Below are 72,089 nucleotides of genomic sequence, written 5' to 3'. Positions count from 1 at the left end.
CTATTCTATACAACTTTTGTTGATGCGTCTTATCAGTGAATTTGTCTAACCTGTCCCGTGTATCTAGCAATGCATTTCTTAGATGTCCATAAAGGCCCCTTCTGAGGAGTAGTGGTCAGTGAATTCCCTAGATCTTTGAATTGTGTTTCCTGCACACTCGCCTCAACTCTTTTTCCAATTAATTTTTCAATCCATATATTTGTGGCATGCATTTATTCCTTACCACCACCTTCATCGCTTCCAACTCTGTTGCTCTGCTTTGTGTTTGAGTTATTCTCAAAGTAAGTCAAAAGCATGTCAGCCAACCATTGTGAGACACTTTCTTCTGCTAATGCTTCTGCACATTAGTGCCCGAGGAAGATCTGGGCAAACCCCAGTCTATATAATACAGGAGACCATGTGGGGAGAGTGATCTGACAGGTGTTGTGCCAAGTAAGTTGCTCCTATGATTTGGTGACCATGACTGGCTCCTATCAGGAAGTAATCTAATCTACTGTATGTGTTTGTATCTGGAGTATGACAGGAGTACTACATCAGCATACTTGTTGCCCCAGGTTACCATGTCACCACCAGTCTTATGGGCAGCACATTTCACAACTGAAGTTTCTTTAGGTTGATGTAAAGTCTCCCAGATCAAAATGTGGGTCTATTTCTAATCAGAGTAGCAGAGGATGTCAGGAAACCCATTTGTGATCAGAGTTGCCACTATCGTGTCCACAACAAAACAATATTGGGTGTGTGTAGATTGCCATAGTCACAGTCACACTCAGTTCATTTGGTAGACAGTATGCTCTTGTCAGGGCAACCAGTTCTGCTATTGCCGATGTTACATTACACAAGCATGATGCTTCACAATTTCCGAAACAGAACAGCCTGCATAAGTTGCTTTCAGTATTCTTTGATGGTCTCTCAGATAAGAACCATCCACAAGCAGAGTTAGATCAGAAATCTCAAGTTGAGTAGCTTTTACGTCTGGTCTTTGTTTAGTACACAATTCTGTTATAGCAATGCAGTCATGGTCATATTCATTATCATCTCCACCATCGTTTGGGATCAACAGCAGTGTTGCAGGATTCAAAGTATAGCACCTTCTGATGGAAATGTTATCAGATGCCAATATTGTTTGTTCATACTTTGTCAGGCGGCTGTTTGTCATGTGCTGAGTTTACATATGAGTTTTCACAATCTCAACTGAAAGTCAGACAAACACAATAAATTTGAAACCTATCACAACACCTTCACTCTGTTCAATTGCAAGGCAAAGAGCTGCTACAGATTTCAGAATAGCCAGGAAAAGCAACTGTTAATGGGTCAAATTTAGCAGGGAAGTGAGTAATAACCATGCTCCTGAACTAGAACTGAAATGGCACACCTTTCTCTTTTGTGGCACTTCAGGGAAAAGCTTTATCGTAATTTGCTTTACCTAGAGCTGGAACGAAGCAGAATTTGCCTCTGCTCTCGAGAAAGGAAGTCATGTATATGTCATTGATTGGTACTGGATCGACGATGTTGCTGAAGGTAAGCCTTATTAATGGCTTTGCAAGCAAGAAAAAGTTTGAAATCCACTGACAACAGTAGACAATCATTTGCAGAAAAAATCCTCATCTCCCAATGAGTAGTCAGAGGATTAATTCTCAGCTTTGCAGAGATGAGTTCTTTTGACATTTGTTTGTCACTTTTTCAATGTGCTGACCCAAGCAGATCAATTCATTAATACAGTACAGAATTTTTGTAGGGGAAAACTTTATGACCATTGTCAACAAGATAGTTTAAGAGCACAATTGTATCCAACTTGCAACTTTCTTGTGCACTCTGAATGCAAAACGATAATGGCTATCCTCATGCAGAGGAACACGGGAGAACGCTTGGCACAAGTCAATGACTCTGTACAATTATGCATCGAATATATGATGTTACAATGCAAACAATTACAACACATGCTTTTACAACGCGGTTTTTACATCGCAACTACCCTTACATTGCATGATTTTACAATGCATGCCATTACAACGCAATTTTTTAAACTACCATTACAATGCATTCCATTAGAACGCATACCATAACAACGCATAATACTTTTGCGGCAACAGTAGGGTAAGTATTGGATAGGGTAGGGATAAAAAATACTATTGCCACTCCAGTGAGTGCAAAAGTAGGGAAAGTGTTGGATAGTGTAGGGGTAACAATTACTATTTCCCACTCCAGTGAGTGCAACAGTAGGGAAAGTTTTGGATAGTGTAGGGGTAAAAATTACTATTCCCATCTACCCCAAAAACCCATACCCACCCTAAAACTAAAAAATCTCTATTACTTGCCTTATAATGCATTGCAATGGTATGCTTTGTAATGGCATGGGTTGTAGTGACATGAGTTGTAATGGCATGAGTTGTAATGGCATGCGATATAAAGGCAATTGCGTTGTAACAGCTGCATTGTAAAAGCAGTGCAATGTAATTACTGCATTGTAATGAATGTTTCCCTTGTGCATCCTCGGGAATCTGAAATAATATCAAAGCAGGATTTGGAACCACTGGAGAAGATACAACTACAATTGTATTCATCTTTCTAAGATCTTGAACCACCCTCCACTTGGTAATACGTTTTTTAATGCCAATCCCAGGAGAGTTGTACCCCTAGGCACCTCTAAGCAACTCTCTCAATCAATTAATTAATCAATAAATCAATCATTTGTAAAGCACACTACATACCCACAAGGGTCTCAAGGCACTAGGGGGGGTGCTACTGATCGACAGCCAGGTCTTAAGTATCCTCCTGAAGGTCAGCAGGTCTTGGGTCTGTCATAGGCTCAGTGGGAGGGTGTTCCATGTCTTGGCAGCGAGGTGGGAGAAGGATCTCCCACCGGTGGTTGTTTTTCAGAAGCGTGGTACGGTGGCGAGTGAGAGGTCAGCAGGGCGTAGCTGGCAGCGGGGGTGTAAAAGGAGAGCCGTCTGTTGAGGTAGGCTGGGCCAGTCTTGTGGAGTGCCTTGTGTGCGTGGGTGAGGCGCTTGAAGGATATCCTCTTGTTGACGGGGAGCCAGTGCAGGTTTCTCAGGTTGGGGGTGATGTGGCCTTGGATTAGTATGTCGAGGATCAGTCGTGCTGAGGCGTTTTGGATGCGTTGTAGTCGTTTGATGAGATTGTTCGGGGCTCCCGCGTAGAGGGCATTTTTGTAGTCGAGGGTGACTGTCTTTCTTGTATCTGTCGGGATCCATCTGTAGATCTTGCGGAGCATGCGGAGGGTGTTGAAGCAGGAGGAGAAGACGGCGTTGACTTGCTTGGTCATTGAGAGCGTTGAGTTGAGGATGATTCCCAGGGTGCGTACGTGGTCGGTTGGTGTCGGGGCTGCCCCCAGTGCCGTCGGCCACCAGGAGTCATCCCAGGCTGAAGGGTTGGAGCCGAGGACGAGGACCTCCGTCTTGTCCGAGTTCAGCTTCAGACGGCTGCTCTTCATCTAGTCGGCGACAGCCTTCATTCCTTCATGGAGGTTGACTTTGGCTGTGATGTGGTCCTTGGTGAGGGAGAGGATCAGCTGAGTGCCGTGCAGTCGGGCTACGTGTGCGAGCAGGGCCATGTAAATGTTGAACAGCATCGGGCTGAGGGAGGTCCCCTGGGGTACACCGTAGATGATCGCAGAGGCTTTGGAATGGAATGGGGGAGGCGAACACTCTGGGTTGTGCTGGAGAGGAAGGAGGTGATCCAATCCAGAGCCTTGTCTCAGATTCCCTGCGGTGTGGAGGCGTGCGCGTACTGTGCGGTGGCAGACGGTGTCGAAGGCGGCAGAGAGATCTAGAAGGATGAGTGCTGCGGTTTCGCCGTTGTCCAGCAGGGTCCTGATGTCGTCGTGGCGGCGATGAGGGCAGTCTCGGTGCTGTGGTTGCTGCGGAACCCTGACTGGGAAGGGTCCAGGATTCTGTTTTCTTCGAGGTATCGGGTTAGTTGTCTGTTGACAGTTTTCTCAATGACCTTGGCCGGGAAGGGGAGCAGAGAGATGGGCCGGAAGTTCTCGAGGTCTCTTGGGTCTGCCTTAGGTTTTTTGAGTAGGGCGTTGATCTCGGCATGTTTCCAGATCTCTGGGAAGGTCGCGATCTCGAGGGAGAGATTGATGACGTTGCGCAGGTGGGGTACAATGGTGCTGCTTGCTCTGTTGAAGACGTGGTGCAGGAATGGGTCCAACGAAGAGCCGGAGTGGATTGAGCACATGATCTTGATGGTGTCATCGATGCTCACTCTGACCCAGGCTAGCAGGGGGTTGTGGTCTTTTGTGTTGCTGTCTGTTGGGGCTGTCTGGGTGTTGAAGCTGTCGTGGATGTCTGCTATCTTGCGGTGGAAGAAGGTGGCGAGGGAGTCACACAGGGCTTGTGACGGCGGGATGTCGTTGGTGTTGGAGCTGCGGTTGGAGAGTTCCTTCACGATGCTGAAGAGCTCCTTGCTATTGTGTGCATTTTTACCTGTTTTCCACTTTTAAATGATCAATTTCCTTACCAGTAAAGGCACATACTTCTCCTTTCACTGCATTTCTTTAATCAGGAGGCAGGCCATTTTTTGCAAGATCTGGGAATGACTGAACGTTTGACTTTTGCAATTGTATATTACATTCTAAATCCTCATTTTGAATTTGCATTACGACACAATCTGGTGTAAAGCAGATTACACAATTTATCTTGCAAAGTAAACACTACCTAACGAATTAACATGACTCTAATCACACAATATGAATTGTTAGTCATTTTCTATAGAACCCATCTTTACAGGGGTATTTCCTGAAACCTGGTTTGTAATCTGTTTGCTAGAGAATCATATACCCTGGGCTCTTTTCTCAAAGAGGAGTAGGTTTGAGATCTCCATGGAACAAACCTTGCAGGCGGAAGCATGAGTATCAATCAGGAAAGATATGGGATGGCCATTCACCTCACCATATACATATGATCCACTTTGTTTTACCCCTGGGATTGCACCAAGGATACAATTCTCCTCTCCACCCTGGCACCGCCATTTTGAATTGGTTACATTTGGTGTAAATTGTGGAAAGTCACTATTTTTGATCAAAGGTTTTTGCTGAGAACCTGAACTCTGAAAATGAGGCATTTTATTCTTCATGTTTTACTGCACCACTGTAGGTACAGGCCTTTTTATGTGGAACTTCGCTTGATTTTGCACATTCTTCCAAGAAGTCTGTTGATCCAGAGAAATCTGATTTTGCTGCATCTGAGAAATAAAATCATTTTGAATTGGAACATGATTTTGTCTGCACTCACACTTCCTGTGCCCAGCATTCCCACAGAGATTACTAGCAGTGCTGTTCTTAAATATGTTGATGTTTGCCTACATTCCAGAAATATCCGAAACCCTCTACCTATGCCCTGCAGAACTACATTACCAACATGTGCCGACAACATGTTATTTCCATGTACACAACGTTCTTGCATTCCTTTCTTATCAAAGTTGTACCAGAATTTGCAACATCAACAAAACCCAAATTGTGATCCTGGTTTGCCATCTGATTTTTACCACCTTTCAGGTGGTGCTACATTTGCATGACCATCAACTTTTCCTTAATATTTGTCGGCTTAACATTGAAGCAATCACTGCAATGCTTTGCATAATTGAGTATGTCATCAATAGTCTTGATCTGCCAAAATATCACATTCTTCTGAATATGAGAACTAAGCTCAGTACGCAAACCAACAATAAGTCAATACTAATCCACTAATATCTTCTTTCGCAGAAAATTCAACTACCTTTTCTATAGATTTGCATAAGCCTCACATACTATACATGCGTTAAAACACTTTTGGTTCCTGTGTAGCTGTCATGTTTATGTTTTTTGCCTGATTCACTTCTTTCTCTGACACTTTCTTCTACAAATGCTATATAACTTCCTTGTATTTCTCCATCACAAGAACAGCTGGGCTATTATTAGGATGCACTCTTGGTCCTCTGCTGGTCAAGTAACAACTGCTTTGCATTCAGACCACAAATCTCTGGGAACAATAATCTCAAACTATGTGTTCAAACTCCCCCAAAGCACCTTCAAAATAGTCACCAGTCTCTCAACTTCTGTGTATCACTTATCTGTTTCTTCTCTGAGTTTCAGAAACATTGTCATAAATGTATAGAGTCAAAAAATAAATTCCCCCTTGGGCAATATTCAATCTAGGCAGTCATTCAGCTCACCAGACATCAATATCAACATATAGGATCACATGAGGAAATGCAGAAAGAATAATTGTATGCAAAAGATACACAGTTTATTAAAACAAGTTAAAATCAACTGAGATGGTACTCAGTAACCCTAACAAATCCATCTATACATATACATAAATAAAAAATAATAATAATCAGACACAGGTACAAAAACAAATTTAAAAACAATTTGAGGGACAGAAGAATAAGGAAAAATTCGGTTCCTATTAGTAAAAGGTAGAAGATACAGAGGTAGATCAGAGATCAGGAAACTAATCATTAATCATTATTCTTATTATTTCATCAGTTTTTTTCGTCTCCCAAAACTCAAAGTAGTTCTCCCTTTTCTTGTGCATCGACGCGTTTCGTTGGGCAATCAATATACAGCCATCACCTTCTTCAGGATAAAAATGTACCATCCCTTTAAAAAGACAAGCCTGCAATTTAAAAAGATTCTTTTATGAATATACGAATAACTAAATCATACAACAAATACTAAGCATTTACATACTAAAGTTAGAATTTCTGCATAACCCTTACAGTGGAACACTACAAACATTATACAACAGCAAACACATGGACAAAATTAAGGCATAAAAATAGAAGCCATGACCATAAAATGAGGATACATAGAGTCCACATTTAACACATATAGCTGGAACTCATTGTTTTTATATACACATTCATTAGACAATATATATATCTATTTCATATCTCCAATTAATCCAGCATACACATGGGCATATATCATTCAATACCTCAACTTTAAATACATGTAAATCCGGAAACCTTATAGTGCATTCAATAATACTTTGGGCAATAAGGTTGTTACATCAACCAAGGTCAGAGCCAGGAAAGAGACACATACCTTTAAGCTTTCTTTCTTTTTTCAATAATACAGCTAAATGCGCGACCTTTATCTGTAAAGCGCCCTACTTTTCTTAAGGTGTATATAGCTTATTCAAGAAAATATCGTCTATGTAGTGGTACCAGCCCGCTACATTTTCGAAGAAGGGAGCCATTTCATTCTCAATATGTTTGGCCTCAAATTGACCAACATGGAGGCAGGCCAGACTAGGCGCACAAGTAGCCCCTATGCTGGTCCCCTTTAGCTGCTTGAAATACTCATTTTTGAACAGAAAAATAATGTTGGTGAGGATGAGTCTAACAATTCTCACAATAAATTCTCTACTCGCTCCACCTAAGTCACGACTTGAGAGGATATTGTCAATTACTTGTACCGTGTCCCCTTGAGGAATATTCGTATACAGAGACTCAATGTCTAGAGTAACCAGACACTGAGTCTCTGCACAAAATGGTCTACCCTCAATAAGAGAGATTATATGGGCCGAATCCCTCACATAAGATTTCAGGTCACATACAATGGGTCTTAAGAAGTGGAGATATGAAATAGATATATATATATATATTGTCTAATGAATGTGTATATAAAAACAATTAATTCCAGCTATATGTGTTAAATGTGGACTATAAGTAGCCTCATTTTATGGTCATGGCTTCTATTTTTATGCCTTCATTTTGTCCATGTGTTTGCTGTTGTATAATGTTTGTAGTATTCCACTGTAGGGGTTATGCAGAAATTCTAACTTTAGTATGTAAATGCTTAGTATTTGTTGTATGATTTAGTTATTCTTATATTCATAAAATAATCTTTTTAAATTGCAGGCTTGTCTTTTTAAAGGGATGGTAAATTTTATCCTGAAGAAGGTGATGGCTGTATATTGATTGCCCACCGAAACAAGTTGATGCACAAGTAAAGGGAGAACTACTTTGAGTTTTGGGAGACGAAAAAACTGATGAAATAAAAAGAATAATGAGCAATGATTAGTTTCCTGATCTCTGATCTATCTCTGTATCTTCTCCCTTTTACTAATAGGAACCAAATTTTTCCTTATTTTTCTGTCCCTCAAATTGTTTTTAAATGTGTTTTTGTACCTGTGTCTGATTATTGTAATTTTTTATTTATGTATATGTGTAGATGGATTTGTTAGGGTTACTGAGTACCATCTCAGTTGATTTTAAATTTGTTTTAATAAACTGTGTATCTTTTGCATACAATTATTCTTTCTGCATTTCCTCAGGGGATCTTATACGTTGATGTTGATGTCTGGTGAGCTGAATGACTGCCTAGGTTGAATATTGCCCAAGGGGGAATTTATTTTTTGACTTTTTGTCTTATGGTACCCTACTCCCTTGCCATTGGGTCCCTCTCTTTTATTAGAGATAAATGTATAGAGAACAGACATGTTCCAAGGCACATGCACATACGCTCCACAAAGTATGTCTCGCAAAGGAAATTCTGTCACAACCATTTCCATTTCAGGCTCACCTATGACCATTCTTACTTCTGTTTCAGTAGCAATCTTTTTCTTTCCATAGCCACCCTTTTCTTCCACTTGTTTCTGTATTTGCCTCTATACTTTCTCAAATCCCTCCATTCCTTTATGCTCTCAATTAATTCTTTGATATGTGGTCGAAGAGACAGTAGACCCATTTCCTTGACTTTTGAGACAAATCCATTCTAAAGTTTTACATAAAGTTCTCTTTTTGTATATATTAATCTCATCTATTTCAATTCATCTGCATTGTAGACAGACAGCCTCTCTTCATCAATCATATCCTGTAAAGTGTCTTCACATTGAACTTTCAGATTCCCAATAATAATTTCTATTCCTTCTTATTCAGATTCAATAGGATATCCTATAGAAACAGTATCTTCAACAACTGGGCAACTATATCAGCAGTAGGTGAAACAATAATCCCACTAGGACCAGGTAAAACTAGTTTTGGCGCACTGTCAGGCGGTGCACTGAGTACTGCTATTACTGCTATTACTTGCATTGGCAAGCTTGTTTCTCCTGCATCCAATTCATGTGCTGCTGTCTCGTGCCTGTGTTTGATCTGTCGAAGGAGGAGATTTTGAATCTAATCAGTCTTATAGAAAATGATTATGCTAATCAGAATCATTTTTCTGTCTCGCTTTCTTTTGTCATTTCTAGATTCATCACATTTATTCTCAATTTTCTTCTCATCAGTCTCACTAATTATTGAAGGAAATACACCCACACCCATTGTGTGATGTCTCTATCAGATTTTCTCCATGCCCTTTTTAGCTTTAAACCATTGGATCACTGTATTCCTAAACTGTGTCTTCATTATTTTTCTTTCATTCCAAATCGCCACTCGATCCCTCTTATTCAATTCTGCAAACTGTGCAGGTCTAGGTTGCATATTTCTTTCACACATTGCATCTCACAGGTAATTAAGCTTGCTGACATTAAATCTACCCTCTAAAGGAAATTGCATGTCGTTAGATGTGATCTCCTGCAAATCTTCAAGACAAATTCTCATATGGAAACTAACGCATGTTGTAATCTGAAATGCAGGGGACATGTCAGAAGGAATAATTTCACCTTCCATAATTGGAACCTAAGGAACTTTCGGCTTTTTCAATACAGCTCCTTTTTATCCCAGTCAAACCAACCACAGACCTTGCAAAACAGTTCACAATTATTACATTAGGCAATGGCAAAGGTCAACCTATCACAGCACCACCCACAATGGCACTGACCAATCACAGCGTAACTTGTGGTGACAGTTTACCAATCCATGCACTATTCTCCAGTAACAATTAACCAATTGCAGAATGCCTCCTTTGTGAATAAAATTAACAGAATGCTTTTCAACCGCAGCAAATCACAGGAAGGAAATTAAAGACTGTTTCAAGAAATACAAGAGACAAGTACCAATCTGGCACTGTCCATCACATATATTTAGATTCACAACCAGCAGTTACCCACCCACAAGTAGCACATATACTCTTGTGCCCAGCAGGATAAACAAACACCAATATAATAACAATTAGAATTCATTCAACTAAAGATTTAAAATATCCCTATCACAGTGTGCATTAGGTGCCTCTTAAAACATACCACTACTTTGCAAATGAGTTAATATATCTCAAGAGCTTGGATTTCAACAAATCCAATTACCTGAACCAACACAACAGACACAAAATCAGCCCCTTCATGTAACCCTCCTAATAAACAAAGTAACAGCATTAATTACCTAAATCACAACTATGACAACATCATCAAAATCACATAACCAAATTACCTAATGACACTCAAATCAAAAGAACATAAACACCACCCTCACAGACATTGTAATTCATGTCTCCTCACAAATCCACACTCAAAAAAACAAATACCACAATGCACTATAAAAGTGCGACACATACTCACAATGCATTCCTCCCTGCTCATACTCACACTCATTTGCTTGGGAGCAACTCAGAAACACAGAACACCTCAAATATTCCAATTTATCCAGACTTTGGAAATCAGAAAATGCAAACATATTATTGCAGAAGGACATTTTCATGGGGTAGATCTATTATCTTATCTTCAATTGTTCACCATACAGGCTACCAAAAACTGTGGGCTTATCTGCATGATTAAGAGTGAGTGCTCATTACGGGTCGGGGACAGTTTGTCCCCAAAAATAAAAGAGGTGATAAGTTCCCAAATATAAGATTCAAAACAGCATTTCAATATGCAATCAATATTAAGAATGACTTAAAAAAGCAGTTCAAGATCAGTAAATTAGAGAACCTGGATGGTCTAATAAAATATCAAGGTGCAATACAGAAGGCAAGAATATAGTGGTCTAAATAAATCAATCAAAGTCCATATATATCAGTTGCCATGAATGCTCTTAGCATTTAAAATAGATTTGGCCATCAGCAAATTCTGACAAATAGACTAGGTGGAAAATGTTAAGAAAATCGATACAAATTGGGCAGCATACCCAGTGGCTCAGAAAAGAGTCTGAATCATGCCCATTTGGAGAAAGTTTTATAACACATTTTAAAATAGAAAGCAACTCAATGGAACTTGCACAGTCAGCATTGGGTAAGCAAATGTAACAATACAAGAAATACAGCATTATAAAATGTGATATAATACCATTGTCCTAGCAATAGCCCCTAACTAAATTATACTTTTCCCCCACTGACCTTATGTCATTGTAGGTATCAGAACAACTCTGGTTACATACACAAAAGCTCATAATTAATGCCTACAATGAGTGAGCAGGAATGGCTTTACAAAGTATCTAAAAGCTTCCTCTGGAGTTTTTCAAGAACAGTATGTTATTGCTAAATAAACAGTTGGCTGGACAGGACTATTAACACAAAAATTATTAATTTGCAGGCACGTAATCAATTTGTACCACGTGGCCACTGGATTTATATTCCAAACACATTTATTTATCTTTTTAAACTAGAATTCCCAAAAGTTTCAAAAACAAGGGCACAAACAAGAAATCGTCAGAACAGTTGGTTCATGTACACAGTATCTACAAATATACAAATATACAACAGTGCAGCATATCCAGCGACGAATCAAACAAAGCTAATCATGACACACCAAAGAAATAATGAACAATATACAGTGAAACAATTCAATTGCAATTATGTACAGTGCATAATTAGTGCATAAGCAAAAAAAGAGACAAAAAAAGACAACCAGTCCTTAGAACTCAAAAACCAGGGGACAGGCGGTATACAGGTGGAAAGTGGTGCCTGCCTGTCTCCCCAAGCCTGTGGCCGAATGAGTCTGTGGGGTTGCACTGCTAGGGTCCAAAGTCAGGAAATAATTTATATCCTAGCGGCACCCTTTAAGAATTGCCACAGGGTGGAAGTGTTGACGCGTTTCGAACCTAGATGTTGTAGGTTCTCTTCAGGACAGGGACTGGGGACGGTGATTCTGCGAAAGAATATGGAATTGGTGTCAAGTTCTAAATCATAATACTGTGAGAGTCTCATCTGGCTCCAAAGAACACGAAAAGTATGTATATTACCTGCACAGGGGCACAAAGACTGCCGTAGTGTTGGTAACTCTCAACGCACAATTAATTCTGAAAAAGCATACAAAAGAGTGCTCAGCATGGTTGCAAGGTATGGTACCTCCAAGCATGAGTCAAGAATAGGGTGGCATGGAGCTGCGTGTATATAAATCGTACCTGTGGAGGGCATGTTCTCAAACTGAAACCTCAGTGCCAGCCGCGCGGTGCACACTCGTAATGATGGGCGACTCACATAATTTTAGCGCAGATTTCGTAAACTGCATGTGTGACGACAAAAGCAGAATTCCCAATATCAGCATGGGTGCTGGATGTTGCAACCCAGATTGCACGCCCCAAAGCACAAGAGAGGAATTGCCCCAAAGCACAAGAGAGGAATTTCCTACCTGAGTGGGAGGTTAAATCACGTGAGCGCCCGGTAGCTGAATCGAATTCAAGTCAGACCGGCGGTATCGTTTACACCGCGGCCGGCTGAAAAACAGATGGAAACGATTGAATTATTAGTCTGTCTCACAGGGCCTGGGTTCGCTTAAGCACAGCGCCGCAAGTGAAAGCCAAACTACACGAAGCGCTTACTCGTGTAAAGGGAATCAATCACCTCCGAAAAGGGACTCACAAAGTACGATTTTTGGTGCCAATCCAGTCCAGGGGCATCGCAAATGTGGGACATGTTCCGTTTGCGACCTCACAATTGAAGGCTCCTTGTTTACGGATGGGAACAAGTTCTGGCGTCACAGTGAACACACGAATTGTAAGACCAAGTACACTGTCTACGCAATACAATGTCCGTGCAAGAAGCTGTACATTGGTAAAACCACACAGGAGGTTCGCCAAAGAATTATTCAAATTTGGGGCGTGCAATCTGGGTTGCAACATCCAGCACCCATGCTGATATTGGGAATTCTGCTTTTGTCGTCACACATGCAGTTTACGAAATCTGCGCTAAAATTATGTGAGTCGCCCATCATTACGAGTGTGCACCGCGCGGCTGGCACTGAGGTTTCAGCTTGAGAACATGCCCTCCACAGGTACGATTTATATACACGCAGCTCCATGCCACCCTATTCTTGACTCATGCTTGGAGGTACCATACCTTGCAACCATGCTGAGCACTCTTTTGTATGCTTTTTCAGAATTAATTGTGCGTTGAGAGTTACCAACACTACGGCAGTCTTTGTGCCCCTGTGCAGGTAATATACATACTTTTCGTGTTCTTTGGAGCCTGATGAGACTCTCACAGTATTATGATTTAGAACTTGACACCAATTCCATATTCTTTCGCAGAATCACCGTCCCCAGTCCCTGTCCTGAAGAGAACCTACAACATCTAGGTTCGAAACGCGTCGACACTTCCACCCTGTGGCAATTCTTAAAGGGTGCCGCTAGGATATAAATTATTTCCTGACTTTGGACCCTAGCAGTGCAACCCCACAGACTCATTCGGCCACAGGCTTGGGGAGACAGGCAGGCACCACTTTCCACCTGTATACCGCCTGTCCCCTGGTTTTTGAGTTCTAAGGACTGGTTGTCTTTTTTTGTCTCTTTTTTTGCTTATGCACTAATTATGCACTGTACATAATTGCAATTGAATTGTTTCACTGTATATTGTTCATTATTTCTTTGGTGTGTCATGATTAGCTTTGTTTGATTCGTCGCTGGATATGCTGCACTGTTGTATATTTGTATATTTGTAGATACTGTGTACATGAACCAACTGTTCTGACGATTTCTTGTTTGTGCCCTTGTTTTTGAAACTTTTGGGAATTCTAGTTTAAAAAGATAAATAAATGTGTTTGGAATATAAATCCAGTGGCCACGTGGTACAAATTGATTACGTGCCTGCAAATTAATAATTTTTGTGTTAATAGTCCTGTCCAGCCAACTGTTTCTGTTTTTCATGTTGCCAAGATCCGGGCTGGGCAGATGTAGGATCTAAAACCTTCTCTGTTTCTCAGATTGCTAAATAAACGGCGCACATTGCGCTGCATGTGGTGTTAATGAAAAAACACACAATGAATATAATGAATGATGCATAAAAGATGGGTTTGAGGCCTACTATGGCCTATGACAGCAAAACATACTTACGCACATCTAACTATTCTTATTTCAATTGCAAATGGCTCATGTTAATAGCCAAATATATTTCTAATCATAGAATAGCTTTGACATATGCATAAACTTCCCTGCACTCCTACACAGAATCCTCTCCCCCCATAATTAGGAGCAATATCCTCTCTATGATAGTTCTAAAAAACTCAAATACCACCGACCCATTCAATGATCCCAAATCCAATAACCTGGTGATCCACCTCTTAGCTCATTTACTCATTGCAGCAATTGACTAAGCCATCCAACTGCACCAACAATAATAAAAAAAAATGTTTGTTTAAAATGTATTCTCTATGCACCCAAGAGCAGTTGTGCATTGTCTTTGTATAGCAGTGTGATGTTAATCAATTAGGTATGAATAGTGAAATCTGTGAAAACTAGGATTAAACTGTTATGAATCCTCTGACCTATTGTACATTACATGAGGTAACTGATTAACAAATATGATGCAATGTGTGTGGTTAAGTACATGGAGTCTGATTCCCCACCTGCACTTTGCAATAGGATTTTTAGTACTACAGAAGTCATGCAAAACGTATTACAAATTGCTATTCAATAACTATACTTTTGTAGTAGCTTTTCCGTTTGTAGTAACTCCCTACCTCCATTATTTTCTATGTGAGGGTGTTGCAGTGACACTTTTTGACCATGTGTAGTGCTAGACTTACTGTAAAAGTGTAAGTTACAACAAATTTGTAAATATTTGGGGGCATATTAGCAAGGACATACGGTATTTAGCGCAAAATGCGCTTAGCGCGTTCTTTTTTATCGCCGCCTATCGCCGGATATTATCGCTGAGATAACATGCTATTAGCAACGTTTATCTCTAATGTGATAATATATCCGGCGATAGCGGCTTAATGCATGAATATCGCTGGAAATCTAGCGATATTCAGGCATTAAAGCTAATGGGGGCTTAACCTGAATATCCACCTCCCATTGGATAAACAGGTTAAGTAATGGTCTGAGCAGGCGTTAGAATCTGGCGATAATCGCGCTTAGCGTGACTTTTTTAACCACACAGCCTGCCTTGCTAATAGGCGATAGCTGTGTTAGCGACTACTTTCAGTCGCTAACAGTTTAGGTACGCCCACTTTGCATGTCATTAGCGATAAAAATCGCTGACATGCAAAGTGGGCCCCAAACTGGTCGCTATCACCTAAAAGCTGTCGCTAACTGCTGTTAGCGACAGCTTACTAATAGGGCGATAAAAGTGCCGCTAAAGCGGCGATATGGCCCTTGCTAATATGCCCCAAGGTTTGTAAGTACCGAAATATAGTAAACTTACTGAAAATTGTAAACGTACTCAAAAGCGTAAGTTACCATTGTGAATAAAGTCCATAGTATTCAACCATTTTGACGACTTGTGCACAGAGGATATGATGGTGTGCATTCATACACTTTTTGCATCACTTACTTCTTAACTATCCAGAAGTGAGTTAGATGTGTGGATTAGCATAAAAATGCACAGATTTACAAGTTAGATGGTATACATTTTCCGAGCCAACACTCTCTTGGTCGGCTTGGTATAGTTGCTATGCTAATGTAAATATAAGACCACTTCTTTGTATTATACAAATTATGATTACCGTACACTACTCATGCGAATTACATACACTTTACAAACATAATTTCTTACTTTTGGAGACCTAGGTCACACTCGCACCCGAAAAAGTTTTTTTAGAATCTGCAACATAGCTTTCAGAATCTGTGCCCACTTGCTGCAGCTGCAATAGTAATGCACATTGCGGCTCTCTATATAACTTAATAAACCAAAGATGTTCTGTAACCAGCAATGCAAGAAATGGGACACTCATATATAATATATGTTCCCTTTCACGTGTACCAGTGAAGTCAAATATGAATTTCAAAATGTGCAATTTGGATGATTGGGGATTTTGCTTGCTTGACTCTAAATCCCTCAATTTACCTTCTGACATATCTTGCATATTACTTCAAACGTATGTTTCCACTTAATTTTAATGTCATAAGCTCAGTTTCTTAGAAAGCTGACTGGTTCCAGAATAAAATATTCTAAAATGCCGTCTTGCCGCACTGTGTCAGAAAATTTAGAGGAAGGGGGACTGTAAGCAGTCCCAGGTAAATCAGCCAAGAAGATGTGGATGAGCTCTTATCTGTTAAATATCTGAATTATGGCAACACTGTGAATGCTTTTCCTAATGAGAATATAATGCCAATGTCACCCTGTGTAATATGGATAACTGAGTTTCATGTGACCCAGTTCTGAAGAGGAACAATAGCAAGGAGAAGGAATGCGATTGGAGCAGAAAAGGTCTACAGTCGACTTGTGTTTTTTATCTCCAAGAACTATTTAGACCAGGCTTACCTGATTAAGCCCATTCTAGTACTGTCATATTGAATCTGATGCAAATAACAAGGTAATTATATGACACTAAGTTGTCCGTTTACTGTACATCATTCTAAAAAGGAACATATATGTGATTCAATTAATAGTGAAGCACCAGAAAAAGAAATGCTAGTAGTACATAAAAAAATGCAATGCTTTATATATATATAAACTGCTTATTGGGGTGCATGGTACAAGATATTCATTCATCCTCATAGCTTGGACCAAGGGCAAATTATTTCTCATATCAGAATACACCCACAGCAAGAGAAAACAATGTTTTCCCTTTGTGAGAAGAAGCACGTTTGAGGTTTGAGTCTGCTGCAAATGAGTGGTGGAAATTAAAATGATGTCTAATGTAATTAGGTCAGATACGTCATTAAAACAGACTCAGGTTGCCACAGGTCAAATGGCGCTGACACAAAGAAAGTAAGCAAGTGCAGAGTGATGACACAAATTATTAGTGTAATCTTGGCACGATGGCAGGCTCCGTTGCTGCAGTCAGACTGCTGGCAAGAACTCCATGGGCAGTCCATTACAAAAGGCAGAGGTGGCAGGCAAAAACCAGAAGGGCTGGCACGAGCTACTTACTATCACAAGGGTTAACTGCTCGCAGAAGTGGTTGAAGCAGGTGTTCTCTTGGCAGTAGCATCTAGCATACACTTTGAGTAGTACCTTGAGTTTTGTCATAGAAGGAGTATACAATAGAATCCACACTTTTCTAAGTCGTTCCCAATTAAACAAGAAGCTGCTTAAAATGTCAGCCAGGCCTACCAGGTTACATCACCAAGATATAGTAATCACAGGGAGGTTTTGGATGAAAGGGCAAAAACTAAGAGGTGATTTAAAGATCAGTGGGATGGAAGTTCTACTATAAATTGGCAGGGCTCCTGCCCCTCTGAACACGTAGGGGACTATTTCTGAAAACGACATGAAGTGCAGCGCAGCAGGTCACCTAGCTGCACTACTTTACGAGGAAAGTGCAGGAATGTGCCATATTTAAGGCAATACAGTGCATTCCTATCTGTTCCTCTGTGGTGGTGACCTTTTGACAGCCTAGCCCCAGGACAGGCTCTCTTGCAACATGGTGCAGAATGCAGCACACAGAGAAAGAGGAAATAACAAAGAGAAATAAAGATATTTCTCCTAGTTACACCTCTCGTAGGAAGGTGTATCTTTTTGGCACATTTCCAGGTTTACCAGTTCTGGTAAATCTGGGTATGCATTACAAATCATGGGAGTAGCGTGGGAACACCCACGCAATGCTCATGGAATGCCTTCCCAGGGCAGAGTAAGGCAATGCAGCGATTTGCGCTGTGTTGCCTTACTCCAGATTTATGGAGCCACTCATCTCTATGCAAAGTGGCCTTGTGTGGCTTCATAAATCTGACTTAAGGTTTGTGTCACTAAAACAGCTCGTAAATAGGCCCCACAGTTTCCTGCTACATTTGAAGATTGGGGAAGTGCTTTCTTTTTAAGGTGGAGCATAGGCTGGATGCGATGTTGTAAACCTTTAACCCAGTGCCCCTTCAACCAAATGGCCAGTGGGTCACAATGGGAGTAACCCCACCTATTTATGACTCTGCCAAAGTCTGCCATGCAAATCTTGGCAGACCCAGGTAGACAAAACAAACAATGGCTACATCATGAGGGAAGGAACATTCCTGCACATCAGGGCCAATGATTTCTAGTTTTTTTCAAATAAAAGTTCTTTCCTTGAAAATTGGGATTGGTGATAGAAATTGTTTAAATCAGATTTATCTTAGTATTATGAAACTGTTACATGGAATTTTAAACTTTTTTAAATCAATTTTTATTATATACATTCAAATGTGTCCCTGACATCCAGCTTCCAACATTTAGAACCACCTTATTAATGACAAGATTGATGACAATGTAGTCAAACACGTGCCAGACTAGGATTTTCATTGTAACTGCACAATTGTAGATAATGAGTGGTAGATTCATAATTTTCAATGACAGAATCTAAGGCAAAGTTTCTAAGCTGTTCTAATGCAAAACACACTCCTTGCCCTCTTTTTAAAATATAGGAGGTACGTTTTCCACCAGAACAAACCTGGTCCACGTATCTGACCTACCCTCCATCACGGTCAGCCTGAAAACCTACGCTACCCAAGCGCGACCAGCTGCCTTTAGTTGGCACTTTGCTCATTTTGGTGACTTTTTTATTTACATTTTTAAAAATTGATTTTTCCAGTTCCCCTTAGTGGATTTTTCGTTTTATTGGTGTCATGTTGTTCATTAGAAAATTCTCTATTTTTATAAATTAGAGTGGCATTTTTATTATGTTGTGCTGTCAACTTTTTAACTGGTTTGATACTTCTAAATGATTTACACATTTTCTTATGTTAAGCTTGTATGCTCTATGGCATATCTACCAGAGAATGAGCTCAGGTTTAACTAACCAAAACCCTGCCTGAACCTAGCACGAATAATGTCATTATTACTTGTGATGGCCTGTTATCCACTTTCTCACATCCACCTTCATGCAGGCCTCGATGCAATGAACACATTCTGGGTCCTTCTAAGTGTTTCAACTAGTAAGAAAGCAATATGTGTTCTATGTGATAAATATTCACCATAAACAGAAAGATTGGCATCAAATGCAAAATTATGCGTGATGACATATGACAAGTAAAGAAATTACGCAGGTGACGGCTTTGGACTTGCATATACATCTATGTCCAAGATTAGGGCCACTGGAATTTTGTGACTGTGCGGCAGCAGTGATTTTCTCATAATTATAGATTTGGCGGTTGTGCTACAAAATTCATCATCTGCCACATATTCTGCAGATTTAGGGGCCGATTATGATGGCGGACGGACCTGAGTCCGTCCGCCACCATAGAGTAGGAGGGAACCTCCGCATTGCCTGCGGAGTTCCCTCCTGTGCAATTAGGATGTGACCGCCACCCTGGCAGTCACATCCTCTATTTTTACCATTGCGGTGGGTGCGGCTTCAAGCTGCATTCGCCGCAATTGTAAAAATGCATACATTGCATTTGTATGCAGAAAGCGGCAGGCACCGTGCGGTGCCTGCCGATTTCTGCATAGGTACACCCCATGTGCACCCCCCAGCCCCCCTTTACCAGGGGGCCCGCAACGGGCCCCCGAAGTGAAGTTACACATGCTTTTCCACGGCGGAAAACCGGCCGCGGAAAAGCATTTTTTACAGCCCATCCTAATATGGCGGACGGTGTCTGAGAGACACTGCCACCATATTAGAGCTTTTCCGCCGTGGTTGTAAGCCAACCGCGGCGGAAAAGCTGCGGACGGAAACCAGGACCCACCAGCCATCCGAATGTGGCGGTGGGTCTTTGGTGGGTCCGCTGCGGTTTTTCCGCATCCTCCGGGCCGGCGGTGGCTTCTGCCAGCCCGGAGGATGCGGAAAAACCACAATCGTAATAGGCCCCTTAATTTGTTTCCAACTCAAACAGTTCAAAAGTTACTATAAAAATGTGACGACAAAATGTTGCTGCACAGTGAAAGGACCTTTGCAAATCTGAACTGGTCACCTTTCTGCTGCCTATTGATATATTTAAGAAGTAAATTGGTACCAATGTAATGCAACCAAGGTCCGGAAATTGTTACCATGTTTAAAAATGACAACAAAAATTAAGTAATAATATTACAAAATGTGCTGCATTGTGCTGCATAATTTGCTCAACCCTGATGCTTAATTTTATCCTCTCCTACTGCATAATTCCAGTGGCCCTGCCTACGATGAGGATAGTGATGTGTGTGGCAATGGCACATTTGTAAGCCTTCTGAATGGATGACAGAATGGGAAGGGAATGGAATGTGATCTGGGAGATGATGTAATTTGGTACTCACATTGGCTTATCTTGTCTTCCTGCACCTTCTTCATAGTCGACGGTAGAGGTACCCGTTTTTTCCTTCAAGTTATCAGATGATGTTTATGCAATAATTTATTGACAGTTTGTCAGTATGAACAACAAAGGCCACCGGCTACACGCCCATGTCATCAAATTAAAACAATATATGTAGATAGGTGAGTATTCCAATGTAAACAGTACAGAGTTGCTTCAGAATGTAGTCCCATATGTCCAAATCCCCAGACAGAATGTGTGGCCATTGTTCCCTATTATCCTCAAACCCTGGAAACTCAAGTTTCTATGGCTGCATTGTAACCTAAACTATTCAACCTCTACCCGGCTGATATGCTACGTATTTTTGTAAGGTAACGCTCCTAGGTAGGAATTTAACTGCTCTCTTCTTCAGTGAACCTTTTTTGTCTATGCATTTTAATCTCCTGTGTATCTTCTGTGGCTAATTTGAAGGGCACTTTGGCTGTGTCTCTGACACTCTCTGTTCACAAGCAGTGGTGGTCCTCTTCCCTTGGATAAGATATATACATATTTTACCACTATTGCTTTCTATGACACCGCCACATTTCTTCCATGTGAGTTAAGATACTACCACTTCCTCCTATTATGTCATGTTGAAGATATAGTTCCAGTGGCTGACAGGTGGGTGTGTCTCTGAAGTAGGTACAATGATTGTTTGCAGGAATTTCGAGGCTCAGATGCTATCATATATAATGATGGTGGCCAGTGTCTCTCAAATATTGTTCCCTTTTTCGTGCTATTGTTTAATTATATGGTGTGTGCAGGCAATCTGTGAACTTACCGAACATGAACATCTTGTAGCTGGTAATGTCATCTTTCTATGGTTTAGATGATAAATGTAGTTGTTTTACCATCTTTACTCGTCGCCAATGTTGTGCCCCTAGGGGTTCTGTGTTCTTGTCAGAGAATAATTGATTGCTGCACTCAGATACTGGGACTCTGTGCAAGTCTATGAATTCTTGGGATGATTGGATACTGAAGACTCTGTTTAGTGTGTAATTATCAGGTGCTTCTTTGGGTGTTTCTTATAGGAAGTTCCTTTCACATGATTCACACAGCCATGAATAATCTCAGGGGCTTTTTAAATACTTGTGTATGGGATTTTGGGTGAAGAGCGATTGTTAGTATTTGTCAGCTTTCATTGTCCTTTACTGGGCCTTCCCATTTGTAAATATTTGTTTGGCTATGCTCTCTAAAGTTGAAACTTCCATTCGAATTGCCACAGCATTTTCTGATGAATGCTACAGTAGAACATGCTGGAGAAATGTACCCCACCAGTGGCATACTTATAATGCTTGAACTAAGGAACCACAATTTTCTTGAATAGGTGTAAATCCATTTAGCATTTATTGAGAAAAGTTATATTCAATATTTAGTGATATTTGGTTAAACTTTAACATTTCAAACCTATCAGCTGTTTTGTTATTCATTAATCACCTGCAAGAGTTCTTCGGACAGTGATACTGTTTACTAAATAAAATTGCCTAATACCTGTGATATATTTTGCCTCTTTATCTTTATGGTTATATATAACAACTAAATACTGAGAGTAACCCTCCAATAGCTCCCGTAGCATGAAAGAAAAGAAAAGTTATATGAGAACTCCAAATTATTTTAAAGTCACTCTACTGACTTTAAAAGCAAACCATGTACTTCCTCCTTATATTGTGCACTCAAGAACAACATAAAGCTAACTTTTGACAACAAATACTTTAGTAATCGGGAAATGGTCATTTTCTGATTTTTGATGATAACTTATGCAAATTGAGAGCACTAGCAAGGCTGCATATTGTTGCACAGTGGTCCACTAATGAACATGCAGGAGAATGCACATACATAGAATGCTGCAGATCAATTGGATCAAGGAATGAAATCTGCAGACAAATGCAGGCCTCTGTTCTTCGTAGCACATATTCAGAATCACGAGACCTGAAATTAAAGATCTATCCTTTGGCTTGGGCTGCATACAAACATAGTTCATAAATCTTTAATTCAGCATTATCTCCATAAAAACACCTAAAATAAATATAAAAATATATGATATTATAAGAACATAAAAAGTAAAAAAACAGAAACATACATAAGATTCCTAAAAGTGCGGTGTCTTCGACCGAGTATCTGCCCCGAACGAAATCGGACCACAACCCGGTTTTACTGGGACTCACATGGGCGCAGAGTCAGACCCGACCTGTGATCCCAACATGGAGGTTCCGTCCAGAAATGCTAGACGACCAGGTTTTCAGGGAAGAGATCCGCGCGAAAATCACACAATATTGCGAGGACAGTGCAGGGACGGCTTCCTCCACAATGACGGAGTTGGACGCCTTTAAGGCAGTTCTGCGTGGTCACTGCATAGGGGAATGAAAGGGTATTAGACAAACACTCCTCTTGGAGATTGAAAGGGCAGAGCAGACCCTCAGAGATATAGAGAAGGAACGCCCAGCAAAACCAGAGGTACAAGCAGAGGTGCATGACGCTAGAGAGTAAGTAGCAAGGCAAACAGAGTGCCTGAGGAGTTTCTACTATAAACAATACCTGAGCAAAGTGCACACGGAGAGAGACAAGTCAGGATCTCTGCTAGCATGTCTGGCTAACCCTAATAATAGAAACTCCCCGATAGTGGAATTAGAGGACCAAGCAGGCGCTTGATGCTTTACCCATAAGGCAATCAACACCATCTTTGCGCAACACTATGCAGGACTATACCGCAGCCCTGCAGGGAGAGCCGGATCCGGGGTGAGGGAATATCTACAGGGGGTGCAATTGCCTCGACTAGAACCAGAAGAGACTAATGAAATAGGGAAGAACATAGCAGAGCAGGAGGTACGTGGGGCCATAAGGAACATGGCACGTAACAAAACCCCCAGCACTATTGGGTTGCCGGAGCAATTTTACAGGTCATATACCGAAAAACTGACTCCTAGAACTAACTGCTCTGTACAATGCATCCCACAAGGCCAGAGTTCTGCCAGAGAGCTCCAGAGAATCACTCATTGTACCGATATTAAAGCCAGGGAAGCCAGCACACGACGGCCCAGCATATCGGCCCCTGTCCATTTTAAACATGGACTATAAAATACTAAGTAAAATCCTAGCAACCTGACTATTGCCCCATGTGACTTAGTTAGTTCACCCAGGTCAGGCCAGGTTTATCCCGGGGCAAAACACAGCTGGAGGATAAAGGCATGGGGGTGCCATTCATTAAAGTATTTAAGAACAATGCAAAATAGTGGAACCAGAGATCCTTTCTGTCTTAAAGAGGTCATGGAGATCTTATCTAGCCCAGGTACTTTGTGGGGGATGAGCCAATCACTTGCCTTGATACAATTGCCAGTGCCAATGGGCCAAGCTTCTTGGGCATCCCTCCCAAGAGTTTTGAATCCTGTGTAGGTACTAGCTGCAATACTATCCCCTTTGGCGATAGATGACAACTGTCTTACACTAAAGGGGATCCGCACCTATATCACACGAATACACTTAGAGAAGTAGTCCACCCAGGCAGCTGTAGAAATGTTGGAATCTATTGATGAATTGAAATCAGGGTGACCTTGAGCAAGGATACGCCAAAAGGAGCGATGATCTTTACCTTTAGCAACTGTTAACATAGCGTCCCATTTTACATATTCCTAATCCTATTTAGCACTTAGTATAGCAGCTTTATCGGAGGGCCTAACCTTTCAGATCTGGATCCAATTACCAGCCCTGATGGCACTGGACAGGCCTTTCCTCACGATTGTGTATGATTTGGAGTACCAGGAAACCTCTTTTCATCGCTTATGAAGGGACCCAGACTCTACTAAGAACAAGTTCCTAGGGGTGGCAAACATAGAATTACGATTAACACTAATTCTCATCAGGGAGTCAGATTGCAGCTGATTTGCCCCCTCAGCTTGAGCTGCTTTCAGGCCATTGGCAACCACCTCATAGATCTGTATCAAAACAACCAGAGAGTCTATGACAGAGATTCCATTTAGGCTACAGTGGTTGTTAGTACGGGTGAGCCTTCTGTCAAAAGGTTCTGTATGGACACTGGAAATAATAGAGCCCAGTGATCCCAATGTGAGAACCAAAGCGTGTTGATCACTGTCATCTCGGGAAATCACATGCATATCGATCAATATGGGCCATATTCTAATGTCCAACAAAACATAATCTATGAGGCTAATCCAGTGCAAACCTTTAAAAGTAACAGCTCCCCTTTCCATCAGACTGCGATCTCCTGTTACAGGCTTGAAGGCAATTGTTCAACACAGAATCATTTAACTGTAAAGCAGCAGCTGTACACTTCTTGACAGGTGGAAGCGAAAGCACTGTAAGTGACCAAGTTTGATACTCCTCACCAACCAGGATTTCAGGATTAGTACTGAGTGGCTCAAAGTTGCAATTAAAATTACCTGCCACCATTTTGAAGAAGCCAAACGGTAGATTTCCTAAATGAGCATTAATCAAATCAATGATTGGCTTTTTAACCCTGTTACCCCTTTGCCAGCAGTAAGCATTGTATGTAAATTAAAAACACCAGAGGAGAACTGCAGAATGACAAATGTGTTGGACCGTTAAGAGGGTAAGGTGTCCTTAAACCATTTGAGGACGAAAAGAAGAAGGTGGATGAATGTTTTAGAATGAATACAAACTTTGTCAAATAAGAAGCACGAATTCTTGTTTCCTTTATCATACAACATATGAATTATCGTCAAATACCTGAACAATGAGTGAGCTACAATGCAACTAATGTAGAAATGGACATAGTATAGAGACTGGAAAAGAATATAACAGAAGAAAGAATGTCTATGTTGTTCCTTTTTTCCATTATGTAAAGATTTTATGTGCCACTTGTCTGGTTTTCGTTATACGTTTCTGTATGTATACCAGCATTATTTGTCTTGAGCTTAGCTGTTTTTAATGATTTTAAAATAATAAATATTTTTTGTGATACTGATTACGTTGTTCCATAGGCTTTTCCATTCACTTTTTACCTTATCTCTTACTTTTCACTTTTTTCTGAGTTAGACTACGTACAGTTTTAGAGGTTTTTCTGTTTTCCCCGAACCTACTGTTTGATGCTTTAATTACATATGTAACATGTCATTATAGATTTAAACACAATTGCATCTTCTAATGGATTACATTCCATAACCCAAAACATGCAGACAACACAGATTCTGTACAGGTATTTAAAATAAAGACCATGTTTAAGAAATTGAAAATACTAAATATTTATGAGTGTATAAGTCACAACATCGATTTGAACTCTCTACTGAGTGATGTTCTTTCTGTATTGGGTTCAGAGACAATATACAATGCTTATTGTTATCACATTCAATATAATAAACACAGGAGATTACTCAGCAGGGAACATATGACACTCAACCTTTGCTGAGAAATGGGCCTGCACATATTACACTATTCAAGATTGTTTTACTATTTCTCTTGGTTAGTCAGAGTATAAGCTGAATATGTGACGAGGAATACTACAGCATTTGTTCATGAATCAGAGGTCTGCAGTCATTGGGGCAATTTCTGGAGTACATTTTTCTTCTAAATAATGTTGGATTTGTGTATTTATATAACTGCTGTGTGATCCTGCCCTTCCTTGAGTATTTGCTCAATTCCTCACAGCTTAATACTTATTTGATCAACATTTCAGGCATGATTCACAAAGGTAAACATACATATTTGTGTAAGTTTACTAATTTTCAGAATAAGAAAACTGCAATTTACTAGTATGTTAATGTCTAAGGGACTCCACAGTTGGGGCAGAGAATTCTGCACATAAAAAGACCAGCCTATCATTGATAAGGTCAATTTCTTTACAAATTGTGGGAGCAGCTATGATAATCAACCTAAATATATATGTGATAGTGAGGTGAGATGCAAAAGGTTTTCCAAGGTTAACAATTTGGACTTTAGTGGATGAAGTGTGGCATGTGGAGATTCTAGGGCATTCATCTTTCATAGTCATGCTCTCCTGACCTCATGCATTACTGACACTGTGAAACAAAAAAGGAGAAGGACTTTCCCTTTGTGTTTATTGCTAATCCCTTACCTCTCATAAAATGCATGGATGGTGGTGTACAGAATTATATTGCAACCCCAGCAGAAGCGCAGAAATGTAACTTTAAGATTTTCTATTATTATCCACCCACTGGTTAAATGGTTACAGAAGTGGCCACCCAACGCTAGGGCATAACAGAAACAGCCAATGCAGGCCTATTTCTTAGTTCTGCATGGAGGGCTGTAAAAAACTGTTAACACAGTATCTCAACTCCCTGCCCAGGCCCTCAAAATTTACAGGTCCAAATGTGATTTGGGACAAGTGGACTCAGAAAATGCACTTATAAATTTACAGGGTGCAATTAGCATCTCATAAACGTGGATAATCTGCTCCTAGAACTGGGCTCAAACTATTTTGGAGACAGTGACATCCGTAATAGTTAATTGTAGACATTCTTAACTACTCTCAGTACCAGGACCAAAGGTTTGCAATTTGCAGCTTTGTTGTAGACCAACAATGGATGTAAAGTAGTTGATTGGTGGTTATCATTGATGTCTAAATAGAGAATAGCTGTATAGCTCCCAGACGTCTTTAGTGAATTCCCATTCATGTCAATATGGAGGCATTTTTACTTGTATAAATGGATATAGTGTTTATTTACATACAGGCAAATAAATGTTTTTGTACTATTGAACTTTGAAACGTAATATTCTCCCGAAGCGAAAATATTATTCAGTGCAGAGAAAAACATTCCCACAGACCCCAAGAAAATCCCAGTCTGTTAATGGGAGGAGAAATTTACATAATCTTAACAAGGGTAGGTCTGATCCAATAGGGGGAACCGGAGTTATGAATTTTTTTTAATTGATGTGGAAAAAGTGCCAAGAAGTACAAATCACCAATGTAGTCAATGATCACAGTGTACCAGGACCCAGACGTGATTTGAGGCTGACTGTGATACTGTGATGGAGCCTGGATGGATGCATCGATTGGTCCCTCAATGACCTGGAGGTAGGGAAGATGGAAAGAAAATCAAAGTCCTTTCCTGAAAAGTGATTTTGTCTTTCTAAGGAAAAAGTCTTCTCCACGTGAAGCAAACCTCAAACTCAATTCAGCACTGTAGAAATGCTGGTCGAATACTTTTTGCGGTCGGTCCCCTTGAAGCTCTGGAGCAAATGTTTTTTTTTAAAAAACATTTTGCTTCCCAATCATCCACAGAAGTACACTCCCAAGTCACCCAGGACTTCATGGGGAGCACTTAGACCCCAGTGGTTTTCTGATGAAGGTGCCCTGGGTGGCACATTTATTCTTGGCTCCAGCTAGTGGGTGAGGGAGACTCTTGGGCACTCCCTGACCAATGAGGTAAAAGTTACCAGGGAAACATACCTACATTTTCAGTACTTTCTGTTTTTCTTCTGGCAAACAGGCCAAAATGCAATGTGCCAATTTCAAGATGTCGAAAATCTTTGACCACACTAAACCTGGGCTCTGAGGGCTGGGAGTGTGTTTATGAGAGTTATAGGGAAACATTTCACATCCAATACTAGAATCCAGTTTGTAGCAAGCACATTACCAAAAACAAACACAGAGACAGGTGCCAGGTAGGACACATATAGGGTCCCTTACTAAGCAGACGGGGATACACAAGAATTGTCTTGACATCCTGTTCTCTCCCTTTTAAGTACACCTCAAGTGTTACATGTGGCTCATAAGACCTTCAAGCAGCTTTGGCACTGTGCTATCACAGGATGCCCACAGGCCCCATCCTGCACATTCTGTGGAGTTCAGAGGAATCTGTAGTAATGAGGACATGCTGGTATGATGTAATCCAAGTAGGTTTATTCAGGTAAGTAAACCGGTAGTATATATCCTCAGTAGGTCTTCATCAACAGCCCCATATTGCTTACAGAACACAGACACACGGGCTGAACAGCAAGGACATGGTAACATAGAGAAAGAATCATAGCGTAGGAATACTACATATATCTTCCCTAATTAATGGAAGAATAATAAAAACAAAACAATACGACATGAGAATGAAAAGAAAACTATAAAAAAGAAACAAGAAAGTACAGAAAACGTTAACAGTCCACAATCCAAAGATGAAGGAAACACCGCCCGCATCATGAAGAGGAAATTAACTATTAAAATAAGAGTCACAAGCCCAGACCCAGGGATGACAGGAACACCGCAACACGAGAGGGTAAGGAACTAAAGGCAAGAAGGAAAGATGGATACAGAATATATCCATTCCCCTTCTCTAATAAGAACAAATAAATGTCAAGATGTAAAATATCCATGTAAGGAGACTACTCATGTGGACAAAAGGAACTAAAACCCAATATCCTGCCCCCAGCTTAAACAAGGTACAACAATTTTTCCGAATGTAGGGAGATAAGTCATGTAGACTTAAGGGACTGAAACCCAATGTCCTTCCCCCACCATTGACAAGGCACAACCCGTGAAAAACAAATATGCTCTCCGTGTGAAGAGGCACAACAAGGACAAAACCCTGCAACAAAAAAAAAGTGCAGCACAAGGTGTATTACGCACACAGGGGACACACCCCTGCAACAAACAAATAACGTGTGGCACAAGGTGTTTTATGCATGCAGGGAACCCAACCCTGCATCAAAATTGATCGTGCTGCACAAGGTGTCATAGGCACATAAGGAAAGTGTCTCCTTGCAACAACAAAACCCTGTAAGATAACCCTCATGTAAGGGTACAGTAGCTCATCCATACACCCACCCCCATGTAGGGGTCACAGACTGTGAAAAACTATATGGGACTGTTACCCAAAGTCATCCCTCATGTAAGGGATAAAAATGTAATGGGGCTAAAACCCAAACCACACCCCAGATAAAACTGTGACTGCCACCCACAAAACACATGGGTGACCTATATGTAGGCAAACGTAAACTGTGGCATACTACACACGAAAACTTCATTCGTAAGTATGTAATAAAAATTACAATTGTGGTGCATCAATAAAATGTGACCCACACCAGTGAGCGAGCTCTCATCCGAGCACTACCTTCTCATTAAGAAATATCTTTGAAGTCCACTTGTACCAACTGAAGAGTGTGGGGACGTCTTCAACTCATCGCCAAAATGTACGTAGTAATGAGGACACGCTGGTATGATGTAATCCAAGTACGTTTATTCAGGTAAGTAAATAGGTAGAATAATTCCTCAGTAAGTCTTCATCAACAGCCCTACCAGAAGCAGCCTGCTAGCTGCTCAGCCCCATCCACCAACTGTTATCACTCATCCAGTCACACAGGCATTCCACCCATGGCCCTTTCACCAACATTCCATACAGTACACAGACACACAGGCTGACCAGCTAGGACATGGTAACATAATAATTATAATTATAATAATAACAACATTAATAAGAGCGCAAACAGTTACCTCAAGCAGAGGTTTCATGGCGCTAAGAAAGCAACATGGGTGCAACCGCGAAACCGGCAGGTGTGTTCTCGTCGCTAATGATCTCAGCTAAAAAGCCACATTTTCAAGGCTTTCCTAAAAATGGGCCCAGATTTAATCTGCCTCAGAAAGTTGGGCAGCTCAGTCCAGAGCTTAGAGGCCACGGTCCGAAAGGATCTACCTCAAATGCGCACCTTCTTGATCCTAGGGACGCTCAGAAGGTTTAAGGTGTTAGATCTAAGGGGCCTATTTTGTTTGTAGCTGCACAAACGTAGTTTCAAATAATTTGGCCAGTTTCTGTGGAGAGAACGGAAAGCAAGAGTGAGGGCCTTGAATTCTATTCTCCTAGCCACGGGCAGCCAGTGGAGTTTTGATGTGTGACGAAATGTGGTGCTGGAAGGGTACTCTCCTTATCATTCTTGCTGCAGCATTTTGGACTATTTGCAACCTTTTAATCTGGTAGGCCGGCAGTCCTACATATAGGCGGTTGGCATAATCAACCCTTGCCATCACCGTGGCATGAATAACCACCCGACGGCATTCCTCAGGCAATAGTTGGATAACTTTGCAAAGGCTATTCAATTTCCCAAAACAGGCCGCTGACACCTGCATGATCTGGGCTGAAAGGGAGAGATCCATCTCCCATTTAACCCCTAGATTTTTTGCCGATGCTGCTGGGGTGGGTGGAAGGCCCATTTCCTGCGGCCACCAGAGCTCCGCAGGAGGAGGGCAGATATTCCCAAAGAATAGTACTTCTGTTTTATTGGCATTGAACTTCAGCTTGTTGTTGTTCATCCAACGGGAAATGTCTGTCATGCAGCCCTTAAAGTTTACTAGGGCTATGTCCTTTTGTTCTTTAAAGGAAAACACCAACTGGGTGTCGTTGGCGTAGGATATTGCCTTCGCGCCCCTGTTGGCGATAAGAGTGAACAAAGGATACAAGTACATATTAAAGAGGAGTGGGCTGAGTGCTGAGCCCTGGGGGATGCCGCACTAGATCTTTTTACGTTTGGATTTAAGAGTTTGAAGGGCGATTTGCTGTGACCGGTTAGACAAAAATGAGCTTAGCCAGCTTAGTGCCGTGCCCCCTACGCCGCTCTCTTTGAGTCTAGACAGTAGTATTCCATGGTTCACCGTATCAAACATGGAGGACAAATCTAGTAGCACCAGCATCGCAGAAGTCTCGGCGTCCACTGTGGATTTGAGGGATTCTGAAACTTCCAGAAGGGCAGTTTCGGTGCTGAAACCTGTTCTGAAACCAGATTGGGTATCATGCAGGGTACCGGAGCTCTCCACGAACAAAGACAGCTGTCTTTGCATCCACTTCACCAGCATTTTAGCAGGGGATAGTAAAAGTGAGATGGGGCGGTAGTTACTCAGATCTTCTGGCGCTACATTGTGTTTTTTCTTAAAGGATAGCACCGTAGCGTGTTTCCACAACTCTGGGAAGATGCCCGTCACTAGGGAGGAGTTCCAGAGGTGAACCACATTTTTGGCTATTGAGTGGGCCACTATACTACACAGTTTAAGAAGGCAGGGATCTTCAGGGGAGCCTGATTTGCAGCCCAGAATCAAGGACATCTCATCTTGCAGAGTGAAGGGGCTAAAATCACAGAGTTCTGCATGGAGGCCGTTGCCGCCAGACCTATCAGATTTGATAGTAGCAACGTTATCCACAAAGGAATTGTAGATCGTGTGGATTTTATTATCAAAGAAGTCGGTGATGTTCTCACTAAGTGAGGGGGAGGCAGGACCTTCCATTTGTGCGGCTTGGGGTTGGAGAAACGCGTCCACTATCTAAATAACTCCTTACTTGAGTTCTCTGCTGACTTAATACAATTTGTTATGTGCTCTCTTCTGGCACAATTTATCATTTTTCAAAGCTCTTTAAGGGCTGTCTTGTAGGTAAATTTAGCGCTCTCATCATAGTTAATCCTCCACTGGCGTTCAAGATGTTTACATCTGCTCTTAACCACTATAAGGGCATCAGAGAACCAGGGAGCTGATGGCGTGTCCTCCGTGCTTTAATAAGTCGGGGGGGGCGCCAGCAGGTCTATGGCCGTAGAGATCCACGATTGAAAGGCCAAGGCATCTGTATTAGGGTCAGAGGTGCAGGGCGGAGTGTTCCTCTTCCGAACTGGGCCTAAACTTTCAGCGGTGAGTTTTTTCCAATTCCTTTTCCGCACCCAGCGATGACCAAGCTGCTGTTTTTCTTTCTGTAGGTTGACCAAAAACCGGATCATATAATGATCCGACCAAGTCAGCTGGCTCGGTGCCTCCATAACCATAGAGGAAAGGTTGGTGGACGCAAGGTCCAGGGTGTGACCTGCTTTGTGAGTCGGTAGTTTTACTAGCTGTACCAAATTAATAGCAGCGAGGGAGGCCTCTAGCTGAAGAGCCTGTGTGCAGTTGGGGTTATCCCTGTGAAGATTAAAATCTCCCAGTACCATGTAGTTAGCATAGGACGAGCATTTCTGTGCTATGTAGTCACATAAGTCTAATATAGCAATGGCTGAACAGTAGAGAAAGAATCATAGCGCACGAATACTACAGAGTCATCTCTGCCATTCAGCTCAGTCTATTGCTTGCTCCTGGGAGGCATTTCACACCTTATTCACACCTCTTCCCAGGCAGAGCAAAGGCTGGGAGATTCGAGAGACTTAATGCAAATTAGTCCCCAGAAGATCAGGCAGAGAAAGGGTTACTTTTCCATAATATTTTTATAAATCCAACTTCATCATTGAATTCGAGTTTTAATAATTATAAAAAAATTGTGGTTTACTCATTTATTTCTTGCTGGTCCCATTCCCAAGCTACAATATTAGTATTATAATCTGTACTCTGAATTTCTATATGGGACAGTTATGCCTGGCACATTGAAAGCAGCTTTTAGTGCCTTGACACTGTAGAAAATGGTACCAATAAATTTCTACAAGTCACACATTAAAATAACATGCACCCGACCGTGTGGACTACAAGGCCTGCACAAGGGTGACTTACTAATATTTAAAAGGGTACTTTTCCCTGTCAAACATGGTTATTTTAACAGGTCACATGGCAGGTTGTACACTGCAGCAGTCAGGCTACAATGGTAGTCCTGAAGCCATGTTTCCCTTGTCACACTAGTGGATGGCACAATAGAGAGTGCCCCAGTAAGCAGAGTCTAAAAAAAACACAATAAAAGTTTGCAAAAAATGGAAATGACCACTCAAAACTGGGGCATTTTCTAACACTTCCCTTTATAGATTCCTTAGTTGCATGGTCGAGTTTAGACCAATAGTATATCAAGAAAACAGTTCTGTCATTAACTTAAATTGCATTGATGACATCACGTAGTGCATGTTATTTTAAAAATTCAAAAAACTATTTTGAAAATTGTTAGCTTCAGAGAACAGAAATCAAAACTATCCACTTGCTGTTCAATTGAAATGATCTCTAATTTCATACATACAAGGCTATTTCTAGTTACATCCGTCTATAATGTTTAATTTTCACTTAGAAAAGGTCTTATTTCTCTCTTCTTACATGCAGTAATATACTATCTGTTTTCTCTTCCATGAGGACAGATAACAGATGGACAGATGAGGGCAGATAATACAAACGATCTTATTCTGAATATCATGCTGCAGTTTTCCAAGCCATAACATCACCCATGGAAAATATTGTTACCGGATTTATTTATTTTTGCCCAAGACTTTTAATTAACCTCCCATTCTGAAGTTCATAGTATGATCAGGGAATACCTTCAACCAATATTTTTTATTGGTATGTTTCCATTAGTTACAGGCAAAAGTCATAATACACACCATCTACAAATCCATTAATGTTATAACCAGAAACATTTTCACGGGATAACATTGCAGATGCAAAAGGCAGTTTTATTTGGACTTGGAATACAAAATCAGAAACAAGCTCTATGCGTTATAAAAGTAGAATTGAGGCCTAAAATTTCCAGCAGCAATACAAAGCCCAGGAGCGGCTGGTATTGATGGGTACGGTGGGCATCGCTCTACCACCCTATTGGAGAAAGAAGAAGAGGATGAAAGAGAACAGGGCGCAGCTGAAAATAATAGCATTTGCTGCTCCATCACAAACAGGGTTGATCCTGTGTTTCTTTTAGGTTAAGAGGGATGGGTGAGGTGTTGGAAGAATTCTCTGGGGCCATTCACTCATGTCTTTCTCGCCCTAGAGGGTTAAGCCAGGGCTGGGAGGAAATAATGGTTGGAGTGGTCAGTGTTTCTTTGCAAGTGTATGTTTCATTTTTGGGCGTTGTTCTAATGGCCAAGGGCGTGTTTAGCGAAGTGACATTAACCTAAATGGCCAGCGGTGAGGCAGGCCTGTCGAGTCAATGACAGAGGGGACATGTCACTGACACTGAGACCCCACTTACTTTTTCCCAAGGGAAAAGCAACGGAGTTTGCTGTGTGCTATTGTGCACACCGAAGGAGAGAAACGAGCATTACTTTTAGTCAGAACAGCAGGGAATAACTTGAACAGGAACAGCAGGCATGCCAGCTAGATTTGAATTTTGATCATTTTTGCATTCGCCGCCCGGACAGACCCGGCGCTCCCTCATGCCAGTCTCCAACTAAAGTGCCTCACTGAGCCAGCACTGTAACTGTAGTCATCACTGACTCCGGAGTACGACCCTCCGACACTGGCCAAGGCGAGGCGTTCAGTGAAGTGACACCACACTTTTAACCAACCTCCTCTGAACTTGAAAATAAGTTTTAAATAGAAAGTTACAGTTTTGAATGTGGGTTATTTTCAGAATGCACGTGCTCTGCTAGGACAGTACTTAAATTACATGCACCAGTCTCTTCAGGAAACTTAAAAGCGAGGCCTACCATACACAAAATAGCATTCTATCCAGGATAATAATTGTGTGGATTAAAGTTTAGTATCCAGCCATGATTTTTTTTAAAGCTATCTATGACATGCCAGGTGAGGAAATCTACACACTTTGCACAACTGAACACATTGGATAGTGCCATCTAATACTCTGCAAATAATTAAAATTAATGACTCCCTGTTTTCATTCATTTAAATGACCTGCAGGTTAAGGCATCCCATGTGTTTCTTTTTTATTACAGTGTTTCAATCCAGATTTCTGTGTGTATTATTTTTCCCCAATACGCTGTAAACTCAGTTGCCTCAATGTACTTAAATATGAGTCATTATATTACACCCTGCAACAAATATAGCACAGTCGAAGAAAGAATGAGGTTGGGATTCAAACCTGGAACAGCCACTTACAAACACACAGACGTCTGTTGCAAAACCTCACCCACTGAGCTATGTCATTCAAATGCATCTTTTATACTCAGCCATATTTGAAGCACTACTAGATGGAGAAACATTTCCAGCTCTCCTAGGATGGAACCTTAGGTGTAATTTTCAATATGCCATATTTGTTCCAAAAGAAGTCAGACCATGATATTCTCAGGGATATGTAGTAGCGTAGCATTAATTTTTCATCAAAACATGCACAAATGGAATTATGGCGAGAGCAGTCCTAATATCGCGCATGAAGCTAAAGAGAATGTGTAAAGGACCAAAGTGCAATGCACTTTACAAGTATGGTCCAAGATGGCACCAAAGAGGAAGCCATGGAAGCATTCCAACTGCAATAAAAGTAAGTCAAGGATGTATTTGATTATTTCCCTTCCCACCCACCGTTATTGTTTCGTTTTATTAATGAATTCATCATAATTTCCGAAAAATGAAACACTGACATTGTAGCATTGCAGATGACATGATACGAGTTGCCCAAAAAGAAAACCCTGCAAAATTTCCTCTCTACATTCCGAGACGGTTCTCACATGAAAAAAAAATGAAAACGCAAATGGGCATTTTTATGGCGGGTAAACTTTATACCAGCCTCTGCAGTGCCTCACTTGACCAGGTCAGAGAGCTCCCCCCGCCCACCCCCATTCCTCCAGCTAGTCTGCACTGGGCATCAAATGGCCTTTCAGACGCTGAGGCCTGACCCACAACTGGACATCCAGTGCCTATGGGCCCTTGCACCTTCCCACTATGGCATCAGCATCATCACTGCTTTTGCTATTTTGACCTGAGAGTGTAGTCCCGTCCGAGCACTGACTCCTGGGGACTGTCTTGCCTAGTCTCCAATGTCCTGCTCCTTCATGACTTGACCTTGGATGGAGTCCTCTGCCCAGAGCTAGATCACCTACAGGAGTCCCTGGCCTTGCTGCCACCCACCAATATATGTAGCTTGGGCTTGAGCGACTATGAGCCATACGCCAACACACCACTCCATTGACCTGCACACAGGGCCAGACTGGGAACCACAACCGTCCCTGGCAAAGTGCTCGGCCGGCCCCCCTTCCCCAATCGGGGGGGGGGGGCGTGCGGGGGTTGGAGGTGCCGCTGAGCTCTTTGCCCGGGACGGTTTTCGGCCGATTTTAGTACAGGGATGATTTTGCAGCTATGCTGCAAAAACGGCCCTGCAACAAAAACTGCCCCAAGGGGCCCAAAACCGGCCCCACCCTTGCGGCGCACTGGGGGATTGTCCAGTGCCCGCTATGGCCAGTCCGGCACTGCATACACACACAGCCAACAACCTAGTGAGCAGTGGCAGCTCGCAGAGGTAATGCTGTGAGGCGTGGCGGAGGTGGGGCTGGGTGGCTCTCCCCCACCCCGCCTCACCGCCCCACAGCGTTACCTCTGTGAGCCGCCACTGCTAATTTGATGCCATGGGTGCCTCTGTCTACCTGTCTGGCCAAAGTGTAGTGATATGGCCTTGCTTCTCCATCTATTTTTTTTTAAGTTTTCAAAGAAACTTTATTAAGGAGAGATTGCATGAAATAAGGATACAAAAACAACAATATGAAATACAAGCAATCAATGCAATAGAGAAGCAAAAAATAACCTATAGAAAAGAAGAAGAGGAAAGGAGAGAAAGAAAGAAAGAAGAGAAAGAGAAAAAGAAAGAAAATAGGAGAAAAAGATGTAAGAAAGGAAAAAGGAAAAAGATAAAGAAAAAGGCATCAATGAAGAGTATCAGAAGCAGAAAATATCAAAAGCAGAAATATGGAAAACTGTTACATAAAATTAGTGCAAATAAGGAAAAAGCAATCTGTTCATATAAAGGAAAAGGTATCATAATCAAATCAAGGGGGTTTAGGAACTTCTTCATGGGTAGGGGTATGCAGAGGACGTGATTGAGCAGATATATCCAAAAAAGTAGTAACTGGTAACCATAATAAATCACGTTTGATAGCAAGTTGAATAGGGTATACATACGCTCTGTCTAGTCTATGGTTGTAACAAACACCATACCACCATGCTTGAAAGGAAACATTTGAGGCATTTTTCCAAGATTTAGTAATTTGTTGAAAAGCAACTGCTAGGAGAAGGTCGATAATGGAAATATTGGAAAAGGAGGTTTGGGAAGACCAAATGTCAGAAACACTACCTAGAAAAATATGGGTGAGTGAGAATGGAAAGTGTGTAGAGAAAATGGAATTGATTTGTTGCCATACTTTGGTCCAAAAAACTTGAATGAGAGGGCATGTGAAAAGCATATGTTTAAGATCTGCACAAGCAGCAGAACAGGACCAACATGTAGAAGGAATAGAAGGGGTGATAGCGTGTAATTTAGAGGGAGTAACCAAAAGCCGATTATAAATAAAAAATAAAGTCTGGGTAGTATTAGCGGCTCTAGACGATTTCCTTAGTTTATTCCAAATGTTTTGCCATACTGGAATAGTGAAAGAAGTACCAAGATCAGATTCCCAATCTTGTTCTACTTTAGACTTATCACGAGTAAGAGGAATATCTTGGAAATGCTTGTAAATTTGAGAAGCAGCAGGAGAGGATAAAAGAAAAGGAATAGTAGGCGAAGAAGAGGTAGGAGGAGCAGAAAAAGAGGCAAAAGAGTCATATGAAGATTGAACGACCGCACATAATGACATATATTTTGAAAGGAAAGAAGAAGGGAGAGAAAAGCGAGATTGGATAGATGAAAAGGGAAGACAAAGACCATCTTGAAAAATTTGATGAACCCAGAAAAGACCAAGAGAATACCAATCCTTCCAGAAAAGAGTTTTATTTTTAAGCTTGATAAGAGGATTGTACCAAATAGAAGAATGCAAAAAGCGGGTTCTATCATCAATACCATTAAGGAAAAGAGGAAGAAAAATGTTCCTGGAGAGTTTAAGAATAGGAAGAGACAACCTAGAGGGGATGTGTGATAGAGAAATAAATTCTTTAAAGGAAAAAGGCTGAAAAAAGGAAGATTCAAGTGTACACCACAATGGGAAGGAAGAAGCATCTTCGTTTGGCTCTAATAGCAAAGGAGAAGAGTGGGAAAGAAAAAAAGAGGAATGATAAGAAGAAAAATCTGGAAAATTGACACCACCTAAGGATTTGCAAAAGACATCCTCGCCTTTTTGTGTTGCCACAGGAATTTGGATAGGATAGAATAAATAGATTTAAAACAAGATTTTGGAATATTGACAGGAAGATTAGAGAGATAAAACAAAATTATTGGAACCAGCATCATTTTAATAGAATCTAATCTACCCCACCAAGATAAGAACAAAGGATGCCACCTAGTGGTAGAATCATTTAAGGATGTAAGAAGATTTTTAATGTTTAATGCAACCATGTCTTTAATCGAAGGAGTGAACCAAAGGCCCAGATATTTTATTTTAGAAGGACTCCAGTGAAAAGAAGAAGATAAGAAATCAACATGGAAACAACATTTATTAAGGGGAAGGATTTCGCATTTGTCAACATTAAGCTTATAACCAGAAACACTAGCATAAGAAGAGACCTCAGACAAGAAAGCTGGAATAGAAGTAAGAGGATGGGAAAGAAATAAAAGAATATCATCCGCATAAGCAGAAAGCTTCAGTTGATTATCCCCATAAGGAAAACCTGAAATATCAGAGTTTAATCTAATACGAGATAAAAATGGTTCCAAAGCTAAAATAAACAGAAGAGGAGAAAGAGGACAACCTTGACGCACACCTCTAAAAAGGGGGAAAGAAGAAGAGACTAAACCATTAGCGAAAAGAAAAGACCTGGGAAAAGAATATAACAAAGAAATATAAGAAATTAATTTAGAGCCAAAACCAAACCAAGATAAAGTAGACGACATAAAAGACCAATTGACCCTGTCGAAAGCTTTCTCAGCATCTAAAGCGATAGCAGCCAGAGAATGGGAAAAAATAGAAGATTTGCTGAGAACATTAAAGAAAAGGCCAGTATTATCCGAAAGATGACGACCTTTGCTGAAACCAGATTGCTCTTTGCCGATAAGTTGGGGAAGAATTTTATCCAATCGTAATGCAAGAATTTTTGCAAAAATGTTATAATCTAAGTTAATTAAAGATATTGGTCTATAGTTTTTACATAGAGTATGATCCTTGTCATCTTTGGGGAGAAGACAAATGAGGGCTTCCTGAAAAGAACCTTCCGATTTCTGAGAAGTAATAAAAAAGGAAAATAATTGGTGAAGTTTAGGAACAAGAAAAGAGGAGAAATGGGAATAGAATTCAATGGAGAAACCATCAGGACCTGGGGCCTTACCGGTCTTAAGGACACGAATGGCTTTTAAAATGTCTGTGGGGAGAATGTCTTTATCAAGAGATGAGAAGTCAACGTCCTCTACTTGAGGGGGAGGAATGGTGGAAAGGTATGTATCAATGTTCGAGGGGGAAGGAGGGGATTCTGGAGTATAGGGAGTTTGATAAAAGTGAGTGAATTCTTCCAAAATCTCTTCGTCTTTATGAAGAGTAACATTAGAAGAAGAGACGATCGACTCAATTTTTGTCCGTTCTTTTTTAACTTTAAGATAATTAGCAAGAACATTTCCAGCTTTATTTTGAGAGGAGTAAAATTTAGCACTAGATTTAAGTAAGATCAAGTTAGCAGAATTAGTGGATAATTTATTAAAGGAGAGTTTAGCATTGATAAGTTGATTAAGAACAGAGGGAGATTTAGTAGAGAAATAGGAATGTTCCAGTTGTTTGATTTGAGATGTTAAAGTGGTTAAGGATTGCCGTGCAAGACGGCGTTTTTTAGCAACATATGAAATAATGAAATCTCTAGAAGCCGCTTTGAAAGTGTCCCAGAGTAATTGAGGGGAGGTATGAGGAGATTCATTTTCTGTAAAAAAGCGGGGGGCAAATTCAAGGAAGGCAGACGTGAATTGTGTATCAAGAAGAAGGAAATTATTGAATCTCCATCGACGAGTACCTTTAATAGGGGGGAGTAAATCAAGACCTAAGGAAACAGGAGCATGATCAGAAATGAGAATGGAGCCAATGTCTGAGTGAGTGATGTGTTGCGTCAAAGGTTTGGAAATAAAGAGATAATCAATTCGGGATTGGGAAGAATGTACGGGAGAGAAAAAGGTATATTCTTGTGAGGTAGGGTGGCAAAGTCTCCAGGAGTCTACAAGGGAGCGTTGAGATATGGTATCTTTAAACTGAGAATGGGCTTGGGAAGGGGAGAAGCGGGAAGTAGATTTTCTGTCTAGAAAAGGATCCATAATCATATTGCAATCCCCACCTAGGATAAAATAATCATCTGAAAGCTGCATGGAGGAGGAAAGAATTTAAGGCCAAAATAACTTGTCGTGCACAGTGGGAGCGTAGATATTGAAAATAGTGAGGGGGATCTTATTAACCAATAATGATACAATTACCCAACGTCCCTCAGTATCTACATTTTGATTAATGAGTTGAATAGAAAGACGTTTATGACACAGAACTGCAACCCCATTACGCTTACCAGAACCAGGGGAGGCAAAAACATGGCCCACCCAATTTCGACGTAACTTAGAAATTTCAACATCCTTAATATGAATTTCTTGAAGTAAAACAATATCTGCTTTTAAATGAGCTAAATGCGAAAGAACACGTTGTCTCTTAACCACTTGGATGCTAAGGCCACCTCTGGCTCTTCAATGTAATTTCCATTGAAGTCAATGGAAACTCCATGACGAGCTGGGCTCGTCATGAGCATCGAAGGGGTTAATAGGAGACCCCAAACCTCTAACTTTCCATGAAACTACGTTTATCGACATTTAAGTTTTTTGTTATTAGAAAATAGCAAAAGGCATATTAACAATGCAATAAGAACAATAAGAATATGAACAAGAATATTAAACGCAATACAAACAATTCTGAGTAAATGAAGAAAGAAAAATAAGAAAAGGAAAGATGACAGAAAGAGAAGAAAAGAGGAAAGAAGTAGTGGAATGAATAAATGAAGAGCAACGAGGAAAAAAGGTGGGAAAATGGAGAGGAAAGAAAAGAAATGGAAAGAACAAAAAAGAGAGGAGGGAAAAGAAGAGAACAGAGCTGAGGAGGACAAAAAGAGGAAAGTTCTCGATGAAAAGTAAAGTAACGAAAAACATACCACAAGAAAACGAAAAGAACAGGGGTGGTGAAGCCACATGAGGAAATGGAACGCTGAACAGGAAACTCCAGTACGGGACCATGAGGAGAGAAACAACCCTCAGGAAGGAACAAAGAGGGTACAAAACGTTGAAGGACCACAAAACCGCTACCTACAGGGGGGAATGTGGAAAAAAGAATTAGAAACTGCAACAAAATATATATAATACAACAAGCGAAGACATCAAATAACGTAAACGTTACAAAATAGAAACGAGAGTCAAAAAACATGAATAATACATGAACAAGACATCAAGGAAAAAGCAATAGTCCATCAGGGCAGAGGAACTTCCATGGAACTGCTACCGCAATTGTCCAGGAAACGCTGAAGTAATGCAGGGTCTTCATACGTGGTCGTCTTATTATTGTAAGTCACACGGAAAAGGCAAGGGTGAAAAAGACCATAGCGGGCATTAAGACTGCGTAGAGCAGGCCTCATTTCTAAGAATTTCTTCCGATGATCCGCCGTTGCCTTGGCATAGTCCTGGGCAAAAAAGAGGTTAGAGCCATTCCAAGTAAGTTTACCACGCTGTTTAGCTGCATGAAGGACTTTGAGCAGTTCGGTATATTCCAAAAAATAAAGAATAACACCTCTTGGTTTTGAAGAAACAGAAGCAGAGTGAGGAGGTGGACCAAGACGGTGAGCACGTTGAATGTTCAATGGCGGAGTGTCAGGGAGACCCAAGAGAGGTGGTAGGAAGGACTGAAAAAAGGAGATTGGATTAGAGCCTTCAAGATTTTCTGCCAGTCCATAAATACGTAAATTATTGCGTCTATTACGATTCTCCAATTGCTCAACTTGCTGTTTAAGATAGGAGATTTCTTTAGACATGAGGGGGACTTGATTGGTGATACCTTGAACTAAGTCCACACGACTCTCCAACTCTCCAAACTTTTGCTCAGTGAGCGACCATGAAGACTCCAGATTTTGTAAACGAGTATTAGTTTCTTCCATGTGAGGCTTAAGAGCCCGAATCTCCTCCAGAATCAGCTCCATAGAAATTGTGGAAGACGAGCTAGTCGGAGATGGTGGATTTGTTTTCACTCGCTTGCCAGAAGGAGCCGCCGATGATAAGGGCCCCTTAGTAGTTGGTTTGGAGCTGGAGCAAGAACTGGAAGTTAATGGAGTCGATTTAGAGGCATTGGGATCAGCGACATCTCCATCGATAGACTCTTGTAAAACGCTGAAAGGATTGCAGTCATCCAAACCAGCTTGCTTAGAGGAGTTGGTACGATTATGTCGAGATGACGCCATGAGGAGATTGTGAGGAGTCTCAAGAATTCAGAGATAAAGGAGAGACGGAAAGTCGGAGAGTAGAGAATAATATCAACAAAATTGAGAGCTCAGCAAGATAAGGATAGTCACAGATCATGAGCAATGGAGAAAAAAGAAAATATTTCCAAAAAGGGAGGAATTTCTGAGAGAAAAATCCATGTCGCAGAAACAAAACGGAGGTCAGCGGAACGCTGAAAACAAAATGGCGGCCACAGAATTACGCTGAGGAGCAGCAACAAAACGGAGAAAAATCAGTCAAAAGGCTCTCCATGAGTGCCGTTTTTCGGCGCATTAGAGGCAGGCTTGGTTCCGACGTGCAAAACGGAACAAATTGAGGTCCGGACAAAAGAAATAAGTCCTGGGGCCGAACCAAATCCTCACGTCGCGGCGAAGCTCCCAAGAACCGTGGCCATCTCCAAAGGCTCCTAAGCCACGCCCCCTGCTTCTCCATCTATGACCACCATTCTGAGTGACCAATTCTCTCTAGTCACTATGAGGCTTTCTTAGACCCCAGGAGACGTGCAGGACTAACTGTCAGTCTCAAAAGTACTCTGGCCTGCCCAACCTACCTTTATCTGATCGGCAGATTTTCCAGCCACAGATGCGCAGGTGCGAACTCAGGTGATACTATAGACATCAAGGAGACAGTGGCTGCATTGTCGCTCACTAGCACCAAGACCATCATTTGTTCAGGTATGGACAGTGTATAGAGAGGGGAAGGGCTTCTTATTATATTAACTGTACAACACACAACTTCTATCAGTGGATATTTCCTTTCAAGCGTGTTTGGTATCTCTAGCAAACATTATGCATTATAATGAATAGTAGTGCAAAAGGGGACAAAACATTATTTATAAATCATAATTTTAGAGGTTTGCTCTTCAAAATAGCTGAGAGAGTGAGAACTAGAGAGGGAGAAAAAGTTTATTCCGAGAAATTATATATTTAACGTATCAATCCTACCTAATTTGAGCTCAAAAGCACTTTGAGAGTGTTGTAGTGCTTCATACTCCTGGCAGAGTTTTTTTTATTTCAAAATGCAATGTATGATTTGAGACGGTTGTAGAGTGAGATACTCACATATTCTACCTCAGTTAGTTCTTGTGTATTTAACAAAACTGTAAACATTTAATTATAAATATAGATTTTTCTGTCCCAATAAATGCATAAATGCATTCTCAAACAGACCCATGTATTTTTAGACAGTTTTTGGGGTACTGAAGTCTTTCATGTGCTTTCCAATTTTTTCTTTTTTTTCTTATTCAGCTGCATCATGCAGCTGCGTTATAGATCGAAGGAGTGGCGGGCTAATAATGGGTCATTATGAAGACTTCTCTTCTCAGCTGGTGCCTTTCTTCTGAGAACAACCATATTTACACCAAGTACCTCCATGCGAAGTGGTCTGTTTTTGGTGGTACATTATTTGGCGTCAAAGCTTGCATTTTCACAAATGTATCCTGTCTGGCAGGTTACTTGGCACCACAATTATCGAACATGCCGTAGCTCATTGAATTCTCTGAGTTACATGGTGGAGCAAGCCCTTGATTGAGTTGCTACAGGCAGTCCCACACACTTCCTTGAAGTAGGCATGTTTACGAACTGAGCTATGTTGCGAACTGTTTTGTAGTCTCTGGTAGTGGTGGTGACATACGTGCCCCACAAATAGTCAAGTGGGTACATCATATTGTGATTTGGGGAATTAGCAGTTAGCTTGCTGGGCATTTTCCTTGGTTATTTGGGTCCTCTGTACTGGGACTTGCTCTTTTATGCCTTCAGGCAAATGTATGTGTGAAACAATAATCAGCTCTAAGTCTTCATACGAGTTCTGCAAATAGCAGTAGCTTCCAACGTCCGCTGATAACCATGAGTTCTGTTTTTGATACTTGCCGGTCTAAGAATGATTTTATTTATATTTATCTTATTATAAGAATAAACTTTGTACTGGTAGATGCATATATGATAACCACTTTTCTGTCTTTCTCTTTGTAGTACAGTGCAAACTGCAAGGTGGCTCTTGGTTTGTTAGCAGTACATACATGCATATATTTGTGCTTTTCCTTTCTATGTATGTGCAGTGGTGGTTTTATTCCTTTGGCACTGTCATTTTTAGGTCTCGCCCGTGTGAGCGAGTGCTAGCCTATACACTCTCACTTGTGAGACTATTGTGTTCTATAATGTGCTTGGAACCAACCCATCACTTACCATTCGTTTGTAGTATTTCCACTCTTGTTTGCTGCCTTCCAATGGGACAGCAGTTGCCTTGGGTCAGTTCCTTTTCTATTGGTGGCGCATGGACCAAGTACAGATTAAATAAATGTAATTAGTGTCCGTCCGCTAGCCATCCACTGCTCCGGCTGTGATGCAGGTAGTAACTATTTTTGTTTAAAAGGAAGCTCTATGACAAGGTCAACACTGGCCACGTCACAGCACTTTTGTTTACCTTCCCAACCACTCACCTCCATCCTAGTTCTTCTCCCCCCTGTAAACCGCCCTCCCGTCCCTGTTTCTTCTCCTCCCTAACACTCTCTCTCCCATCCATTATTCTTTTCCCCATCCAGATGTATGATTAATTGCGCTTTTTTAAACTTTCCTATTACCCACACCTGCCCCCCATTAACAAATTCCACCCACCCCCTGTTGCTCACCTCCACCTGATTGCCAAAGCCAATAGCTGGCCCATAGGCGAGACCTATTGGCATTGCCAGTGCTTGTTTTAAGCAGTCTGTTTTGTGAGGTCCATTCATAACAAAAATACAGTGAAGAGGAACAGATGCGTTACAGGTGGGAAACGCTTGGAATGTCTGTTTTTGTGTGTGGGGGTGTTCTTGGTGGTTTATAGGTTGCAGGGTATTTTCCATAAAGACAATTTAAGTATTATAGTTTGCATGTTTTTTTGTATGCATCTAATATTTTCTTGAAAGTCGTGCTGCCAAATGTCCTATTCGGATCCCATAAAAAAAAAAAAATGTGTGCTGTAAAGCCTACTGTTTGAATGTCATATTTATCAAATTGTCTTGTGGAGGAGAGTTGCGATACCAAAGGGGATGATGGACAGAGCGTTTAAGCAAATCAAACACTCACCCCCAGTCAACAGATCTGGGTTTAATCCATCATCATTCTTTAGCTCACTCCACCACCCCAGTTCAGACATGGCCATATGCAAATCAGTCTGACCCTGTGCCTCATGAGAACAGTCCTGCCCGAACTGCCAAGCAATGTCTTCCCTGGACCGGAAACAAGCATACTGGGACCGGTTTCGGGTTCATAACCCCCATCAGCCAGGCTATCTTGAATCCAGTGGCAAAGTGAGCAAGGGACTCACGTCTGGAATACCCTGCCAACTTAGGGCGAACAAAGCGATACCAAAGAGGATGATGGACAGAGTGTTTGAGCAAATCAAACACTCACCCCCAGTCAACAGATCTGGGTTTAATCCATCATCATTCTTTAGCTCACTCCACCACCCCAGTTCAGACATGGCAATAAGCAAATCAGTCTGACCCTGTGCCTCATGGGAACAGTCCAGAACGAACTGCCAACCCATGTCTTCCCTGGACCGGAAACAAGCATCCTGGGACCGGTTTTGTATTCACAATCCTCATCAGCCAGGCTATCTTGAATCCAGTGGCAAAGTGAGCAAGGTACCCACGTCTGGGCATATCCTGCCAACTTAGGGCGAACAAAGCGATACCAAAGGGGATGATGGACAGAGCGTTTGAGCAAATCAAACAATCACCCCCAGTCAACAGATCTGGGTTTAATACATTATCATTCTTTAGCTTACTCCACCACCCCAGTTCAGACATTGCCATATGCAAATCAGTCTGACCCTGTGCCTCATGGGAAAAGTCCAGCCCGAAGTGCCAAGCCATGACTCTCATGGACCGGAAATAAGCATCCTGGGACCAGTTTCGGGTTCATACCCTCATCAGCCAGGCTATCTTGAATCCAGTGGCAAAGTGAGCAAGGGACCCACGTCTGGGCATACCCTGCCAACTTAGGGCAAACAAAGCGATACCAAAGGGGATGATGGACAGAACGTTTGAGCAAATCAAACACTCACCTCCAGTCAACAGATCTGGGTTTAATCCATCATCATTCTTTAGCTCACTCCACCACCCCAGTTCAGACATGGCCATATGAAATCAGTCTGACCCTGTGCCTCATGGGAACAGTCCAGCCCGAACTGCCAAGTCATGCCTTGCCTGGACCGGAAACAAGCATCCTGGGACCGGTTTCGGATTCATAATCCTCATAAGCCAGGCTCTCTTGAATCCAGTGGTAGAGTGAGCAAGGGGCCCACGTCTGGGCATACCCTGGCAACTCAGGGCGAACAAAGCGATCCCAAAGGGGATGATGGACGGAGTGTTTGAGCAAATCAAACACTCATCCCCAGTCAACTGATCTGGGTTTAATCCATCATCATTCTTTAGCTCACTCCACTACCCCAGTTCAGACATGGCCATATGCAGCCTCTACTACCAAAGACCTGTAGTATTCTACCTTATTGTGAAATGTAGCATTTATGGGTTATTAAAAAAAAAACTTTTTAATCACAGAAAATACTTCAAAACACGCTTTCCTAAAAGTCTGTGGGGCAAATTTACAAACCACTTGCACTGCCAGTATGTAATTTTTTGTGGCTGACTGGCAACTCATTTCTCTGCCCCATATTTACAAGATCAAGAAGAGCCACCCTGCGTGGCTTTTCCTGTTCTTGTGTATATGACCCCATTACACGCAGTACTTTGTGTGAAAGGGGCGTTCCATGGGTATCGCTGTGGTTGTTCTCATGCAAAACCCATGGAAACAGACACATTTCCAGATTTATGAGGAAAAATAAACCTGGAAATTCATCAGTATGCAATGCCTCCCTATGGATGGCGTAGCGAGGCACAACGAGGAGGAATGTTTTAATTTCTCCTCGTTTTTTCCTATTTCAATGCATTCTACAGCACACATTGAAAGAGGACAATGCTTGTAGTGATTGTTTTTGTGCAGGAAGGTGCCGCTTCCTGCACAAAAACAATCTCCCCATGATGCAGGCATCCTTGCACCATGGTGCAAGGGTGCCTGCACTGGCGCTTGGCAGCTGTTTGTGCGCCAACGCAGGGGAGAGCACAGGAATTTGACATATCATTGTAAATATGTGGCATTGCTGTGCTCTGAAAGTGCCGCAGCGTGACGCAGTCAAAGGGCACAGCACTTTCTTGTAAATCTGCCCCTGTATTTTTTTCTACTTAGCAAGAAGGAAATTGGAGTCTGTAAGTTGTAATGGAACTTCTTTGCCAGGTAGATCTCTGATTACTTTTGCTTTTGGTACACTGATGCATGTGTCCAGTAGACATAGTTATCGGTGTATGGTTCATATACCTACCTCAATTTTACACTTTCAGGATATGATGCAATTTGATCAAACAAACATATTTTCTACCCTCAATAGAAACCTGTTCTGTATTGCATCGAAGTTCCTGCTGAGTAACAATCCTGAATTATATTCCACCTGTTTGATAGACCTATTTCTTTCTTGACAATACATGAAATGTATTTTCAATGATTTCATTTTCAGCAATTTATCCACAGACACTATTACATCGGACATTCAAAGGATCAGGAGTGCAAACTCGCACCTTGAAGTGAAATCCCCAACCCACTACATAGGTATGTTATATAAATATGCAGGTGTCGCGCATCATATTGCAACCATCTGTCTAGTTTTATGTAATGTAAAATGTAAATGTACAGGAATTTATATAGCGCAAATCACCAAGCGGTTTCTAAGCGCTTGCTTAGGGAACCCGTCCTGGTATTCCCCTGTGAGATAACCCCGGCAGGGTATCTGCAAGGTGAAAGCCAGGCATCCCGCCGCGAGGGGCCGTTGTGGAGATTAAGCAAGCTATTGCCCAGAGTCGCAGATTGTGAACCCGTGAATCGAGCAGGCACCGGAGCGAGAATTGTCGAGTCTATGGACATTTTAGGACTCAAGACCCCGCTGAGCCGGGAATTGAACCCTGGTCCCGGGCTGACCTCTGCTTCCAGGTCTGCCTCCTCTAACCAGTGAGCCACACTTCTCCACTTATACATATGCAATTTCATTTACAGAGGCATTCCTTGAGATGAACACAAAACAATTCCATATTCAATATGTCGATATTTCATGCTTTCAGTGTTCAGGCTCTGTTATTTGATTTTTTAAGTAACATTTTTTTTTATTTAAATTCTTTTAATACTAAGATAATTTTTCACTGTGGGTATTCTTACTTCTTAGATATACTGTGGCATTGAATGTTGTTCTGTGTTAATCCGCAAAAATATTAAATTACCTTTAATATGATTAAAATCTGAGTGCTTTTTTGGTCTCTTGTATGGCATGAGGGAGTGGCTGACCATCTTTCAAATCATTCCAACAAATGTAGACCAAGCTGGTAACCATGGAATCCAAGTGTCATTTATGGTGCCACCGGAGTAGTCCAAGGTTTGAAGCAGTTGTCTCATTTGTTCAAATTATTTATGGGAACAGTGGGGCTGTCAACAGAATCCTTACCAAATCACTTATACAGGGTCTTGATTCGTGTAGCCCGATGTATTCTCGAATACATGCCAAACTCTGCCTGATATTTAAGGTTAGTATTGTGAATATAGGAGTTTACCATTTGTGGGAAGAATTATTTGTCATGCGTAAGCACCGGAGGATTGCTTTAGAGATGTAGCTGTGGATAGTTTGCACCTGTTGGAAACCATGGCTATAATGACTAATTTATAGAGTGTATGCTCATCATGTAACCTGTGAGGCCTGAAGGGTGCACCTGTTGTGTCGTTGTCGACCTAGGGCTGTGGACTAAGCATATCAGTGATGCAGAGGTGTGTATAGAAGACAGTTATGCTTGTCAGTACCGACCATCTCCAATCGGGTTATTGACTGTCAGTAAAGCCTACATTGTAAGGCACTCCTGACTGAGGGTAGAAATGCCATATTTCTACATATCTATTTAATTGCAGACTGACAGCCCCCACTCTGTAGTTATAGTTAGGATGGTGTTTCCATAGGAAATGCATTTGTTGGTTTGCTAATATCTTTGGCCCTGTATGACGAATCTTCACTAACCTTTCCGAAAAAGTTCTCTCTTACTTGGTTTCTTCATAGAAAGTTTCAGGGTGATCTACCAAGCTGGGGTCAAGAAAATGGGTGATCAAAAAAGCTTGACATCACAATGTATTTTCCATAGATTTGAAAACGGCTACAACAAAAATGACTGAATGAAATTACACCAAATTTGGCAAGAAGCTAGATCTTGGTCCATAAAATGAGTTTTCTGTGATTTGGTGTAAATCTGTTTAGTAGTGTTTGAAATTAAGGTTAAAAAATATTTGCATATCTGGGCAGTTGAATTCATGAGACCTTTGCGAGAGTTCTGCGGTTGCGCAAATTCCCCTTTGGCCATCACACTCCTGCAGGAGCGAGAGGTTCTAGCAAGTCCCACCCAAGTTCGCACTCTGACTGGCTGTATGCAACTTGAAGAGTAATGTTGTGGTGCCCATTTCAGGACAAAGAAATTCGGTCCCTGTGCACTGAAAATTTAAAATAAACAAATTTAAGGGGGGCATGTTAGGGCTACACTGACCCACGGGGCAATGTGTTTTTTGTTTACTTTAAAACAGTACGTTTTAACCAACATTTTCACCTAACTATAATCCCATTTTAACCTTTTTTTAAGTGAACATATATACATATATATATATATATATATATATATATATATATATATATTTATATATATATATATTCACTGATAAAACCATAGGTTTTACACACGTTATAGTTAGGAAGTAGCATTTAAAAAACCTATGAAATTCACTGAAAAAACCATAGGTTTTACACACGTTATAGTTAGGAAGTAGCATTTAAAAAAACCTATGAAATTCACCGAAAAAAACATAGGTTTTACACCAGTTATATTTAGCTGGAAGTTTCACTCGCATAAAACCATTGAAATTCCCACGTTATAGTTAGTTGGACTCACTATAACTTGCGCGTGCAATGCACTGCTGATGACGTCACATATTACATCACTCATGACATTGTCAGTGACATCACTCATGACATCATTTTTTCAGTGAATTTCATAGGTTTTTTAAAGGCTACTCCTTAACTATAAACTCTTTATAAGTTATATTTTTTCATTATATTTCTTAGCTTTTATTAATTGCGAAATATAAAATATTTTTTTAATGTATTCTATAGTTTTATTATAGATTATCGAGAAATGCTTTCATAGTATTACAAAGTTTTCTTCACTGTCAGAATTGCTTAGGAACTCTTTGCAAGTCTCAAAAGCTTTACAAAGTCTTTACCTTACGTTCATTTCACCGTTTACAGACTTGCCAGATGTTAAAAAACGTACCGAGGTGCGCGACAGAGTGCGCGCACCCCGGTGTTTTGAAACAATAAAAAAAGTTTGATACCTTATCGGCATTGTTCTTGTGACCCCATATGAAGGTATTTAATATTTGAGAATGTATACCTTTCCTCTTTTTCACATTTTAAAACTTCATTAAATTAGACCGATACTTCTAAATCACATACGTGTCCGGATTTCGTCACCGCGTATACGTCCTAATACGCGCATGTCAAATCATGTGACTTGAAAAGAACACTTCCTATTGGTTCATAGTAGTTTCTATTCCGCAATTTTCCAGAAACCACCAACTTCCCTCACTATCTATTTGGCGCTGAAGGGAGAACAACCTTTTTCATATTTCCGGACACTTTGCTGAAATGGCGGCCGCACGCAATTCTTCTTCGGAATCTGAAGGAAATGGTTATCTTCCTTTAAAAAACAAAAAAAAGGAATCTTTTATTTGGCAATTTTTTACCTTTCCACAAGGTCAAAAAAAAGTAAATGCTCCGAAAGTAACGTGCACAATTTGTGGCTCCGTACTTTCCAGAGGAAATCCAACCAAAAAATATTCTTTTTCAATTCATACTATGAAAAGGCATATGAGCCAAGTCCACCCTGTTCAATATGCACAGGCATCGACAAGAGCTCTGGCTACAGAACTACCACCAGCTGAGGCCAGCACTTCATCGACCAGATGACCTACATCTCCATCGACTGAACAGATGGAGTTGAAACCATTTTTAAAGAAAGTGCATATAAAATGCAACAAGTGCAAAGGATTAATTGTGTACGGGGAGCAAAGCGTCATTCTTATTGAAAGAAGATTTAATCAGCATAAAATGTTCGAATGCATCTAATTTTTTTACAACTTCAAATGTTCCTCTTTTACAGTTAAAAAATTTGGTTCCTGTTTCACAAATTTTAAAGAATGAAAAACTTAAAAAAAAAAAAAAAACAGTTCTTTTCAGAACTACCTCATTGTACCAAAAAGAGCTCTATTCATAAGCTAAATTATTGCCGCATTTTAGGAACAATAATTAAAGAATGCGGCAAAACTTGGGACATATTATGAAGACGTGATAATTTCACTTCGCTTTAATCGGCATAACGCTGTTAAAAAAGCACCGATAATCGCCTTCATAATATGAGCCATATTATCAAGGATGGACGATACAATATCGCCGCTTCTATCGACAGGAAACTGACGATAAACCGGCAATAATGGACTTGATAATATGCTGTATGAAATTCCTAGCGTAGCCCATATTACATGTTTTCGCATCTTACATGGGCTTTGATAGGATTTCCATAGGGCAAATTATGAAACCCATTATCGCCGCTTTATCGCCAATTTCCTGTCGATAAAAGCGGCGAAAATGTATCGACTGTCCATTATAATATGCCCCTATGTTTTTCAAAATTCAAATTAAAAAGTATGTTATATGCCTTTATATCTAACATGACGTTCGACTGCAATTTATGAAGCATATTATGGACGCCGTTTTCGCCCCTATATCGGCAACTTCCTGCCGTTCAAGGCGGAGTTAAACTCTTTTGAATCTTTATAAATATTCTTCAACATCTTTATGAGAACGTGATAACACCGCCTGCGGTAAAAGCACTTTGCATTTGTGCCGCACAGACAGTTAATGACATGCATAGTAGGGGTATGTTAAACTACAAGCAAAACCTGTTTAAAGGCAAAAATACTATCTCGTACACGGCTCCTGTTAGGAAAACAGTTTAAATAAACTTCTTTATCGTACGAGTGCCACGGGCAGCTGTGATGAAGCGTTTGGCAGCGTTAACGTGGAGGTGTGGAAAATAAAACTAAATCAACCCCCTCTCGTATTTACAAAGCACACATTAGTGCATAAAAGCAACGCTTGTTTTCACGCGACAATATTAAGTGCCGCAGACTGTTACAGGGGTACTATCACATATGTATTCAAATTACGTTAAGACTGCCTCTTTTGTAAATCTCTGCTAACATGCACTCTCATGACTAGAAGTGAAATCATAGTCCTTCTTCTATTTTCATTTTATGTCCCGTTTTTTGCCTTTAGCAATCTACTTACCGTATACAACTAGTAAAAAATATCACTATGTTGGCTTACTTCCAATAATTTTTCGTAGACCAGCGGCGATCTTTAACGCTTAGGAGTGATACAAATATCAAAGTTTAATTCTTAAACTAGTGATTCCCAAACTGTGGACTGCGGCTCCCCAGTCCGCCGGAATGAGGTGCCAAAAGCACGGCGCACACTAGGATGCCTAACCGTCTGTAAATTCCACAGACGTCACTAATCTGTTAAGTGTAACTGTATCCATCTCAGAAAGCTGCGCGCTCCTACCCTGTGATAACGCTGACAGTCCATCCTGAAACGGCCTTGAATTATACTGCCTGGCTGATGAGGATTATGAATCCGAAACCAGTCCCAGGATGCTTGTTTCCGGTCCCGGGAAGACATGGCTTGGCAGTTCGGGCTGCACTGTTCCCATAAGGCACAGGGTCAGACTGATTTGCATATAGCCATGTCTGAACTGGGGTGGCTGAGTGAACTAAAGAATGGTGATGGATTAAACCCAGATCAGTTGACTGGGGGTGAGTGTTTGATTTGTTCAAGCGCTCCGTCCATCAACCCCTTTTGTATCGCTTTGAATTATACTGCAGCAGGAGCACCCGTCCCACGCATTGGAATTCTCAAAGGAGCTTTCTGCCTCAATAAACAGAAGACATTGTTTTAGATAAAAAAAGTAAAACTACCATCAAGGCTTATTATGAAACAGTTTCTTTAAAAAAGTTTGTAAAAGAAAATTATTAAATCAGAATAACGTTCTTTCATTCTCTCATAAATTTTAAACAGCAGTCTTTTCATTAACATATTCAACAATACCATGGTTACTGCTTATGTACATAAAGGAAGTAGGACCTAATCTCAAAGGCAATAGTGTTTGCTTGTTATTTGTGTGAAGGTATTTGCTAAACTACATATCTGCATGCAGTAAGACAAACAACATACCTCCAGTCGAGCACCACACTATACTACACGCATATTTGTAGTTTAGGTGCTTTAATCTACCTACACAATAACATCCAACACCTCCTTTGAAAACACTCCTTCCTTTTTTAAAACAGTGCTGAAAGTCAGGGGCGGATTACCAAGGCGGACATTCGGGCATGGCCCGAAAGGCCAGTGCCTCAGTGCCCTCTGTGGGCCGTTTTTTTCTCCCCTGCCCCAGTCCACACAGAGTGCACTTGGAAAGGGGAGAAAAAAAAAGCCGACCCACAGAGTACACGGAGACAGACAGTGAAAATAAAAGCAGCCTCTCTGTGCGGCTGAACACCCCTGCCCTACCAAGCAATAAAGCTAAGACTGGGCTGGGGAGGGATGATTATTTCCAAGAATCGACCTCCCTGGGGGCTAGGTTTTCTCAGGCCTTTGAGCCATTTTCACCTCAGCCCCCCTGGGGCCCATGCAGCCCATGCAGCAAGTATCTAAAGTAAACAAAAGTAAAAGGTAGCATACAGTGTGATACCAACAAAACTGAAGTGTGCAAGTAACAAAAGAGTACCATACACAAGTACAAGGATAATACTACAGTAAATGGTAAAGACTTAATCTGCCAGAACACACTGGGATGGCACTTCCCATGCACCAGCTTCACCTCAACCTCCCCCTGCCTACCTGGCTGTGTTTTGAGGTCCCCTACTAGGACATTTTCCCGAGGCCTGTAGGACTGATTAATTACCTAATTGCAGGGGCCTTACCTCTCTTCAAGTGCTCCTAAGCTGAAGGCCTGGGAAGGACTAAGTAGGTTAGTAATAGCAGCGGCTATTCTGCTTTTCAGGTGCTCCTGTGCTGAACGGCTAAAATAATTTTGTGGCAGAAAGCGGCCTTGCTATTTTTTTTAGTTGCTCAGCATGTTCCCATTAGCACCTTGGCCCTGTGTCCTATAGAAGAACAGTGTCCTCCCACTTTCATGCTTTGTATGTGCAAATGATGTTTCATGAAAGGGCACGCCCCTTGAATGTGGACCACACCCATTAAATATGGACCACGCCTCTTGAATGTGGACCACTTTTTTTGCTCAGGGGCAACCATTTGATTTTTATCATTTTCAAATATAGCACAAATATGTTCCAAAGTGGGTAAAAACAGATAGTAATGTTAGCAACTGTTTGCAGTCACTTACATCTTGCAATGTTAACTTTCTATGTCAATTATATTACATTTCACAGACAAACAAAGCAAATCCCAATATACTCATTATCTATCATTAGTTGTCACTAACTGCTGTTAGCATCAGCTACATACTAATAAGACAATTTTATCTGCACTATCTTGCCTTTTAAAATCAAAAATGCAGAATAAAATTCCTTTGATAATTTCCTGAAAAGTTCTGTAACACATATCATTTACCTGCAATATTTTCACACATCCGCATTAGTGAACTGACTGAATGAAATGTTGTTGATTTCTTAAATTAATTTTTTAGACGCTCCTTGTGACCGTGCAGCCAATCCTCCATGGAAATGCTTATATAAAACACAACACTAATATGACCATGATACTCAAAGAAATAACACAGGGTGTAAAAAGTATTTTTATTATTTATACTTACCTAAGAAATAGTAATAAAGAAAATATTGAAAAATTTGAAAAACATGGTATCTGTGAAAGAAAAGTAAAAATATGGTTATAGTGTTATTTCATTAAACAAAACAAAGTAGAAGTGATTGAAGCAGAAAGTGAAAGAAAAGAAGACTGAGGGACAGAAAGAGACCAAGACAGAATATTTTGAAAGAAATAAAAGCACTCAAACAATGACAGTCTAAAGGAAACTAAAGTGACAGCCAAAATGAGAGTATGATCAGTGATAATACACAAAACAAATAGTCTCTGAAATAACAGACTAAGAGTACCTAAATATCTTAAAGAGATAGATAAAATAAAGAACCAACACTAAGAGAAAAAGAGTCAAAAAGGTAGAGTAACAGAAGATAAATAAAATACAAACAGACATGGAGTATAAGAGAGACATATAAACAAAAATAAAGTAGGGTGAGAAAACTAAACTATAGATTTTAGATTGGAAATTGTTCATAAATAAAGAAAGCAGAGTAAGGGAACAAATTGTAAGGTACAGTAAGACAAACAAATTAAGATTCAGGAAACAAAGCAAATAAAAGATCAATGAAGGTAACTCTCTATAAAGCAACTTAAGTAAGAAACTGAAGACTAAGAAAGACTGAATAGAATACTAACAAAAAAGATGTAAAAGTAAAAGCATGAGTTAAAGAAAATAACCATATCTAAACACCATTATCAAAGGAAGAGGATGAAGAAAATTAGAGTAAGAGATAGGTACACGAAACTTTCAGATATGATTAGTTGTTCTTACCTTAAAAATATAATATCTGTGGAAGACAATAAAGAAATCTGTTATAATACATACTTCTAAATCCAATATAACAAAATATCTTAAACAACATATTTACTGGTTTATTTTTGCTGTCTTCAGATAAATTGATTTTCACTATAAACAGTGATTTCAATAGTAATCATCATGTAACAGCGGAAAAAAAAACCACAATCAAAATGATTGTATTTAAAAAACCCATAAAAGATCTCTATACATACTATAAATACCTAGAAAAAAACATGTCCTAAATGTTTTTCTCTAATTCGCAATTTCTTGAGTAAGCACACCACATATTCCACAATTATAAACTAACTAAAGTAAACCAGTTACTTTTAAATACCGCTCCACAAATAACCGTGCAACTATGTTCTTAAAACATTTATCTCAAATCAACATTTTTATATCTCATTTTTTTCCACATGGCCAAATACTATGAGATAAGTCCTTATTTTTTTGAGTACCTCTCAACAAACTCGCGAGTAAGTATGTTCTAGAAACATTTATCTGTATTCCACATTTAGATATCTCATACATTTCCGCAAGGCCAAATGGTATGAGTTATTTCGTTTTTTTGACTACCTCTCCACAAACTTCCAAGTAAGTGTACTCTAAAAACATTTATCATAAGTCAACATTTCCATATCTCATTGTTTTTCGTGTTGCCAAATAGTATAAGTTAATTCCATCATGTCCTGTACCAGAAACATTAAGGAAACCTTACCTGATGCTATCACTTTGGCACATAATAGTCTCATTTCCATATTTGAACACCCTTAATCACATCATATTTCTAAAGAACACATTTTCATATCTTTACAGTATTACTCTGACTCCACCAAGTAATTTCACTGAAATTTTGGTTGCAAAAATATCAAATAAGAATTTCTTAACTCAGAAGGCAAACGTTTCTTAAAACTTAATTGACTATCATTGCACAGCGTCCAACCAGTTGGACTCTTCAAATAAGCTATGTAATGTCCTGATGATATAGATGACCCTTCATGAAAAATAATTGCTACAGTTACAAATGTTCTTCTAGAAATAGATATTTGAGAAGCCACATAATTTTTAATTAAAGTTGACAATTTACTTCCATCAGCTCTGCATCGTTGAAGCATTAAACTAACATACTGTCTATATTTATGGATAAATAAGGTAGATAACATTTCTGAATTACATTGAGAACAGACCATGTTCTGATATGCATCTTTAACTAGTTTATTAAAGGAGACTGTTTTACAATCTGGTAATGTTAAATATATAAATCTTTCTGTGTGTATGTCAGTACTACTTGTAAAAGAGCAATTATCGCAAATATGTTCCCATTTATAAGAAAGGCCAAATAGACTATCAATACCTACACCTTCTTCTTCCAAAACTGTAAGCATATACATAATAAATTCCTGACAATCTTGCTGAATATTCTGAGAAAATTGATTTAGTTCTGCACATATGTCTAAAACATTCCTTACTTCTGAAACACTTGCTACTTCACTATTACCACTAGTACATTTTTCAAACACAGAATTTAAAGAACAACAAAATGTTTGCTCCTGATTTTCTCTAATCTGTTCCTGTAACCTTTTTAGAAAAAAAAACACATTAACCACTACATTTGCATAGCAGTTGACACCAGACCTATTTTCAAATTTAAATCCAACAATCTCTGTAGAACTAACGTTTTTCTGACTCTTATCAATGACAGTATCATCTTTTTTTCTTCGTTTCTCTAATACTTCACTACATTGTTTCTCATTTCTCCTTTTCTGACCAACTATACTCTTTTTAATTAAAGGATATTGAGGTAAATGTGGAGCGTATTCTCTTCTTAACCTATTATACTCCTGTACACATTTTAAATCTGCATTGATCTTTGTCTCATCAAAATCAATTAGATAAAGCCCAGATAAAGTTCTAACTCGTGATAAAGCAACATATCCCATACCCTCTTTGAATACACTATTTCCAATATTTACCAAAGCACAATCTACACTTAAACCTTGCGATTTGTGAATAGTCACTGCATATGCCAAACAAATTGGAAATTGTTTCCGACGGACATACAAGTCTTTTACAAGTAAAAAACGACTTGAGCAGCGACTGATTAGTTGAACTTCCTCTATTTCATCAAATTTGATTTGTAAAAATTCAATCTCATCTCTATTTGGGTAATTTACAAAACTAACAACATTACCCATTGCTCCATTCACCAGACCTCTTTCTACAAGTAAATGTCTCCGTAAAATAATCCGACAATTTAAACATACATACAGATTCTTCTCTAAACCAGCAGTTTTAGATATAGATGTCTGTAGACTATCCAATTTTAACTTTAATTTATCAGACAAAACAATAGTACTTCCTTCATACTCTATTTTATCTTTTGCTTCCAGTTTCTTAATTTCTTGTTTTTCCAACTTCAACATTTTCTCATTGAAAACTGAGCATTCTTTTAGAGTTGGCATCAAGCATATAACTGACTTATCTTTTACCTCTTTACTATATATTTTCTCAGGTACATTATCTTCATTGGGAAACAACTTACATATTAATCGAGTTTGTAGAGCTTCTTTTGCATCTTCAGTTAGTCTTCCAATCCTTATATCTTGAAGAATCTCTCCATATTTAGTATCCTTTGCCTGTCGCATATTTTGAATCAGTTCAGTATATTTGAAATGTGACCATATATTTACATTTCCAATACTGCCAAGGCACTTTCTGGTGTCTTCATGTGTCACAGTTTCAAATACAGATTGTCCTTTTACAGGAGTTAGTTGCAGTAGATCTCCAAAAACTATGACATGTTTCCCTCCAAATAAAACATCATAGTCAGTTTTAAGTATCTGCTGCATTCTTAAATGTACAAAAGCAAGCATTAAATTGGATACCATGCTTACCTCATCAATAATAAGAAGTTTCATTTCTTTAAGAACTCTTGAAACTTCATAACAAGCATCTCCAGATAGCTTGTAAGATTGTAATTTGTTTTCATGTTCAACTGGCAGCATTAATAAACGATGTAAAGTAATACCTTTAATATTATGTGCTGCCAATCCAGTTGGAGCTGTCACAACACATGACAATGGTGACTGAGTTTTTTGCTGTAGATATGCAGTAATTCCTTTTATAAGAAAACCTTTCCCTGTACCAGCTTCTCCACTTACATATAGTCGAATAGGTTGAAATGACATACATGAGCATTCTTTTTTCTCATGACGAAAACCATGCTCAATGTGCTCTGTCACTTCCACATATATTTGTCTTTGCTCAAGATTAAATTCCTTCTCCAATTCTTCTAAGTTTATTATATCCTCTTGAGCTTGCTCCATTGCTCTTTCCACCTCATCCATGGCAGTGGCTGCTTCATTTCGGATAATTGGTTCTCCCAGTGGATCCTGACTCAACGATGCTGAACTTTGTGTATCTTGTGAACTTTCTCTAGCAATCTCCGCTGCAATTGTTGCTTCTTGCTCTATTTCGTCGTTCAACATTTTCAGATAATTACTAAAAGCAGGACATTCTATACTACTTTTAGTTGCGTTAAAAGAATCTTCATAACTTATGAACTCTCCAAGTAGTTCCTCTTCGGTACGCCATGGTTTAAAGAGTTGCAAAAGAGCTAAATAGTAAAATTCTCTTTTGTCTGGATTTTCGCAACTCAGTTTTCGGTGATTAATCAAATGTCCTTTTGTTTGTTTCACCAGACATCCTTCCTGTCCAATTACAGCGTACATACCTTTTTCAACATTCTCTCTAACATTCCTTTTAAAAGTGTATTTTTCAAGAACTTCATACAGACAAATATTTTCTAGCAGTGTACTTCTATTTGGATAGTATGTATCCAACATATTTGTTTTCAAAATGTCTGTACTGTTTGGTTCTTTCTGTGCTAAATATTCAATTTCTTGCACAGTTTTCAAAACACGGTTTCGTGTTCCTGCTAGACCTAAACTCACCCACAGGATACTTCGAGATTTCGCATAAAGACTTGCTGATGATAATCGATCACAGCATTCATATGCTCCAATTTCTCGATGTGATAACATCTTCAAACTGTATGTATACAATTTCTTGCTTAGGCTCTTTTCATGAGAAATATCTTCCCACATCTCCTTCAGTTCCGTCTTTTCAGATTTTGTGATGTAAGACGTTACATATCGAGCCACAGCAATAGAGTTGTCCGCAACATATTGTATATCCATGTTAGCATTCCACATGGACAAAATGACAGGGTTGTAGTCATTTATATATTTGGACTCTTCTCCTCTTCTTAAATTATAAGTATTTTTGGGTGATCTTCTAGTAATGTTATGTCGCAAAGATGACATCAAATTATTCACTCTTCCTTTTGAAAGCACTGGTCGTGCAAATCCAAAATGACATTTTGTATAGAACTTATCCTTTGTTTTGAATTTTCGCAGACAATATTTCCCACAACGATGTCTTTGAAACCGTAACACTTTTCCTCTTAAGGCTTTATCACTTGTACTGCTTGGTATGTCACAAGTGGCATATTCCTCAATAAAAGACAGTACAGTTTCATCGGAGTCTTTTCCAAATTTGGGAGCATCCTTGATCCATCGTAACATATGAATATGTGGAGCACCTCTAGCTTGATACTCTTTTCTCCAGAACAAATCCAAAACTTCACCAAGCGGTGGATTCTTCTTGTTTGTAAGAAACGACATCATTGCTTCAAATCGATGATTAAAATATCGGCAAACATTAACCGGATCCACAAACACAATTCTCCTGGTGTCTTGTAGTTTATATTTTCAATATTTACATTCGCCTCTCGAAGATATTCAAGTAAATCTTCCCAGGCGTACTCTGCACAGCTTAGAGTTACAAACCATGTTGGTGCTCCCAAGTTTCGTAGCATGCATTTTAAATCTCCATGACGACGGTACCAATATTCATTAGTACCACGCTGACATGCCATTAAATTAATTAGATGAGAATCCAAAACACTATCTTTCTGTTGCACTTTATCCATGAAATCCTTTGCTGAAACATTATGCAGATGCACTCCACTTTTTAAGACATGGTTTACTGCATAAGAAAGACCAGATAAGTCACTCTCAAAGAGAAGATGAAACAAATATGGAATACATTGATGAAATCTGGGATCTTCTGCATATAACCTTGTAGTCCGGTACTCAGAAGCAGGAATCTGCATAGGTCGATCATCATATCGCGCACCTTCACCTGTTGGGAATAAGTGTGGGAAACAACGACCTTCCAAACTTTTTTCCCACACACTAATAGGACTTCCTTCTGCTTTTTTCATCTGAAATAACTCAATTGCATTCCCCATTGCTTCTTTGGAATGCAGTGGATGAACACTGTAATGTTCATAAATTTCTTCACTTCTGGACATGTCAACTTTTTCAATTTGTCCAATAGAGAAATCATTATTCTCTTCATCACTTACATCCTCTTGTTCTACATACACATTTTTATAGTATTTATTATTTTTAACTAAATACAACGTTGCCTTCTTCACTTTCCTAACATCCACTAAATCTAGCCAGATTTTCTTACTCTTTGTAGGTACACCATTAACTAGAATAACAAGAGGTTCCTCTTCTACATTTTCAATACCAATTGTCTCTATTTTTTTTTTTTAATCAAGTGGCAAATATACAACTCTACCCTTTAATCCTCTTTGCAAATCTGTAGGATTTAATTTCCCAGTCTTAGGCTCCATACGAACAATAGCCTGAAAAGGATGTACACATTGAATCAAAATAGTCTCATAAGTATTTAAATCCTTCAGTTCCGATGGAATATTTATCAACTCAAGATTATTATGAACAGCTCTAGCAGGCATTTTATTTTCATTCAATTTATTATAACAATATTTACAAATACGTTGTTCAAAACCCAAATCAAAATAGTTTTCTACCAGCAAATAAGTCGCAAACTCTCGCCACTGAGTATTATCTTCATCTTCACTTTTTAAATATAAATCAACTAACCTAGTTTGACTTTTGTTCAATTTTGTTATTTCCTGTTCAAATTCTTCAGTATTAAAGTGTCCAACATTTTCTAACACATTTCCTTCTATAACTATGTCAGTTTCTACATTCTCGTCATCTCGACCAAAATAACTTACCTCAATTTCTGCACAAATACTCTTCACATCTAATACACACCCATGCAAAAGAGCACTATTTAACTCTTTAAGCTTAAGTGCTGGACTTTTTGCATAATACATATTTCTGACTAATTTTCTCATTTTGGTATGATGCACTGCTAACATCCTAAAGTGATGAAAGACACTTTGGCATATTTTTTTTGAATGACAAGCCAAAGAATGTCCTTGCAAACCCACTTTTTCTCTCACTCTGCAACGATCTAATTCTTGCAACAGTACAATTTGTTTTAAAACTTTCCTTAGTGTACTTACGTAAGAAATTGCGAAAGAAATCAATTGAATCCTGTCGCACACTGCAAATACTGCTACAATTCCAACTATAAACAGGAGCATGAACACGTCCCTGTAAAACTTCTCCACCTATTTCCCCTTCTGTATTTCTGACCTCAATTTTCTCTTTCTCAATAGGACAGCCATCCTTCACTTCATACGCTCGACCACTGGTGTCAACTGCATGCAACAAATCGTTACTTTGAAAGTAACTCTCTTCATTAAAAAATGGCTCAGAATTTGAAGTATGAATCCATTTACCAGAAAAGATTTTACAAAAATTAGTTCTATTTATGTGTCTCTTCCCTTTACTCTTAGCTTTTAAAACTCTGATTGCCTTATTTAGTGTCTTTATTCTTTTAAGCACTAAAATAAACAATTTTTTTTTCGTCTCGAACGCATCATCCACAACTTCCTCTATATTCCTCTAGATTTCCTTTTTGAAACTTTTTCCTTTTGTAATAAATTCATAACAACTCTCTTATGAAACATACGTTTCCTTATTTCCGCAAACTGATTTGTACGTCTTTTACTGTACATATTTTCCTCGCCACTCTTTTCCAACACAGTTTTCTTTTTTCGTCGATTTCTCCTTGTAGATCCTGAAAACTGTTTTTCCTTTGCAACATTATCCAATTGACTTTTCCTCTGACACAATTTTTTTAAAAATTCCTTACTGCTCTTACCAGGAGCACTCTTGTTTTTCTCCGTCCTTTGTTGATTACGTAAATCTTGTCCCTCTTTTCTCTTCAAATGGTATGTCTTTTTATACAGCTTTCTTTTTTCATTTCTCGTCGGTATACTGATTGATGTTTCTGATATTAATGATAACCTGTTTGGAAAAAATTAAAAAATATTATAGACCCCTACTACCATATACCATACAAATTATGACCAATGCTTGATTTTATAACTTGAATAAAGACAAAGAAACAGTCTCTGGTCAGAGTAGGAAATCCTATAGTGAATATTGTTTCTAAATTTGTGACACTCCATATCTATGCTATCCTTACACATGTATTCTATGAATGTAATTTTTGAGACATACAAGTACTATTCTAACTTCCAAGCATTGTCGATGTTCCTAATGCTTTTTATTTTTATAACTTTAATATTTTATCCACCTTATCACAACTTTTACTGTCATTCTTAAAAAAGAGAATACTGATTAACGGTACAACAATAATATTTTCAATTTTTTTTATTTAATCAAAAATAATTTTATTCATTTAATAATTCATATTCCAGAATCACATTTAGCATAATTTCATCTGATATTTCATTACTATTTTGCTCTTCCAAATTCTCTTCTTCCACCATATCTAAGTATGCACCATCAAAAGTGCTGTCCAAAAAGTCCTCATTTTCAGTTAAAATTTCATCCTCAAATACTCCTTCAATTAATTCTTCTAGGACTTCTTTTGCCATTTCAAAATTGATATTCTCATTTTTACAGTAATCTTCCATGTTTTTATTAATTTTCTATCTTCTTTCTCCTTTTAAAAAAATAGAAAGACTAATTTATATATTTTTTATTATTAGTTAACCAATGATTACCTTGAGTAATCGTTTAACTACATACACTTTCATACTTTTAAAGACATTAACTACATTGATTATTATAAGACCTTCCTCTTCATTTTTCTAAAAAACAGATACTTTCATCCTAGACATTAACAGTTTCCTATTTAATTTTTTTAATTAAAATTGTGCTATAAAAACACATTTCACTGTGAAATTTGCTTTCTGCATTTCGTGCTGTAGAACTATTTATACACTTTCTAATTTTATTGTAGAGATCTATTTTCTAACTTCACCACTATAAACTGTGATTCAAACTGTATGCAAACTGAAGGAATAACTCACAACATACCAATTAAACATTCACTAAACCGATTGCTACTTCCCACAGAGGCAGTTACTTTTACCTTTAACAGCATACTCATCATGTAAATTTCATCTAATGTAAAACATTTCATCATAGTCATATAAAACCACAATGAGCCGCAACTCGTGGAGGCAATTATAGTGCGACAGGGAGACAAGGAGGGGAAGATCTTGCTGGAGGGACCTAAAAACCAGGATACAGATAATTTGTAGTAAACACATAATTTAATTATTTAAATGAATTTTACAGTGTGCACTACATTCCAAAATGCGATGCTGTGTACACTGAATTTTTTATTTATTAATTAAAATATATACTTTCCTACATTTATCTATATACCATATTTTAGATCTCTCTACCCTACACCTCCCCCTCCCTCCCTCCCTCCCTGCCCTACCATTACTCCCTCAATGGCGTCCGACTGACCTCATCATAATACACCTGTGCAAATGCATATAATAGAATGCAAATACATAGTACTGTCACAAAAATGCATCCGAAATGTCCATCACGCCAACAGCCATGTCATAATATACCTCTATAATTTCTCAAAAATTACTGTACACAAATGATACAGCATAAAGTTGAAAGATAATGATGACTTAGCAAAAATTAACCAAGGTAAACAGCAAACTCTTACAGTCAAAGAATAGATGAACCCAAACTGTATACAAAATAACACATGAACCCGGCCCATCAAAAGATTGTAACAATTAACAATAAAACCGTATTTCAAAATACATATGTACTACAAGCATGTTCAGACATGTTGAAAGTACAAATTAAAACCCTCATGTATAAGAGAAGCAGTGTTAATTTTTTTTTTTAAAACATGCATATTATGATAATCTTTTCCAAAATAAGTTATCATTTTAAATTTATCAACTCACCTGTAAAAAAGGATTTTCTGTTTCTATACTCTCACGTTCAACCTCTGGTTGTTGCTTTTCAGCACCAAACACTCTTTAAAAAAAATACACAACTGAATTTTAGTTAACATAATACACACAAATGTATTACACAACATACACCCATTTTACCAAATATCATGCCTACCATATACATTCCCTAATTTTCTATCCAATATATATCGTAAAGCCTAAGTTTAAGGGGCCTTATTTATGAAATCCTTGCGCCACCGGTGCGTCACTTTTTCCCATGTTAAAAGTGACGCACCAGCGGCGCAAGGCCTTCATAAATGAGGCCCAAGATGTCTTTGTGAACCACATTTATTTAGCAAATTTTTCCCCCTACAATTTTTTTTAAATCAATCATTATATACAATATAATCTACCATACATTACCAGGATACTACATGCAATATTTTTGATATGCACTACTACACAACCTACTTTCTATATTTTTTACGTAAATACATATACATTATGTGCAGGGAGTTTTTTAACATAATGGCGCTCAACACTTTCTGAATTCCCCCAAATTGGGCATATTATCAAGGGAGTTTATCTCCACTTTTTTGTCTTCAAGAGCCAACAAAGCGAAGATAAAATTATCTCCCTATTACATAGCTGTCGCTAACACCAGTTAGCGACAGCTAGTAGCAGATAGCAACCATCTAGTGCGCCACTTTGCATGTCAGTAATAACTATCACTAATGATATCCTAAAGTGGGCGTGGCAAGATGAGAGCAACTGGAAACAGTCACTAACATCACTATCGCCTATTACCAATTTTGAAGATATTCGCGCTAAGCGTGAATATCTCCAAAAGCTAACATCTGCCCTGAGCAGTTTTTAGTCATGTTATCCAATGGGACCTAGATAACATAGCTAAGAGCATTAGCTCGGTATAGCATGAATATCGCTAACTTTTTAACAATATGCATGCATTGCAGCCGTTTTTTATACCATTTATTATAATTAGCTGCTGAACGTCTCTCAACATTCCATTCGGAGGAAATAAGGAAGTGTTGCCGCCATTTTGTTAATACGACTGCATATATTCTACCGAACAAACGGTGAGAACATGGAAAGAGAAAAAGGTACAGATTATCTAAGCGAGTACGTTTTCTCAGGGAGTGCACTATAGACCCTGAACGCCAGAACAACATTTTTTTGTTCTGAAAAAAGTTACGGGGTGCGCGCACTCGATCGCGCAACCCTATTTACAAGACTGTGATTCACATGCTTTATAAGTAAAATTTAATGCTGGAAATGTAGACGACACTTGAAGATCGTTTCAGATCTTTAAGTTTACTTATTTTGCCTATTATTTAAAATTTCAAAAATATACAGTATATAGAATTCTCATTTGCTGTTTAACATCTGTTAACATTAGAATCAGTGCAAATCAGAAAGTATTGGCCGCCATTTTGTAACTGCGAGTGAATATATTGTACTGATCAAAGGGTTAGAACATGAAAAGGACAAAAGGTACAGATTATGTAACCCAGTACGTTTTCTCAGGAAGTCCAGTATAGACCCTGAACGTGAATGAAACTTTTTTTTTCTCCGTAAAAAGTTACGTGGTGCGCACATTGGATCGCTGAATATCGCTAACTTTTTAACAACATGCATGCATTGCAGCCATTTTTTATACCCTTTATTATGATTAGCTGCTGAACGTCTCTCAACATTCCATTCGGAGGAAATAAGGAAGTGTTGCCGCCATTTTGTTAATACGACTGCATATATTCTACCGAACAAACGGTGAGAACATGGAAAGAGAAAAAGGTACAGATTATCTAAGCGAGTATGTTTTCTCAGGGAGTGCACTATAGACCCTGAACGCCAGAACAACATTTTTTTTTTCTGAAAAAAGTTACGGGGTGCGCGCACTCGATCGCGCAACCCTATTTACAAGACTGTGATTCACATGCTTTTTAAGTAAAATTTAATGCTGGAAATGCAGACGACACCTGAAGATCGTTTCAGATCTTTAAGTTTACTTATTTTGCCTATTATTTAAAATTTCAAAAATATACAGTTTATAGAATTCTCATTTGCTGTTTAACATCTGTTAACATTAGAATCAGTGCAAATCAGAAAGTAGTGGCTGCCATTTTGTAACTGCGAGTGAATATATTGTACTGATCAAAGGGTTAGAACATGAAAAGGACAAAAGGTACAGATTATGTAACCCAGTACGTTTTCTCAGGAAGTCCAGTATAGACCCTGAACGTGAATGAAACTTTTTTTATTATCCGTAAAAAGTTACGTGGTGCGCGCATTGGATCGCGCACCCCTTTTTACAAGACTGTGGACTATTACCTTTTCTCACAGATTATTAGCTGCACATATTAAATACACCATAATTTACTTATTTCACTAATCTTTATCAAACTTCAACTAACAGTTCCGCTAACACTGTAACAATATTCTCATTCGTTAGTTTGTGAAAAAAATAAAAACTATTCCATACTAAATGTAACTCTCTGTAAACGTTTTCCGTTCCGTAACTACACTACACTCACCTAACATCATTTCATTGCGTCACTTCTCCACTACTCATAAGTACACAGGGGCAGATTTATGAAAGCCTTGCGCCGCCGGTGCGTCAATTTTAACATGGGAAAAAGTGACGCACCGGCGGCGCAAGGCCTTCATAAATAAGGCCCACAGTGTCAAAAATATCAATGCCGCACATAATCGTTCACATCCAGGCACTACCAATTGCATGACTTATTTTACATGAAGCACTGTAATGTTGCATGTGTTTTCAAAGGTACACCGGTATCTCCTATAATGCCGAATTTTACCTTAACACTCAGCAGTAATTATTTATTTTCAAGCAATGTCAATTACTATGACTTTTTAAACGACAAACTTTAGTCTGTAATAGTCACTCTGCATATGCCTCTCTGTAAAAATGAACTTCATCCACCCACGCATGGGAACCTTGATGTTTTTCATCTGGCCGCAAAATACGGCCTTGAACTCAAAGTTCCATCCCTAGACTTGAACAACAGCCTTATTGTCCCAAAATCAAGCTACCCGAGCATCTGTTCACAAACATATCTCATTCACTTAGCTAACACTCGCAGAAAACTGCATACCTTATTAAATAGTGACCTTCCTTTACAATTTTCTAAGGTGACTCTCGTAATCTTTAACGCTCCTCCACTTCCCAGCTGCACTATTTTTTTTGCAGCTACTAACCAATGGTTTGGTTTTTTTTTTTGCACCAAATCATTTAAAGGCATTCTGCTACTTTCACTCCATACTTTCAGATCTATGTTTCTGAACTTCCTCATGTACTACCAGCAGCTGCAACTTTTGTATTCCTCTTTTCGTTATTACAAAATGGATGTCCGTCCTGCCTTCGCAAACGAGCTGGAGCACTTAGAACTATTTCGCCACAGGATGCTTGACCAGTATGGCATTCTGCCACTCGCGACTTTGAGTGCATCATATGGATTATCGTTTCGATTTACCTATTTCACCTGTATTTCATTGCCTGAGCTGTGATTTCATGTGGGCCCTGGACTTATGTCTCTGCAACTCAGTACCTCCTGAAGTGAATTTCAATCATCTCATGAATCCGTTACTTGATCATGAACAACTTTGTTCCGACGGAGGGATTATGGCCTTTGCAGCGATACATGGAGTTCTGGGTCATTGGAATATATTCGCAGCGGCGCAAGATTTCTTGGCACACAGCTACATTGAAAATTCACCGAGTTCTCCTCTGATGCTACTAGAGGCTCCGGTGATTAATGACCATGTATGTTCATTTCCTCTTTTCAATTGGATGGCTGACTTGTTTTCGGATGATAACAATGACTTTCTTTTAGAAGCAGTTGCCACTTACTTTGCCTATTCAATGGAAGGATAGCTGTTCTGCAAACCATTGACATCTTGACTGTTTTTTCCCTTCCTAATTTTTCTTATTTTTTTTTCTTATTATATTTTATATAAACTGACCTATTGGCTTTACTAACATTGGACATTGTAATTTCCTGCTGCTGTGAATTTTTAAAGTTATGTGGAGTTAATTTTTTTTTACACACCTCCTCGATTTTGTTCAAAACATTTCATGATGCTCTAATTTCAAAAAATCACTACCTTATGTTATCTTATCTGATTTAAAATATTCTCGAACCAAGGCTGCATAAAATATGGTTAAATGTGCCCTGAGAAATGTGTATAGTTACAATGACTTTTTTATATGATTTTATATGGTTTATCACCATTCTCCCTTTCTACTCCTTATTTCCGCCTCACACACATGTGCTGCTTTTAATTTATGCCTATTGAAAGATTTTTGATTCATAACTAAAAAGTTTATGATTACCCTGATATTACCCTTGCTTATCAACCTGTATGAGACATTGTGTACTGAAACCTTTCAAAAAATTATATCAATACAATAGTTGTTCTGAGTACTGATTTTAGAATGTCCCTGCACATAACATACATGCACCTCGAGCCAAATTCTCCCTTTTGGCGCGTTTTTCATTTCCTTTCACAATACCATACAACAAGCTTGTTACTGCTTCGTATACTGAAAACTAACTGTTAATGAAGTGATGTTTAACCATTACTATTTTCATATATGATTACTGAACTTAAAATCAAAACACACCTTCTTGCATGCAATATAATTAAATATATTTCATTGCGGGGCTGTACAATGTTTTTAAACGATATTCATTTTGCTTCATACTACATTTCCATCATTTGTGTTCTATGAACTAGTAACTATACCCACTATTCTCTTTAGATTATGTTTACTTGTATTAAATAAAAAACTTTCTCTCAAAACACTGCATCATTGAATAAAAATTTGAAATATATACGTTCCCTCTTTTAACCCATATTCACAACTGAAATAATTTATACTAAAACTGTATTCATGTGTTTCACGTAATCTCAGCTGCACTCAATTCATGTTTTCTTATGTCAACCTGAATATTTCATACTTCAACCCGCTGGCCTGCGACGGTCAGTTAACCCTTTCTTTACGAGTTGTGAACCATAGCATCAATCGTACCTCTGGCAAAAAAATTATTTATTACTGTAACAAAACTCCGCCGCAGTTGTGCTTCACTCAGAGTATTAATCACTGCTCCCTCGCTTCCACAGAGCACACGCTATATCCTATTTCAATACTTATCACCCTTTCATATCGACTATAACAACTGTGTCTGCCTGCAGAACAAACTTCCTTAGCTCAGACTGAACGCACACACACACACATACACACACTAACATAACACAAAGCAACTAATATAGAAAGCAGGAGTGAGATGAAAATTGAGTCACACTGTGGTGCACAGAAACCTCTATATATATTTGCTCTTCTACATCAATTTATAAAAGGCATATACTCCACAAACCTGTCTACAACCTCATGGTCACAATTTTTCATTTGATTGTACTGGGACACCTCTCCTTCTCACCCCACCCCCACCATTGCATCCCTCTGCCGCAAGCCACACTGTAATGTTTTCCTCAAACTTAGGGGCAGATTTATGAATGCCTTGCGCCGCCGGTGCGTCACTTTTTTCCATGTTAAAAATGACGCACCGGCGGCGCAAGGCCTTCATAAATCTGCCCCTTAAAGTTTAAAATACCTAAAGCATTACCACTTTTTTTCGACAATATCACATTTAATCAACTATTTTTCTCTCTACCTGCATTATCTGTACTCTACCAATTCCTTTTTTTTAACTGTAACCAACTTTACAAATTATGTGCAAACGCTCCCAAATGTTTAATAACTTCTGTCTATTTCATTACATTTTATTTTCTATTTATTCAGTTTTCCACAAATACATTCAAAACTATAATTCAGACTTGAAAGAAAGTGAAGAAACGGCGCACAACCCCCATTAACTTAACAGAACTTCAGCCCCTCCCCCCCCTCTGACGTCTGCTGTGGAAGCCCAAGATAACACACATCCCAGATACACACAGAGCCGCACCTGAACGTTTCACATCTCTATAAAGAACCATTTCAATATTAATTAGACCTTGCACTTGTTTTACCCATTGTAACAGCCCCTCCACCTTTACTCTATCTACTGATTACACGTTCATGTCCCCCTACAAAAAATCATTTTTTATCGTCCTTCCCCCCCCAAATTTCGTTGCAGATCCGTCTCTAAGTAACATTTAATTCATAGACCTAACAGTAGCTCATAACTTAAAAACATGACTGAACTCCACTATCCTTAATCAAATTAATTAATCGTAATTTTAAACTAATAATTACAAAGAAACAATGTTCCAAAACATTGATGTAATAAAATGGAACATTAGTTGAAAACATATCAAACTGTATCAAAGTAAAAAATGTGCTTCCTTAGACACAGTAACTCACATAATCAAATATAGTGATCAAACCACATTTAACGGTACATCATAAAACAAACAGTTATACACTCACCTTTACCAATGCTTTATCAGA

The sequence above is a fragment of the Lissotriton helveticus genome, chromosome 9 (assembly GCF_964261635.1).
Source record: "Lissotriton helveticus chromosome 9, aLisHel1.1, whole genome shotgun sequence".
Taxonomy (NCBI): domain Eukaryota; kingdom Metazoa; phylum Chordata; class Amphibia; order Caudata; family Salamandridae; genus Lissotriton; species Lissotriton helveticus.
This window is presented reverse-complemented; position numbering follows the sequence as displayed.